The 72,089-nt window shown below is 32.6% G+C and overlaps 3 protein-coding genes and 1 pseudogene across 3 annotated transcripts; 2 read left to right on the plus strand and 2 right to left on the minus strand.

Moving 5' to 3' along the window:
* The first annotated feature begins 20,526 nt into the window (after positions 1 to 20,526).
* On the plus strand, positions 20,527 to 25,390 carry LOC134694473 (uncharacterized; annotated as a pseudogene).
* Positions 24,057 to 28,370, plus strand: LOC134695160 (uncharacterized). Its single transcript, XM_063556362.1, has 4 exons — positions 24,057 to 24,138; positions 25,970 to 26,162; positions 26,689 to 26,826; positions 27,370 to 28,370. Exons 2-4 carry the CDS (start codon positions 26,033 to 26,035, stop codon positions 27,927 to 27,929), a joined length of 828 nt encoding a protein of 275 aa, XP_063412432.1. The 5' UTR covers positions 24,057 to 24,138; positions 25,970 to 26,032; the 3' UTR covers positions 27,930 to 28,370.
* A 35,449-nt stretch (positions 28,371 to 63,819) lies between these two features.
* LOC134694474 (uncharacterized) lies at positions 63,820 to 66,180 on the minus strand. Its single transcript, XM_063555485.1, has one exon. The coding sequence runs from the start codon at positions 66,178 to 66,180 to the stop codon at positions 63,820 to 63,822; it is 2,361 nt and encodes a 786-aa protein (XP_063411555.1).
* Positions 66,181 to 66,306: 126 nt separating this feature from the next.
* LOC134694475 (uncharacterized) lies at positions 66,307 to 69,030 on the minus strand. The gene has a single exon (XM_063555486.1). The coding sequence runs from the start codon at positions 69,028 to 69,030 to the stop codon at positions 66,307 to 66,309; it is 2,724 nt and encodes a 907-aa protein (XP_063411556.1).
* Between the last annotated feature and the right edge of the window lie 3,059 nt (positions 69,031 to 72,089).

Below are 72,089 nucleotides of genomic sequence, written 5' to 3' on the forward strand. Positions count from 1 at the left end.
ATATGAACCTTCATAGTCTTATATAATAGGACTACGGGACATACATACATCAAAGGGAAATGGCGCGTAATACACACATGTCAGACACGTCCTCCTCGCTAGCCTACGGAACATACATACAACAAAGGATTAAAAGCGTGTAATACATGCATCTCAGACACGCCCTCCTCTCTGGACTACGAGAAATACATACAACAAAGAGGTTCGTCATACATGCATGCCAGAAACTACTTACCCAACCTACATCAAAGGGATAAGGTTTGATATACATGCATGCCAGGAACTACTTACCCTACTTACAGCAAAGGGTTATGACGCGTGAAACATGCATGCAAAGAACTACTTACCTTACTTACAACAACAAGTTATGGCACATAATACATGCATACCAAGAACTACTGACCCTACCTACAGCAAAGAGGTATGACGCGATATACATGCATGCCAGGAAATACTTACCATACTTATAGCAAAGGGTTATGGCGCGTAATTTATGCATGACAGGAACTACTTACCCTACCTACAACAAAGGGTTATGACGTGCGATACAGGCATGTACGACACTTCTTTTTATCTAGCCTACGGGACACACCTACAACAAAGGGTTATGGCGGCTGATACATACATGCCAGGAACTTCTTACCCTACTTACCTTACCTACAGCAAAGGGTTATGACGCGTAATGCATACATGCCATGCTATACTTACTCTACCTGCATCAAAGGTTTATGCCGCGTAATGCATGGATGTTAGTAACTACTTACTCTACCTACACTAAAGGGTAACGGCGCGTTAAACATGCATGCCAGGAACTATTTAAAGTACCTTCAGCAAAGGGTTATGCCGCCTACTACATGTATACCCGTAACAAACAAGAAACGAACCAGAATTTAACAATGGTAATTTTCCTGAATTGGTACAAGGTATTTTTAGAAAAATGGTGGTTTCAACTTGGTTTTGTGGCATGTTAAATCTCCCGCTTTAATGGCAATATTAATTATAACAATACAATGACATCATCACATTACAGGACTAAAATTCAAATAAATGGGAGAAAAAATTAGACAGAGAAACACACGAATAATAGCCAAAAGAAGGTATCAGTTTTAAGATTTAATACACCAGACGTACGTTTCGTCCACACAAGACTAACAAGTGAAGCTCAGATGAAAAAAGTGTAAAAGCCAAAACAAGTACCAAGCTTAAGAGCACTGAGGATCAAAAGTTCCAAAAAGTTGTGATCAATACGGGCAGGGTTATCCGCCTTGGAATAGAACATCCTTTATATTTAGAATAATTCATAATTTTGCAAAAAGTTAATTTCATAAAATGACTTTATCATAGATAAACATGATCAAACAGAAATGGTGACTAGCTACAGAATAAAAACGGCTACATTACAAGAATACACAGTCGTGTTAACCAAAGCCAATTCAACTCACAAATTGACGTCACATTTGAATTTTTAAAACGAGCTCCTCAAATTAAGACAGAATTTGGATGGAATTCAAGATAAAATTTGTATGACTTATATAACATTTATTAATAACAATTAAAATTACAATTATTATCCTAATTACTATTGAAGTGTGGTTGTAAAAAAAGGCAACAGTAGTATACCGCTGTTCAAAACTCATAAATCCATGGACAAAAAACAAAATCGGGGTAACAAACGAAAACCGAGGGAAACGCATTAAATATAAGAGGAGAACAACGACATAACACCGAAACGTAACACACACAGAAACGGACCAAGCATCAGACAAAACACCACGAGAATAACAAATATAACATGAAAACCAAATACATGAATTTGGGATAGACCAGTACCGTGCCACGTTTTATCTCAATATCTCAAAAATAAGAGAAAACACAAACGACTCAACGTTAAAATGCACCACACACATAAACGAACAATTATATAACAATGGCCATCTTCCTGACTAGGTACAGGACAATTTTAAAGGGGAATAAAAGTGGTGGGTTGAACCTGATTTTGTGGCATGTCAAACCTCGCACTTTAATGGCAAAGTTAAATATAACATTGAGATGACAACATAATATTACAGGACTACAATACAAATAAATAGGAGAACATATTATACAAAGAAAAACATGATTAATAGATAACAAAAAGCATCAGGTTTAAAACTCAATACGCCAAAAACGCGCCTTGTCCACACAAAAATCAACAGTGACGCCTAGATATAAAAGATCGAAAGTGAAAAAGTACAAAGTTGTACAGCACTGAAGATCAAAAGTTGAAAAGGTTTCGCCAAATACGGCATTGTTTTTATGCCCGGGATAAGAACATTCTTATTATATAGAACAATTCATGCTATTGCAAACAGTAAATTTTAACAAATGAATATGAAAGAGATAAACATAATGAAACTGAAGTATTAACTAATTACAGAAAACTGAACCCGAATACATAATGCTATTAAATTTTAACCCAGAAAAGACACACCGAATCAGTCCAGGCGTCGACGTAATGAAAAAAATGTGACGTCACATACGATGGCAAAACGGCACAAACGTTATGCCACATTTGAATTTATGAAATTTAGAAACAGCATGACTTCACATATGAAAAGCTATCAAAGTGAGATAGAAATGGGATTGATTTAAGATTATATTAGAACTAAATACTGATAATTCATTTAAACAAAATGTATATTGCAATACTTATTAATAGCAATTAACTGTCATATATATATGTCCAGTTTGTTATGAATCCAACTTCAAACGTAAATAATCGTTCAAAATTTAATATAATTAATAAAGGCGGTGATTATTTTTTTCTATCCGTAACACCTAAATATAATAAAAAGACGTCAACACATTTGACAAACTCCGATGAGAATTACAAATATAACATTAAACATGTAAACTAAATACATGAATTTGGGATAAACAAGTACAGAAACACGTCTTATAGTAATGCGAATTCACATTCAGCAAAACAGTCACAATCGGGAATAAGTCACGTTTGGTAATTAAAAGATAAGACGACATAATGACAAACCACAATCTACCATGTGGTAAAAATGTCCTTAGCTAGTATGGTTAAAGAGACATCATATGGATCCACCAATTCGTGATGGTGTCCATAAAATTTACGGAGTGTCAATTTTAATCTGTCCTCCTCATAACTTTGTTGGAGCAGTTTCTGCGTAAGGAGCACACTCCTGTATATGAATTCCGTATAATGTAAACAAGCACGTGAACAACGTATCAATTGTGATATGTAAACACCATACGAAGGGGCAGAGGGTATGTTACTGCTGAGAAATGGGAAATTGATAATTGGGAAGTTGAAATCGTCCCGTTTATCATAGATTTTCGTGTGGAGTCGTCCATCTACGTCAATATTGAGGAAAAGATCAAGGTATGAAGCAGTCCTTCTCGTATCAGTAGTATCCTTAATTTCAAGTTCACTGGGATAAATGAGATGTAAGTATTGGCTAAAGTATGGGTTGTTCAATGATAAAACATCATCAATATATCGGAAAGTAAAATTAAAGAATTTCGAGAGGTGCTTTTTCTTTTTGTCTTTTAGAAGGTTCTGAATAAATTCTGCTTCATACGAATACAAAAACAAATCAGCCAGCATGGGTGCACAATTAGAACCCATTGGAATACCGACTGTCTGTTGAAATATAAATCCTCCAAACTCAACAAATATATTGTCGATCAAAAAGTCCAGCATTTTAATAATATCATCTTCAGTATATTTCCTGGAAGATTCAGTGTGATTCTTCACAAAATATGAATTATTGTATCCCAAAACAAGAAATTTGTATCTACGATTCCCATTTTTATAGATTAATTAATACATTAATTAATTGTATTATTTAGCTATAAACCAAACTATATAGAATCAAACTATAAACCAAATATATCGCATAAATTTCGTTGATTCAAACTAAAATTTAATAACTAAACTGGATGCTTAATTATCTTTACCATCTTTACGAAGGAACAGAGTATACTACTGCTGAGAAATGGAATATTGGTAATTGGGAAGTTAAAATCGTCCCATTTATCATATATTTTCTGGCGAATTCGTCCATCCGTGTCAATATTGAGGTAAAGTTTATGGTAAGGAGCAAGACTTTTAGATTCATAAGTATCCTTATTTTCAAGCTCACTGATATATATATGAAATGCAAGTATTGGCTGGAATGTGTGTCGTTCAATTATATGACATCATTACTATATTGGAATGAAAAAATAAAGAATTTCGCAAGGTGCTTTTTGTGTTTGTATTTTAGAAGGTTTTGAATGCATTCTGCTTCATACGAGCACCAAAAACAAATCGGCTAGTAGAAGTACACAATTTGTACACATTGCTTTACCGACTGTCTGTTGAAATATGAATCATTCAAATCAACAAATATATGGTCGATCAAAAGTCCAGCATTCTCATAATATCATCATGATCATATATAGTATATTTTCTGGGAGATTCAGTGTGGTTCTTCACAAAATATGAATTTTTGTTACCCCAAACAATAAATTTGTGTCTACGAATCACATTTCTATAGAAAAAAATCTTTTTAATGACATGGTTAAATCGATCTTTCAACTGAGCATGGGGAAGAATAGTAAATAGAAAATGTAAATATATCAAAAATGTTGCTGCAAAATTGCAAAGATTGCGTATGTTGTGATCGACGATTGAGCAGTAAATTTTTCGATGTTTTGAGAATCCACATCTGGGTAACACCACTGGTAGAATATATATCACCACATAAGGTTTAAAGCCCTCTAAAATGATCGCTTTGGATTTTACTGAGACATCAATTTAATTCATTGTAAGCAATGACGATGTTAACATATTATTTTATTTCACCCCTGTCTTGATAAGCATGATAAGATAATAATATAAATAATGATAATAATAATAATGAGAACAAATGCGTTTAACTTGTTTGTATAGATTCCACAACTGCTACAAGTGTATTACGATATTTCCTAACTCGATACAGTCAAATTTTATTTTTAAGCACAACGGGAGGCTTGTTGATCTTTTTGAACAATTCAAATTTTACTGTTGAAAGTGGAGAAATAACGTTATACACGGGTTACAATTAAAAAAAATCACCAATCATTTCATTTGCCCTGAGCAGATTTTTTTCACATATTTGTCACACCGATCAGGGAATGTGAAAATAGCATAAAAATTAGAGAAAAAAAGATCATATTTCAAAATAGTGAATAAATTCTCACTGGTTAAATATGATCTATGACTGATTGAATAACAAATATTTTGAGTTTGTACACGTTTTGACTTGGATGGATAACTTATATCATATGCTCTTATTTCTATATATTGTTGCTTGAACACATTGTGACTTGGATGCAGAGTTGTCCTATATGCATTAATACCACATTTTTTTTTATATCTATAATGTGTTGATAACCAAGTATTTTGAGTTTGTACACATTTTCACTAGGATGGATGAGTATTTCATTGCTACTCATATCATATTCTTATTTCTTATTTCAGTGCATTGGTGTTAATACACATTATGACTTGAATTGAGAGTTTTCTCATTGGCACTAATATCAAATCTCTTTTTTTTTTTTTATCTTATTGCTACTCATTTCAAAACCGTATCATCTATTTCTATCTCTATGGCTTGGTGATAATACATATTATGATCTAAAGGGATAAATGTGGGATTGGCACATATACCACATCTTTTCATTTCTATTGCTGGTTATATAGCAAGTATTTTGAGTTTGTACACATTGATACTATAATGGATGATCATTTCTACTCATATCATATGTACCAAATACATGTAAAACAGACTTTACCTTTCCATCTTCTGTAAGAGTAAACTTTGTTCCCTGGTGTACACGTACTTTCGTTATTAAATTTAATAGGACGGTCGAAAAGTCTGCATACTGCATTCACCGAGTTATACTCAAAGCTTGAACATCCATCAGTTGTAGTGCAATGACTGGCACAATACATGGTATCTTTAGTATCATATATCTTTTTTAAATCCGTCCCCCAATCAAGAATATTACATTCTGAATTCTCGTGAACGACACTCCACCTATCAGAAAACCCAGTTGCAAAAATACCTGAAAAAAATGAAGAAAAAAAACAACATTTTTGTATTTCTTCGCTACTATATATCTATAACATGATGCATGTTATGAACAAAATAATATATATTATCGTTAATTAATTTATTATAACTTGAAATTGCAATGATATAAACTTGTCAGAATTACCTACTACAAGTGTGTAACAATATTTCTTCACTCGAGAAAATTTCAATATTCAAAGAACGAGGCTTGCCGATGTTTATAAATAGTGATAATTTAAATGCTGAGAGTGGGGGAATATCGTAACACACGAGTTATAGTAGTGGAATTCGCTTCATTAATGGTTGTTATCCGTCTTTTTCAAAACTTTTGCAAAAAGTTGTGTTCTGAACATCACTGTGACACATGACGTCATCGGGCATACTCGTTTTTTTCATGACGTCAACATAAATAAATGATAAGTTTTACATGTTTTAAGCAGTCATTGTTTACTAGTGAGGATTATTATTTTCTTACACCGATCTAGAAATATAAATAAAAACCACAATAATAAGTGAAAAATATGTCTTTATATAAGATCAACACCGAATTTTTTAAATAATAAAATAATATAAACGTCGTAAACGCCAAGATTTTGTCATGATGAAAGACAATGGAAATATACCAAAAGGAATTCGTACTAAACAGTCGAAAACGAACTAATAATATAGACTCAGTAAAACTACTTTGGAATGTAAGCTCCTTCTCATTTATAACTCATAACTGAGTGCGTGATAGAGCAGAATTTCTCCTCTAGAAAAACAGTGTTAACTGAGGCGAAGTCAAAGTTGACAGAGCTTGATCGAGAGGTTCAATCTGCTGTATCACCCTCTCAGCTCTGTTCTCACATTATAATTGTCTTTAACAGTTGAATTTTAAATGAAAAGTACTTAAACTGAATTCACACACATAACATCGACACTGTTATTCCAAAACAACAGATGCAAAGCAATATATTATACATTTTGATGGCAAAAACGTAGATCTAGGGTCGTGTCTTTATTTTATGGGGCTGAATTCATTTCATTGTTTTTGAGCTATCGATTTTAGATTTGTCTGCACGAGAGGGTGACATTTAAAAAATTATCCACCGTTAGACTATGGAATAGAGTCAAATACCTTGTATCATCCGATCAAAATGTTGACATATTGGCATGACTTATATATTTATGTTTTTCTCAAGAAATCAACATTATAAGAAAACAGTCGCATGGTTTTTATGGTATTACTTCTCCTCGCAAGTATATCATGTATATCTTCTCCTCACTAGTATATCATGTATATCTCCTCCTCGCTAGCATATCATGTATATCTTCTCCTCACTAGTATATCATGTATATATCCTCCTCGCTAGTATATCATGTATATCTCCTCCTCGCTAGTATATCACATATATTTTCTCCTCGTTAGTATATCATGTATATCTGCTCCCCCTAGTTTATAATGTATATCAACTCTTCGCTAATATATCATGTATATCTTCTCGCCAGTATATCATGTTTATCTCCTCCTCGCTAGTATATCATGTATATCTTCACCTAACTAGTATTTCATGTATATCACCTCCTCGCTTGTTTATCATGTATATCTCCTCCTCGCTAGTATATCATGTATATCTTCTCCTCGCTTTTATATCATGTATATCTTCTCCTCGCTAGTATATCATGTATATCTTCTCCTAGCTAGTATATCATGTATATCTTCTCGCTAGTATATCATGTTTATCTCCTCTTCGCTAGTATATCATGTATATCATCTCCTCGCTAGTATATCATGTATATCTTCTGTTCGCTAGTATATCATGTATATCTCCTCCTAGCTAGTATATCATGTATATCTTCTCCTTGGTAGTATATCATGTATATCTCTTCCTCGCTAGTATTTCATGTATATCTTCTCCTAGCTAGTATATCATGTATATCTTCTCCTCGCTAGTATATTATGCATATTTTCTCCTCGCTAGTATATCATGTATATCTTCTCCTAGCTAGTATATCATGTATAACTCCTCCTCGCTAGTTCACCATGTATAACTCCTCCTCACTAGTATATAATGTATATCTTCTCCTAGCTAGTATATCACATATATCTTCTCCTCGCTAGTATATCATGTATATCTGCTCCTCCCTAGTTTATTATGTATATAAACTCCTCGCTAGTATATCATGTTTATCTTCTTGCTAGTATATCATGTATATCTCATCCTCGCTAGTATATCATGTATATCTTCCCCTAACTAGTATTTCATGTATATCACCTCCTCGCTTGTATATCATGTATATCTCCTCCTCGCTAGTATATCATGTATATCTTCTCCTCGCTTGTATATCATGTATATCTTCTCCTCGCTAGTATATCATGTATATCTTCTCCTAGCTAGTATATCATGTATATCTTCTCCTCGCTAGTATATCATGTATATCTCCTCTTCGCTAGTATATCATGTATATCATCTCCTCGCTTGTATATCATGTATATCTTCTCCTAGCTAGTATATCATGTATATCTTCTCCTCGCTATTATATCATGTATATCTCCTCTTCGCTTGTATATCATGTATATCATCTCCTGGCTAGTATATCATGTATATCTTCTCCTAGCTAGTATATCATGTATATCTTCTCCTCGCTAGTATATCATGTATATCTCCTCTTCGCTAGTATATCATGTATATCATCTCCTCGCTTGTATATCATGTATATCTTCTCCTAGCTAGTATATCATGTATATCTTCTCCTCGCTATAATATCATGTATATCTCCTCTTCGCTTGTATATCATGTATATCATCTCCTGGCTAGTATATCATGTATATCTTCTCCTAGCTAGTATATCATGTATATCTTCTCCTCGCTAGTATATCATGTATATCTCCTCTTCGCTAGTATATCATGTATATCATCTCCTCGCTTGTATATCATGTATATCTTCTCCTAGCTAGTATATCATGTATATCTTCTCCTCGCTATTATATCATGTATATCTCCTCTTCGCTAGTATATCATGTATATCATCTCCTCGCTAGTATATCATGTAAATCTCCTCCTAGCTAGTATATCATGTATATCTTCTCCTTGGTAGTATATCATGTATATCTTCTCCTCGCTAGTATATCATGTATATCTCTTCCTCGCTAGTATTTCATGTTTATCTCCCTACGCTAGTTTATCATGTATATCTTCTCCTAGCTAGTATATCATGTATATCTTCTCTTTGCTAGTATATAATGTATATCTTCTCCTCAGTTGTATACAATATTTTTTGAAACTAATTCGTGTTTTTAGACAAAAGATAATTACCGCAATCGATACTAGGATTTTGTAAATTGTATTTGAAAATTGTTTAAGTTCCGATTTCATATATAAATCTTTCTATAATAGAATTTTGAGTCATCATAAATCTGTATCAAAATAAGAAAGCAGCTTCCGCGGAATATGATAACTCTCCCATATCATGCATATTTATTGCAAAAATTGTAAAGTAAATAGTATCTACTCATCTTATCCGAACAATGTGACAATTTTTCTGTAATACATTTGTTTCATATGCTGACTTCAAATAGTCCTATTATGCTTTTTAGATGCAAAAGAAAATCTAAAATCGTGATACATAATGAAACGAATTAAAAAAAATGATTTTAAGGGAAGTATAAAATCCGCTTTGAAAAGCATGTTTTACAATTGCTAGGCAAAATACATATTCAAAATGAAAACAATTCTGTCCATTTCCACATTTGGCATTGAACTTTTTAAAGTAATTAGAGCATAGAGATGAGCTTTAGAAAAAAAAGTTACTATTACCTGATAAAAAACTTCTTATACAGATTATCATTTTTTTTACGGTCTAAATGTTGTTTTTATATTCACAACCTATTTAAAACTAATAATACGTTAGTGACAAAATCTAAGACAAATATTTACCATTCAGACAAACCCTTTTGAATCTGTATATCACATATATACGCTGACCTTAAGAGAAATATTATGTCGTTGACTTACTGAAATATTTATATAAAACAAGTTGTGGCATGATTGTCAATTAGACAACTCTCCACAAGAGACAAAACGACACAGACATTAACAACTATGGGTCACAGTATGGCCCTCATCAATGAGCAAACCCTATACCGCATAGTCAGCTGTTAAAAGCCCCGAAATGACAATGTAAAGCAATTCAAATGAGAAAAATAACGGCCTTATTTTTGTTCAACATATAAACGAAAAACTATATGTAACACAGACACAAACGACAGTATTTAAATTACAGGCTCCTGTCTTATATTATTCCATCTGATAAGCTAAGCCTTTTTCAACTGATTTTTATAGTTCGTTCTTATGTTGTACTGTTAAAGCACTGCCCCAGGTTAGGGGAGGGTTGGAATCCCACTAACATGTTTAACCCCGCCATATTATTAATGTATGTGCCTGTCCCAATTCAGGAGCCTGTAATTCAGTGGTTGTCGTTTGTTTATGTGTTACAAATTTATTTTGCGTTCATTTTTTTTTAAATTTATATAAGGCCGTTAGTTTTCTCGTTTGAATTGTTTTACATTGTCAAATCGGGGCCTTTTATAGCTGACTATGCGGTATGGGTTTTGCTCATTGTTGAAGGCCGTACGGTGACCTATAGTTGTTAATGTCTGTGTCATATGGGTCTCTTGTGGACAGTTGTCTCATTGGCAATGATACCACATGTTCTTTTTTATACATACATACAGAACATGACGGGGTTAAACAGGTGAACGGGATCACAACCCTCCCTCTTACCTGCTGGGACAGTGGTGTAACAGTACAACATAAAAACGAATAATCTACATTGCCATTTATTCTAATTAAAAAGGAATGGAATTTCTAAACAATTCTTTACCATTTAAACAATTTATTGTTGATATATAAAAAGTAAAAAATATAAAGAGAAAAAAAGGCGAAAAAGAATAACAAAGAATACTAAAAACTTATTATTTGTTTACAATTACACCACGAAACATCAGCATATTTTTTTTAAATTTATTAACGATATATAACTTCTATCTTGTATTCGAATCATTATATTGACGCGAATACGGTTCAAATTCAATTAATCGAGTCTCTTTGTCATTTATGACTTGCACTAGTATTATCTTTTACCAAGAATCAATGTTTAGAAGGTGCAAATGAATATTTTTGAATGCATTTTTCCAGTTTGTATAATATGTCCTACTGTTACGTCGTTTTATTGCAATTTAATATCCGGGTGCTGAAGTTTCGACTTGATATCAATTAGAAAAATTATATGTCTATATATTGAATATATAAACGTCGTTAAAGGACATTCTAAAAAGTTAAACTACTATCTTTTCGTTCGACCTACGTACAGAAACAGTTTGAACAAACATGTACATGATGTATGCCTACGAATGTTATATCTTGGTAAAGATCATTTTGCCAATGGTATAGCGTTATGAATAAAAATAGTACAATTTGTGGTATTTCATTTCCACGTGGTCGAAATGTTATTAAGGAGGTATACAAAGTTAAAATAACCAAAAACTAAAACCAAAACAATCCTCCAAAGATTGTGATATTTTTGAATGTTATTCGTGGAACGAGATCATTACATCTATTTGTTTGAAAGACAAAATTTTAATAGAAAATAACTGGACAAAAAACGACTTTGGTCCCGATTACGTACCAAAAGTATCAGCTTTATTGTATATTGTTATAAAATATTGAAAACAACACGTTTAATAATTTTATGCGTCCGAAGCGCTTTTCTGGATTGACCTTCATCAGAAACGCTCAAAGCCAAACATTTGAAATCTGAAGATATATAAGTACCGAAAGCGTTGAAGAGCTATATGATAAAAAATACCTAAAATAAATAGCCAAATTCATCTAAATTTAAAAAAGAGGATGTGGTATGATTGCCTATGAGACAACTGTCCACAAGAGACCATTATGACACAAACATTAACAACTATAGGTCACCGTACGGGCTTCAACAATGACCAAAGCCCATACCGCATAGTCATCTAAAGTTAACTTTGCCAGAGGAAGTTGAAACTTTAGTTTCTTAATAATTTCAAAATTTATAATCGGACAATTACAGTTAAGTTTGTTTAAAAATAATGTATAAAAAAGGAAGTTGTTTGTGATTGAGAATGAGACAACCATCAACTGCCAGATGTAAAATTTAATCAGGAGGGAATGTTGTTAGATATTGTTATCTCATTCCTGTCTACGGTAAATAGTCCAAGATATCACACAAAGTAATTACAGACTGAAAACGGCTACATTAAGCTGTAACACACAATTGTCCGTTCACGCAATCACGTAACGTTGACATTTTTCATTAAAAATAATTAAGATATCGAAATGATCACGTAGTTTATTGTATAGTCAAATCCTCTTGGTACGTTTAATTTTTTGGCTTACGTTTGAATTTTTCTTTTAAATTTCCAAACCTGTTTAAAGCCAACAAGACAAAGAAAAACAAATGTAGATATTTGACACCAAAAGCCAGTGTAATTAAGTTTTACCTACTATCGTTGAACCTTCTGAGAAGATCTCTTCGGGGAACCTTTGTTGTTAGTTTGCTGTCGTCCTATTGATGACCATACATTGAATCTTTTATAAATTTAGTTTTGTTAGATACTGACAAATTTGTAGGCAATACTTTGACATCTGAAGGACGAAACTGTTTTGAAGATTATTTCAAAGGCAGCGACACAGCTTACATAAAGCGTTATATTATTGATAAAAATGACAAAAACAAACTTGAATAAAAAGTATAATAAAAGACCGTTGAAAGACATTTGTATAATAATAATCAACATACCAGCAACTACAACATTGTACTCCTGCAGACAAAATTACTTTCTGAACTATATTCATTGATATTTGTACTGATAAGTTGAATTCAAATCGTAGGCTTGATTATGTATATTTAGTTCCGTCCCTATCTATATATTGAATATCTGGCAGCAATACTTGTTAACTTGTCCTTTACAAAAGATATTTGTTTAATTACTTTTAACAATAATCTACTTTTATAAGATGATAACATTTTCAAGTCAATTTTTCAGAATATAATGTAAACTTTTTCTTTCATAAAATGAAATGAAGTTTATCAATAATCTACTTGTTATAAACCTCAGATGAAAATGAACATTTTAATTCATTTATTCTAAATATATTTCCTGTCGAGCTGTCATATCGTTACAGAAGTGGTGCATTAAAATTGTATATCCTGGTTGAAGGCTGGAGTCTTTAGTTAGCTTAAACAACATGCATGTAAACATATTGTATATATAATATAGATGCTTAGAAAAGACATTGACAGAAGATTCAATAGAACATTTCAAGGCTTGCGTGAAGAAAAATGTAAACAAAATCGTTTGCTTTTCATGTCAGTGTGTTTATTTGTTTAACATGGAGCGTATGTATAAAGTAAAATCACAAAAATACTGAACTCCGAGTAAAATTTAAAACGGAAAGTCTTTAATCAAATGGCAAAATCAATAAAAAATATAGCCAATATTATTGCGTAATAAACAATAAAATTTCGATTTTTCCATTTCTGTCTTCACGGGGTTGCAAATTAACTCATCATAGATACCAGGATTAAAATTTTGTATATACGCCAGACGCGCGTTTCGTTTACAAAAGACTCATCAGTGACGCCCGAATAAAAAAAAAGTTTAAAAAGCCAAATAAAGTACGAAATTGAAAAGCATTGAGGACCAAAAATTCCTAAAAGTTTTGCCAAATACATCTAAGGTAATCTATTCCTGAGGTAGATAAGCCTTATAATTTAAAAATTAAAAGTTTTGTTAACAGTTAGTTTATAGATATGAACATTTCAATGCGATATGATGACTCAAATCATCACAAAAGTGCTGACTACTTGGCTGGTGATGGTTAATGAACTCATTATTTTGAACGAGATAATTATTGTCAGATATTTTCCATTAATCGTAATAACTTCTTGTCTTTGAAAGACACAAAACTAAACTATGACTGAGGTTGCACTTACAGGATCAACACGATGGATGCCGCTTTTAATCGGTAATCAGTGTGTGTTTTGTTGACTATTGGTAGTATTTTTTTTATTATTTTTTTCTATTTTTGCCAGGGTGTAATATTTAAAAACTCCTTACACAGTTATCAGTATTCTAGGGACATTAACGTCCATTCAAACACGATTTTATTGATTGAGTTGTCAGCTAAAGGAAAAACGAATCCTGTTTTCTGAATCAAATGCATTCTCGCTTATATCTTTATAAGAGTTGACAAATCAGCTCTTTAACAAAAGGAAATCAAACACACGTTTGACATAATTAGATTCTGAAAGGATTAGTAATTTGCATATGTTAGGTTGGTTTAAGTTGGCCCGTTAAAACATTTCCTTTTAAACGAAGTATAACACAAAAATGGTGTGTTTGTCCTTAAAACTTTACAATATACATGTATCTTCATCGTTAGAAAGATCGTCATAGAGCTTTAATGTCACAACCAAGTTGCGTTATTTGATGCGCATGCACAGTAGGCTGCTTGGTCTTCAATATATTATTAGGATTATTCATTGATATATTAGTTTTGCCTTTTATATACATATTAAGTTGTTGATGTTCTGTTCTGTAACCTCTTTCTACATTTACAATTCTAAGCTTTTGGATTAAAACATGTTTCTATTCACACCTTCAAACTAATAAATGTTAAAAATGTCCATCTGATTCAAAATGACTTGAATATCATTCCTAATATTATTACATCTCTTAATGAATGGGACAATCACAAACATTCTTCAATTTTCTCCCTTGGTTTATACTATTACAGGACAATACTGCTGTTAGTAAATTGCTAGTACCCGAATGTATTATCAGCTCAGTGGTCAGTTATTCAGCACTTGACACTATAAATATTGCATGTTTGGCATATATTCTGACCTTTGACTTTTAATGCTTAGTTACTTAGCGTTTGATTTTGCCCTCCGAATGCTGTGAATCGAGCGCAAATGGTGAGGACTAGCAAGACAAAACATGACTCTATTTACTGAATAATAAACCATGTGTTATTTGCCTGATACATTTAGACAGAGTTTATTACAATGCTAGAATGATAAACTAATACAGTTAATAGCTCAAATGAAAAAAAAGATGAAAACCAAAAAAAGAAAAAAATAGAAAAATCCCGCGTTCTAAAAGCAAAACTGACCATAGAAAACTATTGATTATAAAAAAAAAACATATGATGACTTCTTGTTATTATTTTTATGACACCCATTTTGAAGATAAAATAATTTTGATATAATGCCTGTACATTGGGTTCAATATACAATAAATGTATGAGGAAAATCAACTGTATTACAACAAACACTGATCACAAATTATCAGTTAATATATTGTTGTTTTACTTTTATTATTTGTAAATGTACAAATAATTTTCTTTAATTTCTTTTCCACGTGGATTAAACGGTATTGTTGAATACTGAAAACCTCTTTTTCGTTAAAAATGTTGCGTTATTTTTTATTTGTTATATTTATTGACCAATTTATTATTTTGTATACTACATTTTGTTGCTCTTGTTGCACACAATGTGCCTGAGTGTATTAATAAACTTGTTAGAATAATCATTTACGTTAAAATCTAGATTGACTTCCCTCATATGAAAATATGGGAACCATAGATCAAATGTGTCTTAAAATAATTAACAAGGTTTTTTAAGACATGATGATAGAAGAACCCAATAAGAAAAGGAACAGTCATTTTAAAATAGAGAATACCATGGCAAAAAAAAGGAAAACATAGAAAATGTAAGTAAGGTATGCTGATAATAGTGTCATGTGCCGAAAAACTGACCACTGAAAAAAACTAAAACCTCCACCGAATATAACGAGTTAACCAGCAGCAGTACTGACACCGGAAATGGAAGAAGAAGATCAAAATAAAACACTTTTTAAAAGAGCATTCATAATGGGATCGGCACGCATTTTTTATCCGTTGTACATGTTTTAAGATGTGGAAAAATAAAATATGAAATAAGGGAACTACATGTACAGTAAGTATCATATTATTTCATCCTTTTTCACTAGTTTTTCTACTGGTTCTTGTACTCATGAACTATTTTTTTTTGTTTAACACACAAACAATCTTTATCTAAGAAATAAATGGCAAGAGGAAAAAAAACAACCAGTTTTCCTTTGACACAGGGAGTATAAAAGATGAACATACAACATTTTATAAATAGGCATTCCCAATCAGGTTGGCTCGCGGAAATTGTGTCGTTCTATCTTATCCTTGTACATGAACCGTTTGTCAATGTTAGATAAAAAAAAACACTATTTTTTCTATTGAATAAATGTAGAAAAAAATGTTCTTTTAACGAAATTTAAATCGAAAGTCTATGTTACTCACCTTGTAGTAATACAGCAGCGATAAGAACTGAAAATGTAACTACCATATCCATCCGCTTTGTCATAATAAAAATCTTAAACAATACTTGAATTCACTTCTTTATAACATCAAATGACTTGCTTTTATTCAACTATAAGCATCAATTAGAAATACGTTGAAAAAAATTCTATTTAAATAGTACGTGATTATAATTAGACTAAATCATGTGATATTGGATAAAAGTAAGGTAATGGCAAACAGAATTGTAAAATCTGTCATTCTATCGACATAATCAACCAATAATCATATCACGATGTATGATAATTCTTACATCAAATTGCATATTGAGTTTGTAGGTAAAGGTAGAATCTTTGGTTTGCTAGCCTGTTAGCTGAACTATTATTAGGTTAGGTATTTTACCCTCATTTCGGAGTAGTCACACCCTACAGATAGCTAGATTGGTTATCTATCCGACTAGTCTACTCTTAAATGAGGAAAGTTTACCGTACCTTTTAATGACTTCACGGTTCAGCTAGCAAGCAAACTAACCAAAAATATAACCTTTACTTATACACTCAATTAATTCTGCTGTAAATATGATTATATTGGAAAGTTGTATTGTAGGTTTGTGGCGTATGTGTGTATGTCTGTTTATTTTGTTAATTTCATTGTCAATCTAAATGAGTTTATGCGATTCTTATACACATTGGAGGTGTAGCTAGCTTTAAAACCAGCTGGTTAAATCGAACATTTTGTACATAAGGAAATGCCTCTACAAGTCAGACATATGCTAGCTGTTATCTGTTTGATCATGTTGATGTTTTTGAGTTATTGATGTCGCGATTTGATAAGTTACATTTCGTTTAAGATTGTCCTCGGAGTTAAGCATTTTTTTTATTAGACTATTTACACAACAGATTATTATCACACTAAAACATTATATACTCATGGATTTCTCGTCTATTTTATGTTGACTATAAGTATAAGACGATGTCATCAAAGTTGAAAGTTTTGCTATTTATAGAACCAAATTGAATCCATCATTTTGTTTGCAAAGTGCCGCCAGGAATATGACAGTTGTTGCTCTGATTGATATAGCATGGTAATTCAAACTTTAACTGTGTCAGCTTTTATCAATATACTTTCTATGTTTGAATTTAACTTGGAGTTTTCAATTTCTTGCTCACCTTTTTATACAAAACGTTGCTTCAGAAACTATATTATTTCTTCCTGATTTTAATGAATACTATACAAAATATACGTATGCTGTATCACGTGTACCCCTTAATTGTTGTGACATAATGAATTTATCAAAATATTTATCTGTTAAATTGTTTCAATATTAACTTGTTTCAGTGCTCATTTGTTACCACGTGATTTAATGCTATTACAAAAGGACCTATCACAGAAACAAACGGAAATTAGCTTTTAGTTTTAAGGGACCTAAATGGTGAATACTGGCTATTTGTTCGTTGCTTAACTCGATTCGCAAATGGTTGACGAAAGGCTAGAACGAGAACAACTTATTCTCAATCATGCAATTTGTAGGTCCTGTAATAAGGGTAGACCGGGACGAAGGAATGGGTATATGGACTGCCACTGGGAAATGTGGGTAAATAAAATATGGACAGAAAGTTAGCCTTAGTACGATATGCAACCTCAAAAAGTTGTTCTTCTTTTTAAAGTAGCACATCGACTTGCAATATCTTAAGACTAGGCATCATTCTTATTTTTCCGACCCGACGTGGCGAGAATTTTTACATCCTATTCCAACTACTTAACTCTTGGCTCGGTACTTATACATCCCGTGTTTGTGTTATTTTGTTACATATTTTTGTAAACTTGTCTTTTACTTTTGCTTATGTGGTTTGTCTATCATGTCTATATGTCATTGTTTTTCTATAATGACATATTTGTTTTTAAAGTGATTTCGATTATAACAGAATGGTGACTTGCGCCCCTATTTTTTTTATATTTTTATCTTTTCTATCTGTTTGCTTTGTTCAGACTTTGTTGTCAACAAATTGGAATTTTATGCAAATGTTATTGGTTGAGAAATTTAGCCAAATATAAAATTAGGTTTAATCTACCATTTTCTGAATAAGTATTTTTGACATTTTTCTTTTGACTAAAGACATACAATACTGGGAAAATTGATGTACATATAAGAAGCGCGAAAGATACCAGAGGGACAGTCAAACTCATAGATCGAAAATAAACTGGCTAAAAAAAACAGAAAAATAATAGTACACAAGACACAACATGAGCTGATGTAGAAAACAATATTCTAAATCTATTAATATTTATAAGTACACAACAGTCAATGTGGATCCTACATATTCTTTTTGCCCACTTTGGGAAATTGCATAACGGTTCGATGTTTTGTTTGATAAATTGGCATTTATTGTTTATGTGTAGCTTAAAATTTAAGTCACACTTTTTTATGAATCTGTGGTAAAATGTTTCAGCTGTACACTTATGTCAATTACGGAGAATGGTCCTTTTAAAATCCATAATGACTAGTATAATTGAAACACACCAGTCTTTTTAATTACATTACCATGAAATGCTTACCCTTCCGGAGCACCTGATTTCACTCCCTATTTTTAGTGGAGTTGGTGTTGTTTCTTCTTTATTATTTATAACTGTTGATGTAAATGTCCTTTGGTTTTTGTGAATCTTTTTTTACTCCTTGGTGTTGATTGTTATCGTCTATATTACCTGTTTTTCCAGTTTCCAAAAAAAAGAGGGGATCATTACAAAAAGTAGAAAACTGACAACGTCATGGCTGAAAGTAATTCTATATGACTATCGTTATGGTTGTTTAGCATTGGTTTTAGAATTAATCGACACAAATGTGTGTTGATCAGCAATATATGTTTAATGTTTTTCAGCTACTTACTTTAGCTGACCTTCAAATTGTTTTGACTAGGTATCAATATTGTAATATTGTATAATGTAACTCTACGGCTTTAACAGTGTGCAAAGCGCATTCTTCATAGTCAGCTATAAAAAGCCAATAATAGGTTTTTATAGTTTTATATTTTAGAAGTTTGTTACTGTGACAGTCGTCTTTGATTTTCAACTTGAAGTTGATTGTTAAGCTCAAGTCATGAAAATGCAAGAAATAAAAGGAATGTGCAAAAATGTCATATACACGAATAGTATTAATTATAGATTAAACGTATTAAAACGTGAAACCTACTCATGGACTAATTGATACCATCTCTAGTTTATGGTGGAATCCTGTCACGTGTTGTGAATAATGAGATTGGAAATTCATCTGGTATCTTTCGTATTTCTTTAACTTACAGAAGTACAGTTCATCTCATTTACTTCAAGATATATACAAACAAAAATACCATGTAATCAAAACTTGTGAACACTCAATAGTGTTATGAAAACTTCACTGCTCTAAGGGGAACAATCCACAATCTTTTGTGAAAACTTTCCCTCAAATCAAACGGCAGATATTTTACATTACTTGTGTTAATTTGTGCTTGTAATGAGATTAATCCTTCTTATACTAACTACGACGACTCTGTTATTCGCAGGATAGTCTTATGGACTAGAACGATTTGTAAACATGTATATAAATATTCGCAAGTTTCGTAAGTTGCTACATCAAATAATTAAAAAAAATGAGCCCCTAAGTTGCAACTGAGTATGAGTAATTGTATACACTAGTATTAATTGCTTACTTATGTTAAGGTATCCGACCACAATAACAATTTCCGGAAAATTTTCCGGAGTTTACCGAGGTCTCAATTTTGTCAACACCTCGGTATTTTACGCCTAGGAAGTGAAAGTATAACTATTATTTTTAAAAAGTAAAAACACAAAAATACTGAACTCCGAGGAAAATTCAAAAAGGAAAATCAAATATCAAAAGGCAAAATCAAAAGTCCAAACACATCAAACGATTCCTAAAATGTCAGAAAGGCTTACTTTAAGTATATTTTCATAAATAATAAAGTAAACGCTCATTCTTTGTAAAACAATCTCTACATTGCGTCAATCGGAAACAGAAGTTAAGGTAAACAAATATGGCTGACTCGATCGGCTGCCGAGACATACGGGGTCGTTTTAGCAAACAAAATAAGCAGATTGAGGTCTCTCCGTCTCTTCGCTTTGTGGAAAACATTGAGATAGATCATAATTATGAGTGTGGAAACCATGTGTGTGATTTGGGTGCTACTGGCTGTGAAATGTGTTGTCCCGGCATAGGCAAATTGGTAGGAAGTAGGAAAATAAATACATCGCGCACTTGGTCCTCTGGGAGAAGATTGGTGGAATGGGCAGTCCTTTTAGACAATTTGAAGTTCTGCAAACAGTGCAACATGGGTCCACTTCTTCTGACCGATGACTTTGTGAAAGGGAAATGAAGCGTGGTTTGTCTGGGTATCTGTATGTTCAATGCAGCTCATGCATGGAGTTGAACTGAGTGTCTTATGGCTCACAACATAGAGACCCCAGTAAACCAATTGCCAAGGGGATGCCAAGCGTCAGTGTCAACACCAAACTTGAAGCAGGTAATTTGCATTTACAAATATAAATATTTTAAAACTATGAACATAATGAACATTGAACGACATATACATTATATGTACATGTACAACTCTATAAATGATATATCAACATGCCTGCACTGATATGAAAAGCTAGATTATTTTTAATCCAGGTCAGTTCAATTTTGTTATAATTAAGAAACAAACATCAAATCATTGAAGTCAAGTTTATTTAAGGACCTGTAGTCTGGTGTCTCAGTCTAATAATTTAAAATTTACTTTAAAGTGTAAAAATATTGTAATTATCTCTCACTGCACTCAATGTAGGGGTGTTGGGCTCATGCATCAACCACCAACCAATCAACCAATTCATTGAAGTTGAAGCAAAAAACTTAAGTAAAATCAAACATTTTACAAAATATAACAAAGAAGATGTGGTATGATTGCCAATGAGACAACTATCCACAAAAACAAAACAACAAACTAAACAACAAAAGACCAAAATGACACAAACATTAACAACTATAGGTCACTGTACGGCCTTCAACAATGAGCAATGCCCATACCGCATAGTTAGCTGTAAAAGGCCCCGATAAGACAATGTAAAACAATTCAAACGAGTAAACTAACGGCCTTATTTTAGTAAAAAAAAATGAACGAAAAACAAATATGTAACACATAAACAAACGACAACCACTGAATTACAGGCTCCAAGTTCAGTGCGACAGTGGAACTATTAGGAAGAAAATATAGCATGCTTTAAGACAGTTGAGGTATTCACGGCTACTCTCCAACATGTCAAACAGTTGGCATGGTTTGATGAACTAACATGGCTGTCATACTTGTCACCTGGACATGGACACTGCCATGAGTCATGACATTAATTAATTGATACATGTACTTTGTTAATACATGTATATATGCATTTAAAAAAATCATCAGTATTTGTATAAAAGTCAAATGCACATGTACATGTAGGATACAAAGAAACATAAATAAAGAGTGGAAAAACTAACGACTGTACAATGTACATGTATCTATTGTTTCTGTTTAATTTTTATGAATGTAAAAAAAGGGTTGATATTCTATATTTATTTCCCCTTTCAATCTGATATCAATACTTTTAATATTATTTTTTAATTATTAATGTTAACAATATTAATTAAATACATCACTCCATACTCAATACAAAGATTTAATACATTCTTAACTCTTTTAGCCATGATAGATTCTTTAGGAGGTCCACAGAGGGTGAACAATGTTCTCACTACACTCAACTTGCCATCCATTTCCCACAAAAACCTGAAAGTCATGGAGAGAAGAGCAGGAGACATGATTGAAGACTTTGCCAACATGAGTATGGAAAGAAGAGGGCGAGAAGCTTTTGCAGCTGAAATGAGGTTTGGATTTATAAATACATAAAAATTATTCAGTTAATATTAAGGTTGGGTTGTGATTCTTAATTTGCAGGCTATTAATAGCTACAAAATGTATGGTACATGTACAGGTAGTTGAAATAATGTATTTCTATAAAGAATTTCAAAATTTTTTTTTATTTGAGAACATTTTTCACTTCATTGTATTTGGTAAGATATTTTGTATTATATACATGTGTACATACATGTACATTGTACAGATAAACATGTGCTTTCAAAATGAAAAAGTACATTTTTGTAACAGAAATTTATATTTAATTTTTCAGAGATTCCAACCTTGTAGAAGATGTAACATTGGTCCCTCCAAATGTACAAAACACACAATTGATTAGGTAAGTTGCAATGAATGATACTTTTTTTTTTAAATCATTCCCAAATGCCAAATTTCTTTTTTAAATTCTGTATTATTGATCATTATTCATTACCAATCCAAACTTTGTTCAGTGAGAGGCATTACTTGAAACTTCCAGTATATATTAAACCAAGGGTACTGCTATGGAAAATGATGTATTGATGAACCTGATTTTCTCATTCTTAAAAAAAATATTTTTAAACTAGATGTACACCACTGGTGCAGGAAATGAATAAAACATGATGTAAAGTATTTTGTGCATGTTGCACACAGGCGTTGTTTTTGGTTCAGATTGATAGCAAGTTTGTTGTATTGTATTTGATAAGGGACGACATCAAAAGTTCAATGAAGGATAAAAAACTTAATTCACATAGTTTTTTCACTGATCCCCCAACCCCCCTCTTAACTTAATTTGGGAAAAATTGATTGTCCAATATGGATATATGTGAAAATCAATGTAGGATAACGAAAATTTGCAGCAGTTCAACCCCCCTCCCCCCAACCCCCACCCCCAAACTATTTGATTTAAGTTTTTTATCCTACATCGATCTTTTTATGTTGTCCTTTAACATGCTTAAAATGAATGAAATAAAATAATTTTGGAAACATGCACATATTATATAATATTTTTTTCTGAAAAAGATAGATTTTAAGCATTAACACACATATATATATACAATGTATTTACAAGTATTAGAGAGTTATCTACCCTTTTTAAAAGCTTACAACCAGATCTTCAGTTTATTTGTTACCCTTTTTGTCCATAATTTATTAAGTACAGGATAGGGTTTGAAATTTTAATCTATAAAGTTGGATAAAATGATTTAATGCTTCCAGTGGTACAGAGCCAATTTGAAAATAAGGAGATGTGGTATTATTGCCAATGAGACAATTCTACACAAGACACCAAATAAGGTAGAAATGAATCACTATAATAATCACTATAAGTCACCACATGTCCTTCAAAAATGAAAAAAAAACAATACCGCATACTTGGCTACAAAAGGTCTTGATATGACTTATATTAAACAATTTAAAGGAGAAAACTAACTGTCTTATAAATGTACAAAATAAATACTGAAAATCAAGCATGATATATGTATAGCAACAAATTTAAACTACTGAATTACTGGTTCCTGACTTTGAACTGGCACATGTATACAGAATGTGGCAGTGATAAACTAGTTTGAATGCTTAGTGCTATAGTTATCTTCTCTTTTAAGTCTTTTGTTTCAATGCAGAACCAAAGAGATCAAAATATTTGTTCTATTTACAGTGTTGAAATACTTAACAGAAATCCATTTGGAATGACAGTGTGTGCAGATCCTGGGTGGCAGAAAAGAGGATTTGATAGTTTAACAGGTAACTACTTAAACCTCTGTTCATCCCCAAATGATTGGTATGGAAATTAATCTTGATGGGTTATATATCTAGTTTAAATTTTGTTAGGTTAATTTATTTTTGACAAAATAATGGGCGTGGACTAAGTAAAATTCATTAAAGTAAGTTCAACTTCATCTATATTATTTAGTATATAAGACTACATCCTACTGTCAATGGTAAGTTGCAAATAAAGCAAAATATTTTTGGGTTTGAGGCTTGCGAGGGGAGATAACCCAATTAAGGGTAATTTTATTATTCAAGATATACAAGGCAATTTAGCAGGCTTAGATTGTGCAGGATTTTTAACTCTTCATCATCTAAAACATTTTGTATTTAGTCAATAAAGACTTACATTTGTTTCCGTACAAGTATATAACATTTCCTTGTTCCTTGAATATGCAGGTCATACTTTTTTTATGACTAAACGTAAGTATGGAAATAAAGTTTTTAAGACAGTTGTTAAACACAGAACCTGTGCAACTTGCAAATGGTAGAGGAGTAACAAGCCAGGCAGGAAACCTAAACCTCATAGATGTGTCTGGAACCATAGAGGATCAGCAAGGTTGATGGAGAGCCAAGTAGGCCTTGAGGCAGTCAGAGAGATGACGGAATTAGGAACTCCAATCAAGACTATTGAGGGTGACGGGAACAGCACTTTGATGGCAAGAATAAGATCAGAGCTTGGTGTGAATATAAAGAAGAAACTTGACAAGAACCATTCAGTCAAAAATATTGTAAAAAAACTGTATGACCTCCAAAAAACCAGAAAAATCTGAAACTGACCACCCATGTTGTTAAACATTTATCTAAAACAATTAAGTATATATTTGCTAAAAACCAAAGCCAACCAGAAGCTCTTCAAAGGAACTTAGCTGCATTTATCCCACACCAGTTTGGAGACCACAGTAAGTGTGAGGCTAGGTTTTGTGGATACAAACGGAAGCCAGGAGTGAAGTATCTTCACAGAAGTTTGCCTTATAAAGCTCCCTTGAAAAACCCTGCCCTATGTGACAAGTTAATTAGTTTGTTTGAGCCAATAGCTGGAAATGCCACTGTTTATTCAGATCTTGGATCAAGCCAAGCTTGTGAAGCCGCCTTTAGAGCAGCATCACTTCGGGCTCCAAAGCACTTACATTATGGTGAAAGTGAGAGTCTAGATTGCAGATTAAAAGCCACAGCTGCTTGCATAAATGAAGGACGAAGCTACTTATCTGAGGTTAATGATTCGTGACAAAAAAGTTTTATCCAGTTTTGTTTAGTTACTTAATGTGCATGATTATTCATTTATGCTCATATAGGGCTTTGACACAGACAAAGAAGTTTTCGAACTGGAGTATTTTTGTTATTTTAAGACTGAGGCAACAAAGTCCTATGTATACATTATTTCTATTTTGTGTGTTTGTTCTAATGCATGAATTGTTTAAAATGTTTTTTCAATTTTTGAACATTTGATTCATATATAAAAGAAAGACAATTGAAAAATGGAATATATTATTATAAAGTGAACTATTTACTTATTGAAAAATGCACCAAGTTGTAATAATTAATTGTACCTGGGAGTTTAGGATTACAATTGGAAAAAAAACTATAAATTTTTAACTTTTGTTGAACATAATAATATGTTAACTGGACTGTTTGAAAAAAATCTTTAACACAACAGCCCTTAATATCAGGATTAAAATAGATGTATCTCTTTAAAATTGCTTGCTGGCTTGGTTTTTTACAATTACATATATTATATACATACTGATAATGCATATACATGTTATAACACATTTTTATGTCATTTTTTACCTGGTTAATTTTTCAGACTTTTAAAGAACATGGCCTGTCTCCAGGCAGTTACACTGTACCATACAACTTAAAGAAAGATATGGAAAGAGAATGTTGTCAACAGAAAGCAACACAACTAGATAAAAAGTTAAGACGCCTTCAGCTCAAGGAAGAAAGAATGACATCTAAAGGAGCATGTGAAGCATCTGAAGGAGCAACCTATGACTCAGGTTTGTTTTACTATAAAAAGGAAGTTGTGGTATGATTTCTAATGCAACAACTCTCCACAAGAGACCAAATGACACAGAAATAAATAATTCTAGGTCACCCTATGGCCTTCAACAATGACCAAAGCCTTAATTCAAAGTCAGCTATAAAAGACAAAGAAACAAGAAATGTAGAACAGTTCAAATGAGATAACTAGAGACCTAATTTATGACCAATATAATGACTGTTCATTTGCTCATGAACTGTTCAAGCTTATCAAATTTGATTGAAAGGTGTGAATCGGTCTACCATAATTAATTATAAAAAGAAGCATTCAGTTCTGAAATAAGTATGAAATCTATTTCTGTACACTTCATCTCATACAAAAAGTGTACATTGATATAGATAAGTTGAAACCATGCACCATTTTTCACATTCCAGATGAAAATAACCAATTAAAATTTTGAATTTTATTAGAAAATGACCCATTATCAAACTTTTGATACTAATTACATGTAAATGTTTGTTTATATAATTTGCTTGTTGTAGACATTAGCCTTGGAGATCAAGATGCAGATATCCACCAGATACCAAATGCCACACCAAAGCCAACATTTTTAAAAGTTGAGGGACTTATAAACACTACAACAGCCTTCATTATAATGGACTTAGAAACAACTGATTTGAGTATGTTAGCTGACATAAATAAATTATGTTTGAACATATATTTGAAAATCGATTACTTCTATAGATCTAGAGCTTTTAAATATCATTTTTAAAATCCCTGATATAAAAAAGAAATTGTTATTTGTATGGAGAGTTGTCTCATTGGCACTCACACCACATCTTCCTATATCTAGGAATGCCAATGAGACAACTTCTCACAAGAGGCCAAATTGCACTGAAATTAACAACTATAGGTCACTGTATGTCCTTCAACAATTAGCAAAGCCCATACCACATAGTTAGCTATTAAAGAACATCTGTTTAAGTGTTGTAACACATAAACACATTGTGAACTTATAAAATACAGAATATTGGAAAAACACACACAAGATAACAGAATCAAATTATATAGTTTACCTAGATCAATGACATATATATCAAATCACAATTACTTTCTTAATGCATGACAGTCTCAAAATTCTGCTTCAATATACTACAATGATTTTTCTTCTTGATCATGCTAAATTTCGAAGTTAAATGAATTTTTCTTTTTTTTTCTTACAGTTAGGCAAAATGTTATTCCTCATATAACTCAGATAGCCGCCGTAGAACATGAAACTGGCAGCCACTTTTCCTGTTATGTGGTACCAAAAGCTCCAATGTCATCAGGAGCTGAAGAAATAACAGGAATTGTGTGGAATGGGACGAACCTGAGACTAAATGGCAGAGTTGTTGCTGCATTACGGATATTTGAAGCGCTCAGTAATTTTTTCTTATGGCTGCAGAAATTCAATAATGCTGTTCTTATTGCCCATAATGGAAAAAAGTTTGACTTTCGTATTTTGTCAAATGCAGCTGACAAATGTAAATTATTCAATCTGTACTTGGAAAGCTGTGTTGGCTGTATTGACAGTATTGCTGTTATGAAATCCAAGATTCCAAAACTTCCAAAATATTCTCAACCTTACTTGGCAGAACATGTTTGCAATAAACATTATAATGCACATAATGCACTGGATGATGTGTCAATGTTGAATGAAATATTAAAAGCAGCACAAGTTTCTTCAGTTGACCTCTTAAAGCATACATACCCACCTGGTGATCATTTGCTCATCAAACTTTAATATGAATAAGCTTAAGAATTTACCCAGCCTGCATTTTTTAATTGGTCAGGGTGTGGTGAAAATGACCACTGCAGAAAATATTTCAGGATCTGGTTTAAATTTTGACCACTTGAAACTTATCTGGAAACGTGAAGGCGAGGATGGACTTTCAAATGTTTTATCTGCCAAAAACAGTATTGGTAAAAAACTTGTATGCTCGTTTGTTCAGAAGCTGTCTCAGCTTTTTGCAGACACATCTTGTGACTAAATACTTTTAAACACAAAATTGATGTTATACATGTAGTTCAATTTTTTCAAGTGACATATCTTTATAGATAAAGTGAAGTCAAAATAATGTTATGCCTTTTGGGAATAATGTGACAATCAAGACAAAATATAAATTATTTTTGCAAAAAAGATTGTAAATGCTGTATTTTACGAAAGTTTCAACTCATTTTTCTGGAATAGTGACAATTTGAAAAAAAATTGTGTAATGTTAATTCTCTCTTATATTTTAATGAAAAATAGGATATCTTTTGATAGGATTTGGTATGAGCATCCATTGCAAGTTCCTCATGTCTAAAAAATAGTTGTTACTTGACATTGACCAAATTTCATGGATGAGTTAACTTATTTAATTATTAATGATCAAGTCCATATATCAGATACAACATGCAATATTTGGTGTTTTACAGGATTGATCCGGATCTCATTTTCATGGTTTATTGATCAATGTTAATTTTTTCATGTTTTTGTTTCAATAACTAGTTTGTAATAGCTAATTAGGTAAACTATATTTAATTTGTTTACATATCGTTTGTAAGGTGTATATATCTGTCTGGCAGATGTCATCTGACCTTGACTTTATTTTCATGGTTCATTGTTCAATGTGAACCATATTTGTTGTATTTAATAAGTGTAGTAAAGTGTGTATGTTCATTTGGCAAGTGTATTCTTATCTTGACCAGATTTTCACAAATAAGTTATCCGTGTTAATCTTTTGTATTTAGTAAATGTATGTATTTACCTCTTGTTTCACATGTCAATGTGACAGAGTGTTTCGGAAAATAAAGCATATTGTATTGTATTGTATTTAAAGTTTGGCTAATTTCTAAGATAATATTAGTAATAGTGACATATTGGTCTGTCTTGATCTCATTGTGTGGTTCATTAGTAAAAGATCAGTTTTCGTGATGTGTTTTATTTTCTAAACCAAATTTCTTGTTTGAAATGATTGTCCAGCCTACATGTATCTATCTCACCTTGATCTCAAATTATACATTGATCCTTGGAATACTTATTTAAGGTTTTGCTTTTACTGTATTAATATTATTCTTTTTTTAACTTCAACATAAGGTATGACATTTCAGTGTGTCCTCTCTTGTAAGCTTTCTTTCTTTATTTTTCTAAACTGAAGATTTATCTGTATTCAATTAGAACTTCCTTTACTGACATATTTTATGATAAAAGTCTTATGATCTTATCTTCTGATGCTGTTTATGTGATGTCTGGTGTTACACATTTGACAAAATCAGAAATATGTAGCAAAACCATAAATATTGTCTATGATTACATTCTTCAAAAACCATAAACAAATGACTTTACCACTACTAAACACAATATTAATTTTTCGCATACATATACAAACATGAAATATATCCATGCATGTATTTCTACCATGTTGCTAAAATAAATGTTTTACCAATAGGTTCTATTCGACGATATTCATTCAATAGATGGACAGGCTTCAACCCTTAGGTCAAAGGGTCAAGTTTCAAGGGCATAAACAAATGTAATAAAATAAATATGTATACTAAGTACTATACTTTTAAATCGTCCTTCTTTTGACATGTTTCAATTACCTACTCTGGAGAGAATTGTCTAATGTATAGTCCTAAAATTACCTTGACCTTTGACCTTTTGACCTCAAGACTGAAGGTAATCCTTTATCTGCTGCATATCATAAAATTATCATAATTAACAATTGTAATACAAGGTTATAGTACTTGAAGGTAAGTTTACTTTTTTGAAAATTTAACAAAAAAAGGAGGTCACTGTCGGAAACGGAGAGAATTGTCTAATTTATAGTCAAAAAAATTACTTGACCTTAGGCCTGTTGACCCCTAAAGGTTGAAATTAATCCTTAATGTTTAGAATATCATCAAATGGTCATTATTAACAAAGATAATAAAGATTATGACACCAATAGGTTGATATATTTTTTAAAATTTAGCAAAAAAGGAGATTGTTGACTTATTTTTCCCCAAAAAAATGACCTTGACCTTTGACCCTTTGAACTTTACATACCATAAACATCAGAATTTATTCTAATTTTAAGTTAATGTGAAGTATGGTGACTTTTGATAAAGATTTACATGAATAATACTTAAAAACAGCAGAACTCTTAAATCCAGTCTCCATTTGGAAACTATGACCTTGACACTATAAATCAAAATTTCTCTAAATCGGTACAGTAAAAGTTTCTAAATTTTACCATAAACATCAGAATTTATTCTAATTTTAAGTTAATGTGAAGTATGGTGACTTTTGATAAAGATTTACATGAATAATACTTAAAAACAGCAGAACTCTTAAATCCAGTCTCCATTTGGAAACTATGACCTTGACACTATAAATCAAAATTTCTCTAAATCGGTACAGTAAAAGTTTCTAAATTTTTTTTTTAGGCTGGAACAATATCTAAAGTTAATTTTAGTGTCAATTTTGAATGCTCAGCTAATATATTTATTTTTGAACTGGCAAAGATATAAGATTGACAAATTTTAGACTTTTCTCCTTTTTCTATTATTAGTAACAATAACATAATTCTAAAAATAGAATAGCAAAAATACAAATTATTTTTTGTGTTTTATTTGAAAAGCTTTAATGTAAGGTTCCTTTTGAAAGACAGATTATTAAATTATACTACATAGTTTTATTTTAAAAATACATACTTTTTAAACCCCTAATTTGGCATTTGAGGACAAAATAGGGGGGGGGGCACTGTAAACCAGATCTGTTGTTAACCAAAAATATTTTGCGGATTTTTTTTTTATAGTAAGAACTCTTAGACCCCCCTCCTTACATTCCTTGATAAAAATGTAAAATATTTTGCATGTTGTTTATTTGCTATTTATGGGTCGGATACCTTAAGGCAAGAATAATGCAAATACCAAGCATAAAGGCAAATTCAAAAGTGGAAGTAAACAAAAATATCAAGAAATTAAATGCTATCAATCATTGCAACAAGTGAAAGATACTTGCCATATTTCTGATTAGTGACAAGCCAACGGACGACTTATTACAACTTTTAATGTGTATGGTCCATTCTAACGTGACAGACGGTTTGACAATATATAAGGGAATTGGTATTCAGATAAATCAAATGCAATGTACAATAACTGTTAAACGAACAGGATGTCTCTTACTTGATATTTATTTTCATATATCTTAACTAGGAGTATATCGCAAGAGTCCGTAAATAACCCGTTATTATCAGTGAAAAAAAACTGGCTATAATACACAAAAATTTGCAAACATTCTGAGGGATTCGGTAAAGGAGAGGTAAATATTTTCTGATGAATGCTTGTGGATTAATTTGTCTGTTAGAAAAGCTCGTTACAATTTGTAAGTATCGTAAACCGCTCGAATCAACATGGGACTATTTGTAAACACTGATCACAAGAATCCACAAATGAGTCGATCTATCTTTGGTTTGATACATTTTGATTATAACGAGTGCTTAAGTGATGATTTTTATCTCAGTAGTGCCGTGTTACGATGGCTTTACGATTTGTTTCGACTCTACGTAAATTGGTGAGTACTCAAACTATTTGTACTTGTATTTTAAGAATATATATGCATACTTAACGAATTGTTATATAATGTGTTTCATGTGGAGGAAAGGTTTTTAAAGCAAGAAAATCAAACATTTTCAATTGTTTTTAAGTATTATCAGTCCCATTTTAACATTTCATCTCAACTATAAATAAAGGCAAGGGTCCGAAAAAGAAACCAATCAAAAATATTCTTTGTAGATCAGAACATACTTTCCCTTTACCACCAAGTCAAATTTTGCCTGATTTATACAAAACTTTTTAAAAATTGTAAATACTTGTTAATGACTTCTAGCTACTTATAACAACACTGTAACAGGTCGTGCCACTTTAGTTTTTGTCCTCAGTGAACATGCCCAACCTATTTTAGTATTTACTGTTAAATATCTTGAAGACATGTCATATCCTATCCAAAACAGGAACATATTTAATCAGTGTGTTCCTGAATGATTTGCTGGCTTTGCGTAGCCAAACATATTATATTTCCTTATTTCTGTCGATTTGAAAAGTAGAGGACCATATAATAAATGTGGACTATACAGATTTTGAATGAGTTCTAAACATTTTATTTTCAAAGAACTTAGTGTTATGTAAAAGGAGGGATTTGTTTATCACTATGAGCCGTTTCACGACAGTATTGTATTTACTAAATCATTAAAATAGGTCGAAAATGTTATAAACAGGGTAATACCATACTTTGTTTATCAATATTACTAAAACTTTTGTTCAACTTCGTACAAGGTGATATATTATCAAAAGGTTATGTTTATATATGTTTTTCTGTACAATTGCCTCCCCTCCTCATTTTGTTATGTTATGTTTGTAAATGTGTCGAACTGATTTGAAATTCTAAATTATCCAAACGACTCTTTAAGCTGCAAGACGTGACGTTGAATAAAACACATCAAACAAACACGAACAGTTTTATGACGAAGTTGCTGCATGAAACGTTCTTGTTTGTATTTTTCAGTTTAAATTTTATTTGCATGGTCTGAATTAGTTGGTTAAAATATCAGCATCGTTAACGTCTGGAGCTGTTGTATGAGTATAGAGCTTTAAGATTAGTTTTAAGCCTCCTCGACATGCTTTTCGAAATTTTGGAAGTTTGATTTTTTGCCCTCACGCATTAAACATATATGACTTGTAACACGCAAGTTTTAAAACATGCATGACACATACGTTCGTAGCAACCATCCGTATTACATTGTTTATACGATTCGAAAACATATTTTGTAAAAATAAGGAATATTTGATTTTACATAAATCAAGGTTATTACAAATAAAACAAAGTTTAAAAAAATCTTTTTATTTTATAAAAAAAAAAAGTTAGGAATATGACAGTTGTGTTCCATTCATGTCATGTGTTTGAGCTTTTTATCACGACATTTAATAAATGACTATTCTTTTTGTTTTGAATTTTATGTTTGAATTAATTCTGACGAACCTGATTCGTAAAGCCTGGCCTATATAATTTAATGTGAAGTGCATGAACTCTATGAATAATCTTGAAAATTTAATTATACGCTAGTACTGTCCTAAACCTAATTCACAGATTCTGAAAATCTCTTTTTCACCCGAAGTGATAAAAGGTTTGCTTTTTTTTTATTTGTAATATTTATTGAGCAATTTATTATTTTGTATACTACATAATGCTGCTCTTGTTGCACACAATATGTTCATGAGTGTATTAATAAATTGTCTTGTCTTGTTGGTTTGTTTTGTTTTGTTTATAAACAAGGCTAACCTAAGGTTCTCACTAACATATTTTTTTAGAACATGTATTTACCATGTTTACCGTTGATAACAACATTGATAAAGTCAATATTGTAACACAGTGTGATCTTGCCTTTAATTATACCAGCAGGTTATCTGTGTAAATGATTCCAGAACAAATACACTTTCTAAAATTAAGAACTTTACTGGCGACTTGCAGCCAATTCAAACACTCACACTGTATGTTATAAATATGAACATGTATGTACAATTTAGAATAAAAATTGGGAATGTGTCAAAGAGACAACAACCCGACTATAGAACAGTAAACAGCAAAAGGTCACCAACAGGTCTTCAATGCAGGGAGAAATTCCCGCACCCATGGACGTCCTTCAACTGGCCCCTAAACCAATATATATACTAGTTCAGTGATAATGAACGCCATACTAAACTCCAAATTATACACAATAAACTAAAATTAAAAATAAAATAAGACTAACAAAGGCTAGAGGCCCCTGACTTGGGACAAGCGCAAAAATTCGGCGGGGTTAAACATATTTATGATATCTCAACCCTCCCCCTATACCTCTAGCCAATATACAAAAGTAAACGCATAACAATACGCACATTAAAATTCAGTTCAAGAGGAGTCTGAGTCTGATGACAGAAGATGTAACCAAAGAAAATAGACAAAATGAGAATTATACATAAATAACAACAGACTACTTGCAGGTAACTGACATGTCAGCTACAGACTTAAATTAAACTGATTAAAAGATTATGTCTTCATCATATGAGTGTCAGGCACTATCCGTCCTGTTCGGGGTTTAGTATTATACCATCATGAAATATATGAGAATGACATAACCCGTGTCATGGCAACCACTGGTTTTTAAATCAAGTTCCGATGCAAAGACCTTATAATCAATATTAACGTCAAAATATGAAATTTTTGATAACATGACAACAGTATCTTAACTATATTCCTTATTAATAAGTCTATTTAAAGGTTTTGTTAGTTTTTGAGGTGAATGCTGACATTTGTTGTGCTTTACAAAGAATATTTCAATGAAATATCGGATGTGAAATACCTGAACGTATAAGCTATATTTTCGAATGATGTCCTTATATGGATGATACAATTTAGTAAATGTTTTGACTAGTTTGTGATATCGAACACTTGGTGTAATAATTTTTCAGTAATACATCAATTTATCTCGTTAAAATCTAAAACATTGTTACATATACGAGCGAATCGTACAAGTTGAAATATATAAACACCGTAAGATGGTGACAAGAAAACATCACCATCTTAAAATAGGATAACATTCTTTAGTATACGTATTGAAGTCGTTATTATTGAGAGCGAACATATCCTCCAAATATCTAAATGTATTATTAAATTTGTGTATGAGATGTTGTTTCGATGGGTCTTTGCTGATTTATGCCTTAAATTGTAACTCATAGCAATACGAAAATGGTCCGCAATAAGTGGTGCATTGTTAGTCCCCATTGGAATTCCGATAACCTGACGATATACGGAATCTCCAAAGGGAACAGAAATCGTATCTAGTGAACATTCAAGGGCAGATATAGTATCAAGGCATGTCCAATTGACATAGTTTTGTTTTGTTTATTGCTACTAAAAAATGACATCAAAGAGTTTGAACATATATAATCACATCTGAATTTTTCAATGCCCGTTTCATTAGGTGTGTAAGTTTTGTCTTAATGAGAATGTGTGTATCACATGAGACAGTAACAAGAATGGGGTGGTTTCAACGATGAACGGAAGCAAGTTATATTTATCAGTATTTGTAACACAATCTGACGTGGGCTGGCATAATGTCAGCAAGTGATATGTGTACATGATGTCAGAACAAATACATTGCTATGGTGACTGGCATCGAGAGCATTATATGATATTACAGCAAATTCAAACTTTAACAATGGAGAAATCGAGAAAGAGGTGATATCAATGGTAAATAAAAGCCATATGTCACTGCCAGAGCTGTATGAGGGTAATTGCGTTGTTCGTCTTATTATGACTTGACACCAATGGTTTCTGTTGTTTGTTCAAACTGATTACATTTCCGAATTTTTAGAGAATACTCAAAATATTTGACTTTAACTATGTCTAATAAATTGTGTTTAATAAAGTATATTTTACTAAATTTAACTTGTTACATACCTTTTTTACTAAAAGTTCTGTTTTTGAGTATGTGTTCAAAACGAGATCAGTGATACTATATGTAATAATGTGTAATTAATTATTGTAAGAGAATACCAAAATTTCGAAATTCAAGGAAAAGACTCACACAAGAAAGAATAAGCTCTAGGTTTATTTATTCAAGCTAAATTTGGAATAATCATGTTTACATCACCTTAAAGTTTGATCAATACATTAATAAGTCGTCTCTAGTCTTTTTATCAGTAATCAATCTGATCTACCGCGACACATTAGGCACTATTTAACTAAAACTAGCTTGGTGTGAAGTTTTTAAACAACAACATTAACAAGTGAACAGTCTGAAGAAATAATGAACAGACCACTGCAATAGTGGTCTTCGGTGATTGTGTCATTGCTGAAGGAGCGGATAAAGATGCCAAAAAGCCATTGAGACATTTAAACCTATCCTTGTAATTAGAAGGGACGAACAAGCAAAATCCTCAACCGTATAATTCATGAGTATGACAAGGCTTTTCAAAAGTGAAGACTGAATTAAGTTGAAAGTTAATTTCATTTTATTTATAGATTAAAGTCATGCTAATTTATGATTAAAGCTTTATAACATGAAATCAGACAAACAACACCCATTATATATAAATATTATTTTGAGTAGTTTTATGGTTTTTGTCTTCTCTGAACTACAATACATGATATAAATTAAACAATAACAACTTAACAGGAATGCATTAACATATACAATATATTTACACTGTCTGAAAATATGAAATGTATTGGAATAAGCGTTATGAACAGACGAAAAGCGATAATCACATGTAAAAATCGTATTTGACCATGTATTTTTATTGTTTTATTCTGAAATATACCACAAACATTTTAATGTTAAGTTTTTATTCCAAATCGAATCGATAAATGTGAGTTTTACAAACATCGACAAAGCTATACGCTGTACAGTGTAAAGGAATTCAAAACTAATGTCTACATTAAAAATGTCTTCTTGTTTTGAAAATATGTTAGATATTCGGGGTCCTCTGGTTTTATCCATGTAGTGTCATAAAAATGTGATAATGTAGCCCTAAATTCTTTTCATAATTTTAGTTTATATAGTTTTAGAAGCCATATTTAAAAATCCTTGGTAATTCTTCTTAGATTTTGAAAGGGAAATAAGCGTTAGATGCAATATAAATAGCAAGACAAATCTAGAAAGAGCCATTTCTCGCCATGTTTTCAAAGGCTTATATCTGAAAATCAAACACACAGACACATCGATTGTTTTCTTCTTTTAAAGTTAAGATATTTATAAACTTTAAATCTTTAACAGTGTTTTAAAAAGTTCGGAATCTTAAAACAGAGTAGCATATATCCTTATAGTAAGTTATAATATTTCGCTTCAGACATGATAGAAGCAAAATTATTTATACAAGTCAAAATTACACAAAAACTGTACCTTTAGTTTTGCTAAATGTTTGGTGATTGCAGGGTGTAAGTTATTCTCATTTCGTTTTGTAATTGTGCGATTGCATTAATGTGTTATGTTTGTAAAACATCAATTTTGACCGATTAATAATGTAATGAACACCTCGAGGGGTACCTCTTTAAAAAAACAGGTGAAGGTTTCAATCATATACTTCTAGAAGAAAAATCAAGCTGTCAAATTATAGCGTAAATTGTTGATTATTTATTCCTATTTATCAATTGTTTGATTTAAATGTAATGATTTTATTTAAGATTTCCAAAGGTCTAAGCGAACATTGTGTAGCTGATTGAAAAGATTACTTTTACACATAACAGTAACCGAATATAGATACATACATGAGCTATGAAATCATAATAATTTATCCAAAATAGATGTACGCATCAATCATTATAAATTCAATTAAATGAAGTATCCAAAAAAATAATTGAGGTTTGTGTCTCTGCATTGAATGTGTCTATAGATCACAAAAAGTAAAGAGTGAACGAAATGTCGAGATGCATTGAACTCTTTGCATTAAATGAAAAGGACATTTTCAAACATAATGACTACTGAGGGAAAATACATTAGATTATCGTCTATAGATTAAAAAAAATATAATGTTTTAATTAATGTACATCTTCAAATCGTAAAGCATACACACATACATGAATGTGTTGACATTCATTCGATTAATTTGATCACATCTATTTAAAAAAAATAACACAAAATTATGAAATGTGTGTGCTTAAAGTCATAAGAAACCTCACATTAAAAAAAAAATATGCATATGTTTTTTATCACTAAATGGATAGTTTTTATTATACAACTTATGTACATATACTTTTTTCTGAGGAAAATTCTTTAATTTGTCCACATTTAGAAGAAGTTTACTCATTTTTAATTGCTTGCTTCCAGGAAGCAATTCGCCGACATATTTTCCGTATGCATAGTGACCCGAGCGTAACTCTTCTCGTAAAAATCCGGTGACCACAATACGCATGGATCTGTCATTGAAAATAAACAAATATCTGATTATACATGTTAAACACGTGCTCATGGCCATGTTTTTTTTGTGATTTGTTTACTATAAGGTGACAATCGGTAAAACCCGGCTTCAAAACACGGCATTTAATGAGCAGCCATATTTGTTAGATCATAACAAACAGAGAGAAAAAAAAAATTGCCGATTGTATGATATATTTGCGAAAATAATGATAACATCGTGCACAGAGGACTAAGTTTAGGATGTATACATGCATTGGTTCACGAATTGGACAAACATTATTTTTCACCACTCACTCGTTTGATATGACTTTAAAGTAAAAAAAACATGTAAGAAAGAAACTTATAAATGATTCGGTAAAATTACACGATATTAATCATGTTATGATATTTGTATATAAGGTAACTTGCAACTATGTTCATATTGTTTTGGGCAAATATTTCTTCAACTGTAAAGTTCTTATTTTAATCTCTCAAATTAAATATGTTTGATCTCCAAATAGTTCAATATCAATTATTATGTAAAAAACAAAGCGATACAACGATGGAAAAATAAAATGAGTCACAACAAATCAAGTAACGCATTGTCCACAATTTTAACATTTTTGCCTATGTAACAATATGACTGAGCAATGGTCCTCACGGTTGGTTTTAGACTGTGCATCCGACAAAGCTTGTTACTCCATTCTTCTAAATACCGGTATCCTTATTCATTAGTACCAAATCCCGTTAATTTTGCTTGTGGCTTATCCGCTTCCAGGTATGGAAATCCATGCCGAGTTCGATCAGAATTGGAGAGATTTGTTTCCAACTAATGGAACTAATCTGTCAATGTGTTTATCGGTAGATACTTCATCCCACTTCTCCGGCTCCCTGTCTGTAATGTACAATTAATGGAACCAATCTGTCAATGTGTTCCTCTGCAGGTACTCCACTCATTTATATGGCTCCCTCTCTTTAATGTACAAGAATTAACAACTACTGGATAAGTCATGATTTAAGACTTTAATTCCCATTGAAGATATATTCTTGCACATTGGAAAAATCAATGTTTGTTTTAAACGTATTCAGACTGGAAATATTGTAATCATTTTTGCACTTCTTGTACATCTATATTACATGATATATATTCAATCATGTATTTCTTTTAGAAATAAACATTTGACAAACTCTTCTTTTTATGTTCTCATTTCCTTGCCATGACTTCGTCGGTGTCTCTTTGAATAGTGTTGTGAATGTCCTTTTTGTGTATACCATTTGTTTTTGACACATATTTCGATGGTATATTTTAAAAATTTAATATATGTTTATCTCAACACCACCAATGACGAATTTTTTAACGTATCATTGAACTAATATAAGTTTGCAGAAATCATTAGAAGAATTGGAATATTTATCATAAGCAGTTTTGTTGAATTTTAACGGCATGGTGCGTTACGCAATATTTTCAAATTAAAAACAGGGAAAAGATGTATAGGGGAACTTAACTATGAAATGTAATTCAGACGGACAAACTCACTTTTAATAACATTTAAAACTAGTAAACTGGAGTAGGCATATAAGATTTTTTTTTTAGATTATCAGAAATCTTTTTGACAGACAATAGCAGCTGTTACGCATTATATTTCATGCAACAGGCATGACAGGCACAGCCTATAAAAGCTCTCTTCATATCACATGTACAAGGTATAATTCAATTACAACAACTGTATTTAAAATAATGCAATATAGTGGAACATGCATGCTACATGTGAGCACACACGAGCAAATGTATGTAAACAGTGTTACTTACTAATGCAAAGTTTATTTAAATATAAATGCAATTAATCATTAGTTATTTAAAGTACCTTGACCCATGCAAATATCCTTTATAAGTCATTAGAAATATATTTATGGCTTGAAAATGACACTAAGCTTGCTTAGTGGAATAAATGAATTAATGTAAGAGTGTAGAAAAAAAATATAAAAAAAACCTACATGAAACAAAATTAAGTAAGTTTCAAACAAAACGAGTGTCACTGATATATTTCTGAGCAGATTTAAAAATAGTAATACTCATATCATATGAAAATAATCTGTTTCCAAAAACATGAAAAAGTAGTAATTCAATATTTACATTGTATGTCAACATTATCGACAATGGAGTAAATGGAATCAAGAAGGATTTGTCTAACATTATTATACTTTGGGCAAATACAAAAGAAATGTTGGTTATCCTCAACAGAATGGTTACAGTTTGTGCAAAACGTGTTCTCTGATAAGAACTGATTAAACAAATGAGATTTAAGTGTTGACAATGACTTATATTAAGTTTCCTTATCCCATAGTTGAAAGATTTAAATATATCATTAGTCCTATAAAACATATCCGTTCCACGTCTAAATATGCCCAAATTTGGTATGTTTTGTAAACTCAAGGGAAGACTATTCCAAAGTCCTATAGTGGAAGGAATTTACTATTAAGATATGAGCTAGATTGAGCAAGAGGCGGGTGAACATTGTTATTTTCACTCCTCCAAGCGTAAGGGGGTTGTCTGGGAAAATATGGCTGGACTAACTCAAATAAGTATGCAGGTGTCATCCAATAGTTTGTAGAATTGGAGGAACTACGTCGTTATCCTGTAATAATTTTAGCAGCTTCTATGTGAATATTTTCAAGAAGCTCAGACTCATGCTGGGTGCAATTGCCCCAAATAATATCCCCATATTCTAATGTAGGTCTAATAAAAGCATAATAAATACGTATGAGTGAACTCCTATCTAATAAGTGTTTAACTTGACGAAGCACAGAAAGACGAGAGCATGTTTTTTTATGAATAATATCAATATGCGTGTACCATGAAGCTGACGACTGGAATGTTATCCCAAGATGACAGTGAATATTTATTTTCTCAACCTCTTCGTGTTACACAATTGTGTTTCATATCATTAGTTATCAAGGAGTATTAATTAGGAAACTTATTAAAAAGGAATTAAACAATTCAATGGCAATCATGTACGCTTTGGACATTTAATAACGATCTGTTCAAATATTATAGACATATACCATGTATACCCTGCAGCCAATAAATGACCATGTCTACTGTGAAATAACATGTATCCTTCAGGGGTTAATTGCATAGTTTGACAATTAACCACAGACTAGTATTATCTGATCCCCAGACTATTAAGTAACCGGTCATCAGCTATGGGCCGTTGTTAATGGACTACTGGACTATATAAGATCCAGGTTTGGACTTGAAGGAGGACAGCTTGGTACAAGAGATTGGTACCGGAGATTCCACAAAGGTCTCCCCCTCGTGGGAAGGCTGGAACTCATGCGCTTAATATCCGAACGTATTCCATAAGGACTGAAGTTATACCACTATACGATCACGTGCCCGTGTGAGATATTGAACATTCGAACAATTCAACTTTAAAGACAGTTTGTGAACATTCGAACATTTGAACTTTATAATCTTTCTTGACATTGTAAATACCTAATAGAATTATTTAATCTACTGACTATGTTACATTCGCCATTTATCCAAAAAAAAAAACACGTGGATGCTCCCTTTACCTTTTAGTAAATATAAACGTTTAGTATTCTTAGAATTAAATTGAACAGCCCATGATTTTGCCTAATTTGAGATAATATCCAATCACCAGTCAAAGAAGCAGCCGCTACAGCCTGATCATCATTCACTATGACACATCTCATGTTTTGCCTTTCTAACTAAACTGATAATTTCATTACGAATTTTCTAAATTATTTCCAGTGATCTGGATTATTTGAAGTTTTTGCTTTGTGGTGAATTCTATTACGATGTCTTATCTTGTTTCTTATCATGTTGTTCATAAATGGGTTATCATTTGGTCTAACTGTAATAGTTATGGTAGGTATATATCTATTGACAGTACTTTCGAATGTTTTGACAAAGTTCATATAAACATCATTTATATTATTTGAATTAAAAACAACATCATCCCAGTCAGTATCATTCAACTGGTTTGTAAGACCTTCATAATCTGCACGCTTAAAATCTCGAATTTGTCTTTTAAACGAGTGTTGTTTAAAAGTTTTAAATGACATTTCGACTGAAACAGGAGAATGAGAACTGTATATTGATGTAAGTACAGTTACTGATTTAATTAAGTTTTTGCGATTAGTTTAACCGGTTAAGTAACTTTTTAAAAGAGTTACTTGAGTTCGACATCATATCACAATTGAAATTACCACAAAGGAAAATTGGCAAATTACAATCAAGTGCTTTATCTACTAACTCACTAAATAAGTCCATATATTAGAATTTGAGTTTGGAGGACGGTATAAAACACCAACTAAAATTTGTTCATTACTATAATTCCTCACTTCAACCCAAAGTAATTCAAAATTGCTTACAGATATGTCATTCCGTGTAATAAAATGTCAGCTATATTTTTTATATAAATGGTCACACCTTCACCATGTCTATTTCTATCTAACCAAATAGGTTTATGGAACCCATTAAATCTAATTGGCCATCAGTAATTGACTTGGGAAGATGAGATTCTGATATACAAATAATGTCATACTCATGTTCATTGTTAATGAGATCCAACTTAGGAAGTAAACTGTACTATTGAAAAAAATTAGCAAGATCTGTGTTCATCAATTATCTGTGTTTTTGAATTACAAAAATGGCAGTAATTACAATGTGAAATGTAGAAAACAAAACAAAACAAAATAAATGAGCAAAAGTAAGATAACACTTGTCCTGAATTTCAGACAAAAATTGAATTAAGCGCAGTAAAATTGACTAGACTAATCTATAGAATATGCTACGCATTATGTGTCGTTAATTTCAAAAAACAAACCAGATATGAAGAACTGGCAAAATGAGCGACGATCATATTTGAGGATTTATATACTCGTTTTACCTGTGTGTATGTAAAACGGACAGTCGAAATTCTGTTTTTTAATGTGTTTTATGTTTTTCCGTCGTGTATATGCATGTAATATTTCCCACTGAACTACACCAACAACTGATCAACCATGTAAGAATCCCAATCAAATAAACCAATAAATAACTTTATATCCGAAAATGACACGAGTTCCCCAAATGATAATCTCTGTATCTAATTATAGTTCAATAGTCGAAGTGAAATCATGTGCAATTTCATGTATTAAATGTTGTATCCAACTGTGAAGCTGGTTTCAATGTCACTTTAACCATAAGTCTCATGTTATGCTGTTTGCTATATACGTGTAATAGCACAATATGATTTGTGAGGATTTTGACACTGCAGACTCTGTAATAATCATTTTATCCCCATTATCAACCAATCAGTTAGTATGAGAATTTGCAGGAAATCAAACTGTGAAATTTTGTGTGTCGATATGCTCATTAGCTTCACTGTTTTAAACTTTGACATCTGATAAAAATCTGAGGTCAAATGTGTTAAAGGTTACTGTTTGGTGATATTATCTTAGTATAGTGTCAGTATACTGTAGATTCAATAGTAACTTTATCATGGAACCATTGCTACTAAACGAAAAGGTTTTAATGTAAAATATATTTATTATGAAATTTACCCAAGATAAAATGAAAACGTATTTCATGTACTAAACATATAAAACATATCAAATGGATTGGCCTTAGGAAATCACTCAACTATCTGACGAATAATTTTTGCTCCAGGACTTTGTCAGGAAGCGATTCTTTCGTGGAAAGAAGACCAGCTGATAAGCCACTACGCTCAACTTGAACAACACAACTGACAAAAGAATGATAAAGCGAAGCTTCATCTGACGGCCCATGCGTGGCAGTGGACCCCCCCCCCCCCCCCCCGTGACGGTGTTCTACAATGTTTAAGGTGTTGAGTTGAGGTTGGAGATGTTAATTGAAAAATGCTTGGAAAATGAATGAAAAACATGAATGATAAGTGAAATATTTGAAAAAGGTGCCAAGAAACTCTGACGAAGTAATGATTAGAAATTAGATGAGTCTGAGTGACCCCCAAGTATTTGGGAATCCCCCGGGACCACCTTCAAATAGTCAACGAATAACACAATAATAAGCTAAATATAAGAAACAAAATATACATATTAAGCAAGCATGCAGTTCTACTGTCAATAAAATCGAAGTTGACTATACTATAATCAATGATTGAAAGATTAAGCAAGCTGCTGTTGTGCATGCTTTATAGAGATTGGTTGAGTTCGAATATAACGCACATAGCAATCTGAAGACCAACGACCTAACGTTTTAATCATGTGATCTTCTATTTTTGCTTGACCAGCTGCGGTGCCAGCACCTATTCGAAATGAATGATCTGAAAAGTTTTTAGGAATATAACCGCATAACTCTAGAACATATCTGATTTTTGTTTTTAAGAAATCTCTTTCCATAGCTAAATTGCCAATTGATACAAAAAGAGGGTCAGTGTTTTGATAAGACGATAAAAACTTTTCCTGATCTCTAAATATCTTTTCAAAACACGATAAGGACAAATATAACTATTAATGTTGTGTAACTGAATATCTATAACCTTACGGAATGAATCAGTTTTGGACTGTTTCAAGTGCAGGTTAGCAATATTGTATGTGAATGAAATGTCTGATATACATAAATTAATTGCAGGTTCAAAATGTTCGGATTTGAAAACAGTTATTTCTCCGCATCGGAGGAAGCCAAAGAAAGAAATCACGCTACATGTACATGATGTAGCTGTTTCAATCATGAAGTCAATAAATTAAAAAAAAAAATCCCTTTCGTAATCTCTTTATAATTTGCTCAAGAATATCAAAAGTGATTGGTAGCCTTATTCTTTTATTTTGATTTTGAGATCGTTTAACAGAATTTAAGATCAATGTAAGCCTTGGCAATGGTTTGCCGTTATATAGTTCTAATGGATAACTACTATATTTCTTTAAATAATCGTATCTGATTCCACATAGATAAAGTTTAATGGTAGAATAATGAAGTTTCAAAACTGTTTGACAATGAGCAACAAAATATATGAGGATTTCTTCCGAAACTGGGGCCAAGTTATTTGTAAATGTCACATTATTTAACAGTAAATATCTCTTGAAATGCATGAAACCAATATCATACGCATCCTTAGTCCTTTTGGATATCGATGTTGTCCATAGTTGTTCGACAGTTTGTTTTAACACCATATTACATCTGATATTTTTGGACACGGTTCCGGAAAAGTGTCTGGATCTAGTGCCAGGGTTCTGAAACGTTGTATCTGAAATCGAGATAAGGCATCACTAATATCGTTTTGTACACCTGGCACGTGTTTTGAAATAAAAAAAGAAATTGTTTGTACATGCCATCACGTTAGTTTTCTCATTAACTTCATAATATAGAAACATTTTGATCGGCCTTTTCTTATAATCTCAACTGTAGACATATTATCAGACCAAAATAACACTGTTTTTGTTTTCCATGAGGCGCCCCAAAATACAGCTGCTACAACGATAGGGTACAATTTGAAAAAATTCCATTGAATGTTTACTGTTTGTGATGTTTTTAATTTCGGTCGGCCATGAAGAATAAAACCACTTTCCACCAAAATATCCACCAAAACCTATAGTTGACGATGCATCTGTGTATAATTCCATACCGTAATTAGATCTAAATGTAGAATTATAAAACATATTAATTCCATTCCAATTCTGAAGGAATCGTAACCAAAATTCGAGATCTATCCGACATTCTTTATTTAAACGCACAAAATGATGTCATTCTTTCGCTTTGGTTGATAAATTGATTAGATAAGACACAAAAGACCTGCCCGGTAAGATAACTCTAGAGGCAAAATTTAAATGACCTAGGAGCTGAAGAACTTCTCTCTTAGAACAAGAGGATTTGACACTTACGCTTGAAATAAACTCACAAATTCGATCAACCTTCTCCTGCGGTAGACGGGCTTCCATTTTTTCTGAATCGAGAATGATGCCTAAATATTCAAGACAAGTTACAAGGCCAACAGTTTTATGCATGGCTATTGAATTACTTAATCGTTTAAAAATCAGCATCATTAATGCCATTGATCGCTCGCCCTCAGCGTGTGGTGGATCTATAGTTAAGAAATCATCTAACAGATGTAAAATGTTATTGACCTTGTAGTTGTTTGTAGCAATGTAACATATTGCTTGTGATAAAGTATCGAATATGAGGGGACTATATCGGCAGCCGAAAGTTAATCGCACATAGAAATAATATTTATCCTCCCATTTAATGTAAAACAAAGGCCATTGTGAAGGTAATATAGAACAATTTTTGAATGCATTGGAAATATCGTATTTACATAACCAGGAATGTCTTCCGTATTTGAGGATTATATCTATAGCGTTGTCGATCTTGACGTACGACATAGAGCAGGTGTCTTTGTCAATTAATTCATTGATGCTAAAATGAATATCACTTTGATGGGGCGCCGATAAGTCCAATATAAGTCGTTTTTTCTTGGCATATTTTTCTTCCGCAACTCCCAACGGACCGACACGGTAACTTGAATATGGGAGTGTATCAAAAGGTCCGGACATAAAATCATTTTCACACTCCTTCCTTAACAACTCATTTACTACGTTCGGTTGCGATCGTGCAGAAAAATTATTACGACACTCAAGGGTTGGTAAACTAGTTACAGACACTTTGGTGTCAAAACCATATTTTAAACCATTGCATAAATAATAAACAAAAGATTTGTCACCGTGATTTCTAAGTTCGTTTTGTAATACTTCTACATTAATCGGAGTAGTAGCCTATAAGGCCACACCAAATTAATTAATAGTTCTTTGAGATTTTACCCAAAAAAAATGGGGCGAGCGAGCGAAATTTAAATTTATATTTTTAAATTCTTCGCCTCAAATTTTGAAGAAATATGGAGCGAGCGATATTTTTTTTCTCTCAATTTTTATATCTTTTACCTAAAAGAAGCAACTGAATTTTCAACTCACTTAATTGAAAGGGGATATAATTTGATATAATTAAATTATCTCCCTTTTTATATGTATTTCAACTTTCTGCATTCTTTTTCATTTTGTTTTGTTGTTTGTATAATTACACTGCACAAATATACACTTTTGAACATATTTTTTTATGCATGAACTTAATATGGCTATCTGCTTTTAATATGCACTGCTTTCATCTGTAGTATATGCACCTTCCTGTCCTTAGACACCCTCTGTAGTATGCTAGCTAGCTTCTTGTAACATAACTGCATGGTGTGTGTTTTGTGTTTATGCATATGGATCACTAACCAGTCAATCCAAGCACAGTGGAAACTGGGGGTTCTAGCTACATAGTGCTACTTTACAATTAAATATCAGAAAATAAATTACACCAAAACATATGATACCAACATGGAAATACCTACATAACCTACATTTATAAGCCTATGTTATAACTAAGATTTCAACCAGATGCATCATGGAGTCTATAATCCTTAAATAGAAATGCATTTTTTTTCATTTACTAAACATCCTGTGTTAAACAAGTTAACTTTCAATTTCACCCATCTTTAAAAATGGTATAAAATATCAAATTTTATCATTTTGTCAGTACCTTGTATTATTATAAAAAGGTACATATAAAAATGGAACAATATGGGGTATTTTAAAGTTTGAGAACTGCACAACATCCACCAGGAAAAATAACAAATGCAGAGGTCTCCACAAGGCCGTCAACAACTGTTTTGGTGTCTATCTTTTCATATCAAAAGAAATGTATCAATGAAATATTAGTAGGGGTATTTACAGGGCCAACAAAAGGCTTTATTTCTACTCCATGTACAACAATTGTTATTTTTGTCTGAATGTTTCACCACAGAAACAATCAGCACGTTTTCCATCTTTGCAACTTTTTTGATCAGAATCAAAAATATGCTTGACAAATGACAAACACTGCATATTTTCAAACGCATAATTGATAAAGATTTTTTTTTTTAATACCGGAATCGAGTTCGTCGAAAATGCGGATTTATTTTCGACGTGCGGGAATTTTATTTTTATTTTAATTTTTTGGTTTTGGCAGGTGAGGTGCGGTAAAATTTATTTTTATTTTTTTATTTCAATTTCGGCAATTTAGATGCGGGTTTTCCAAAGAACTACTAATTAATTTGGTGTGGCCTAAGGGGAAGTTAATATTTGACAGTCATTTCTCGGAACCGAAGCTTGGCTTTGGTGCAGGAGTACTTGTCTTAGCAGCTGTGTTTTTAAAAGAGTAATTCTTTCTATTTTTCTTGCTATCGTTATGCGTAGATTGACGAGGACAGGTGGTTACGCTATGATCATAGTTACGACAATTGGAGCACATATGTAAGAAAAGGCATTGACCGTCTTTATTACAGTCAGACAAGCTATTGAAATTATGGCAAATTTCTTTCCCGTTGTGACAAAAACGCTTCCTACCACGAATATCAGAACTTCCGCTATTTTTCGTTAGATGTGGCGTAGATACGCTTTTTTTCTGATAGTTGCAAAGGACAGAACTTCGTGTCATGGTCAACCATGTGACAAAGCTTGCAAATATTTATTTCCACGCCCGCACCTATCAAGATCATCAGGTCGCGATCCCTTTTGCTCCAATCGACTTTACTTTTTTTTTCTTGAAGAAGGGTCGAGGCTTTGGCCGAAAACAACTTATGATAGTCGTAAAACTTATTAACATAAAAGTTGCTGATTTCTATGATATCCTCTTCATAAGCGTCTAATTCAAATCTCCTACCTGGAAAAGCAGAAGGCATTACACGCTTGAATTTACCGAAAGCTTTTATGAATTCCTGAATTGTTAGCTGTCGATTTAAGCGTGGGTCTGGTTTATTCCCCACGTTAATTTCCATACCGTCTGCCAAAATGGTATGTGACTGGGGACTCTCGAAACTAGGAATAAGGTGAGAAGCTAAGTTAATGTCCTTACCCTGTATTATTTGTTTCTGTAATCCTGTAGAAACTATGTCTACATTAGGAAAATCATCCGAACGAACTCCTGTTCTATATAATCCATTATGTAACGCATCCGGTGTGTTTTGTAACGGCGGTGTCATATTTCTGGAATTGTACCATTGATGGAGATTATATGGTTTGCTACCATACAGCTTCTCTGTCATCAGGGTATCGACGGATTTCTGAAGGCCGTTCATACATTGTGACATTGTGAAAAACCTTCTGTTGGACTTAAAATGCTTTCGATGGTTTCTACGGCGCGATCATCACGTTTGTTTACAATGTTCTCTGTATACAGAGATGTTACAACGTTTAGAGTTAAATTCGGAGGCACTTTCAAACCAATTTTTGACAGTTCGTCCACCATTTCGGATTTGGTTTTCTCTGAATAAGTGTTTGTACCATTGATTTCCGTATTATACGGTTGAAAACAGGATTTCCGTTTCATCGGATTCCGTTTTTTAGTTAGAGGCATAACTTATATTACAGTTTTGAGAATAAGTTTTAAAAGCTGTTGCCATAAGGAGCAATTACTAAGACTGTGATTCAACTTGTTTTTCACGTGACACATGTATTGTAAAACTGCAAGCACGCAACTTTATCTTACCTATATTTATTATGACCTCTTAACCGATATTTAATGTCGAGTAACGGGTTATGCAGAAACGGGTTAAGAAAAGTCATCGGCACCAATAAAAAGCTGGTAATACACAACTCGTCTATAAACCATGATTATACAATTCTATAATCTACCACAAACGAACAAAGGAAGGAAACAGGTGAGAAATTAAAGACTATCAACAGTCTACAAAACACGTCATTGAAAATATCAGATTAAAAACAGAAAGTGTAATTTTTGATTTTATAAAAATGGATAATTACCACGTGAATCACTGTTCACATTTACTCGGAAGAAATTGTTCCGAGTATTCTTTATTTTGATTGGTTAATTGGTTACCTGGATACAGGACGCTCTTCTATAATTCGTTGTTTCGGGATTCGCTGTACATTTGAAATGTTTCGTTGAAATTATTTACATGAGCAACATTAACCAGGAAATTCGGGCAGTTTTACCCAGGCGTGTGAAGAAGAGTTTTGATTACAGAGTTTTCGATCAACTTGGGATGCAGTCCGAGGCAGTTACAATGTACCACAGAATCAGAGGTTGGTGACGAGCTTGTGCACGGTGCGGCTGGTGGATCTGACAGTATGTCAAAGGTGGATTATGAAGACCTGAAAGAACGTCTTTCTATTTATATGGGTTCGGAGGAGTCGGACACCGATGAGGAAACTAAAGACTTGGTCAGGAAACTCAAGGAAGTTAAACAGAAGGAGAAAGCAATGAAGAACAAGAAGAAAAAGGTGGAATTACGACAGGAAATAGATAAGAGAATGAAGGAAGTGGAGGAGTTGGAGGAGTTGGAGGAGCTCGAGTTAAAAGGGGCCTCTAAGCCGATGAAGCAGAAATCTGGAACAGTCCAAGAAGATCAAAGGTAAAAGCAAAGAAACAGATAAAGAGAAAGAGAAAGGTAAAGAAACAGGTAAAGGTAAAGATAAAGATAAAGATAAAGGCAAAGGGGCAGTTAAAGATAGCAAAGGTGACGAACTTTCTAGTTTAAGTATTAAACATTTGAGAAAAGATGCAAAGACTAAGAAAATTGTAGAGAAACATATGAAGCAAATGCTAGCCACAGATTCTAACTCAGAGTCTGATTCTTCTTTAAGTATTAGTTTAAGTTCTGATAGTAGTATGAGAAGTACGGGAAATGAGTCAGAGCCAAATTTTGTATCTAGTTCGGACTCTGATAGTCAAACTACACATAAAAAGAAAAATAAGCATAAGAAAAAGAAGGTCAGATCTGGTATTAATGATAGACCTCATGATAAGGTTAAAATTAAGATGAACTGGCCGCAATCTGAGCTCAAATATGAGTTTACAAATATAAAGGCAAGTTTAGACAGCTAACCATGAGTCAGTTTTGTGCTGGTGAATTAGAAATTATAAGGCATTGCAAAATTGGTAAAAAATAAAGAGAGGGTAGATTATCTTTATTGAACAAAATTTGTTATTATGCTAGTGAATTTGAATGGTCTGTGCTGTTAAATTTTTATGCAGCATGGGTAAAATTAATTGAAAAAGGTGAGAATGTCTGGTCTGATGATACTTCTTTGTTGGAGGTTAGAATGTTAATAGGAAAGAAAGTGTTGAATAAAACTGCTAGTAAATATTCAGATAAATATTCTGAAAAGAATTTTGATAAAAAAAAATTGGTATTGTCCTATGTATCAGAGAAATAAATGTAATATTTCGAAGGATGGTCATAATTTGGATATTGCAGGCAAAAGTAGATTTGTACAACATGTTTGTGCCACATGTTTACGGGAGGATAAGGCTAAAATGAAACATCCAGAGAGTTCATCAGTTTGTCCTCATATGTCGTGACTAGAATTAGAAAAAGCTGTTAATAGCATTAGGAATTTTAATTCAAAAGTGATAGATACTTTTATCCTGAATGGTTACTTGTAGATTCAAATAAGGATAAAATGCTGATTGATGAAGGGGAAATCTCTAGGTCAATGGAGGTTTTTAAAAGTGATACTTGTACAGTTATTAGTGACAATTATAGAATTTCAAGTAAAAGGGCAGTAAATAAATCTTTACCAGTTCAATCATCTTTGAATTTAAACATTGATGAATTTTGTCATAAACACAAAAAAGTGTTTAATTTGTGATTTGAATGTTAATTCGTTAGATTTACAGTATTTTGTGGATATTCAGAGAGAAATTAAATTATCAGGTTTACCGAATTATCTAGGTTGTAGAATACCAGTTTTTTCAAAGTTAAAAATAGAATTTTTTAGATCTATGTTAGTTGACTATAATGATCACATTTTGTGTGACTTATTAGAATTTGGTTTTCCCATTGGTTATACAGCAGGTGATATAGTAGATATCAAAAAGCCTCGTAATCATAGCGGTGCTAGAGATTTTCCACATTTGATTTTGAAGTATTTGAAAAAGGAGTTAGAATATAAAGCTGTTATTGAGCCTTTAAAAGTGAACCCTTTTATATATTCTTCGTTAGTGTTATCTCCTTTAAATTCAGTTCCAAAGAGTACACCAGGTGAAAGAAGGGTAATACTAGATTTAAGTTTTCCTTCTGAAAATTGCATTAATGCAGGTATTAATAAAGATATTTATTTGGGTGAATCAGTTAATTTGACTTATCCATCTGTAGATGATTTTGTTAATCTTATTAAGTTAAAAGGCAGAAATTGTGGTATTTTTAAGAGGGACATGAAACGGGCTTATCGCCAAATTCCAATTGATCCTGGAGGTATCAATTTTGTAGGATTTCATTGGAAAAATCACATTTTTGTAGACCGAGTTTTAAGTATGGGACTTAGGTCATCAGCTCATATTTGTCAGAGAGTGACTTCATCGGTAGTTTACATGATGAAGCAGTCTGGACATTTATTATTAAACTATTTAGATGATTTTGCTGGAGCTGAAAAATCAGAAAAAGCAAATGTTGTATTTGATTTATTAAGTAGACTTTAAGACAGTTGTGGTCTTGAAGAATCAGTGGAGAAGGCTAGCTCTCCAAGTACAGTTATGACATTTTTAGAAGTAAAGTTTGACACTTCGAAACTTACAATTTTAGTAACAACTGAGAGAGTGGAAGAGATTTTATTGTTGGTAAAGACTTGGTTAAATTTACTGGTTGCTACAGTTAGACAGTTACAGTCATTGTTAGGTAAATTACATTTTGTATCGAACTGTGTAAGACCAGGAAGGCTATTTGTATCTAGATTGCTTACTTAGCTTCGTAGTTTTCCCGATGACAAATGTCACCATATTATTCCTTTGTATTTTAGGAAATATTTATTATGGTGGTATCATTTTTTAAAGTCTTACAATGGTATTTCTATGATGGCTTTAGAGGATTGGTCTCAGCCAGTTGAAATATTGGAGACAGATGCTACTTTGAGTGGATGTGGAGGTTGGGTTTTTGAAAAAAGAGAGTTTTTTCATGTTGAATTTCCTTCCTTTTTAATGGATTTGAATTTGTATATAAATCAATTTGAATTGGTTGCTTTGATGATTAGTGTTAAAGTATGGAGTGTACATTTTGTAAATAGAAAGATTTTAGTGAGATGTGATAATCAATCTACTGTGATGGTTTTGAATTCTGGTTGTACTAGAGATGCTTATACAGATGGGTGCGGTCCTAACCTTGACAAAAGTTAAATCATTTTTTTGTACAAGTCAACTGGAGGCATCAAAACTACTGAAATTTTGTTACGTATCAGTATTTTAAGTAAAAAGAGGACATGCTGGCACCCTTAATTAAGGCGAACAAAAATTTGTTGTTATTATATTGCAATATTGCTGTCCATTGTCATGATTGTATTATACATTGAATCCTGACATTAAAAATAAGGCTGATTTACTATGCTGGTATATAGATTTACAATTTAAAGTTCACATATGGTCAGTTTTGGTAATGTGGTCAAATAATTTTGTTGTACAAGTCAGCTGGAGGTATCAAAACTACTGAAATTTTGTTACGTATCAATATTTTGAATAAAATGAGGACATGCTGGTATCCTAAATTTATGCGAACCAAAATGTTTTGTTATTGTATTGCAATTTTGCTGTCCATTGTCATGATTGTATTATACATTGAATCCTGCATTAAAAAAAATTGGCTGATTTACTATGCAGGTATATAGATTTACAAATTAAAGTGCACATATGGTCAGTTTTGGTGGATGCTGTCAAACAATTTTGTTGTACAGGTCAGCTGGAGGTATCAAAACTACTGAAATTTTGTTACGTATCAATATTTTGAATAAAATGAGGACATGCTGGTATCCTAAATGTATGCGAACAAAAATTTGTTGTTATTATATTGCAATATTGCTGTCCATTGTCATGATTGTATTATACATTGAATCCTGACATAAAAAATATGGCTGATTTACTCTGCGGGTATATAGATTTACAAATTAAAGTGCATATATGGTCAGTTTTGGTGGACGCGGTCAAATAATTCTGTTGTACAAGTCAACTGGAGGCATCAAAACTACTGAAATTTTGTTACATATCAGTATTTTAAGTAAAAAGAGGACATGCTGGCACCCTTAATTTAGGCGAACAAAAATTTGTTGTTATTATATTGCAATATTGCTGTCCATTGTCATGATTGTTTTATACATTGAATCCTGACATTAAAAATAAGGCTGATTTACTATGCTGGTATATAGATTTACAATTTAAAGTTCACATATGGTCAGTTTTGGTAATGTGGTCAAATAATTACTTTTGGAGTGTCAAGAACTCGTTGGAAGTACTTGATAAATTGCATGCTTATATTGGTGATTTTGAATCTGTTCAAAGTTTTGATTTTTCTACCCTGTATACCACATTGCCTCACATTCTCATTAAGAAAAAATTCACACACCTAATTAAATGGGCATTCAAAAAATCAGAATGTGAATATATATGTTCAAACTCTTTTAGGTCATTTTTTAGTAGCAATAAACAAAAAAACTATGTTAATTGGACATGCTTTGATACTATATATGCCCTTGAATTTTTACTAGATAACATTTTTGTTCGCTTTGGGGATTCCGTATATCGTCAGATTATCGGAATTCCAATGGGGACTAACTGTGCACCACTTATTGCGGACCTCTTTTTGTATTGTTACGAGTTACAATTTATGACAAAAATAAGCAAAGACCCATCAAAACAACATCTGATAAACAAATTTAATAATACTTTTAGATATTTGGATGATATTTTGGCTCTCAATAATGACGACTTCAGTATGTATATTAATGAAATTTATCCTGGTGAACTCACTTTAAATAAAGCTAATACTAACAATGACCACTGCCCTTTCCTCGATCTTGATATCTATATCACTAACGGAAAGCTGAATACTAAAATTTATGATAAAAGGGATGATTTTTCATTTCCTATCGTTAATTATCCGTTTTTAGATGGTGACGTTCCCTTGTCACCATCTTACGGTGTTTATATATCTCAACTTGTACGATTCGCTCGTGTATGTAACAATGTTTTAGATTTTAACGAGAGAAATTTATGTATTACTGAAAAATTATTACACCAGGGTTTTCGATATCACAAACTAGTCAAAACATTTACTAAATTTTATCATCGGTATAAAGACATCATTCGTAAATATAGCTCAACATGCAGACTTTTTATACGTTCAGGTATTTCACATTCAATTTTTTATGGAAATATTCTTTATAAAGCACAAAGGTGTCAGTATTCACCTCATAAACTTACAAAACCTTTGAATAGACTTATTAAGAAGGGATATAATTACGATACTGTTGTCAAGTCATTAAAGATTGCATATTTTGGCGTTAATATTGAGTCACTGATAAGGTCTTTGCGTCGGAACTAAACACATTTATTCTAAAAACAGTTGTTGGCATGACACGGGTTATGTTCTTCTCATATATGTTATGATGGTATGATACTAAACCCCTTACGGGAAGGATTGTGCCTGATGTTCATATGATGAAATCATAATCTTTCAGTCAGTTTAATTGAAGTCTGGAGCTGGCATGTCAGTTAACTGCTAGTAGTCTGTTGTTATTTATGTATTATTGTCATTTTGTTTATTTTCTTTGGTTACATCTTCTGACATCAGACTCGGACTTCTCTTGAACTGAATTTTAATGTGCGTATTGTTATGCTTTTACTTTTCTACACTGGTTAGAGGTATAGGGGGAGGGTTGAGATCTCACAAACATGTTTAACCCCGCCGCATTTTTGCGCCTGTCCCAAGTCAGGAGCCTCTGGCCTTTGTTAGTCTTGTATTATTTAAATTTTAGTTTCTTGTGTACAATTTGGAAATTAGTATGGCGTTCATTATCACTGAACTAGTATATATTTGTTTAGGGGCCAGCTGAAGGACGCCTCCGGGTGCGGGAATTTCTCGCTACATTGAAGACCTGTTGGTGACCTTCTGCTGTTGTGTTTTTTTATTTTGGTCGGGTTGTTGTCTCTTTGACACATTCCCCATTTCCATTCTCAATTTTATTGTTGTACAAGTCAGCTGGAGGTATCAAAACTACTGAAATTTTGTTACGTATCAATATTTTGAATAAAATGAGGACATGCTGGTATCCTAAATTTATGCGAACCAAAATTTTTTGTTATTGTATTGCAATTTTGCTGTCCATTGTCATGATTGTATTATACATTGAATCCTGCATTAAAAAAAATTGGCTGATTTACTATGCAGGTATATAGATTTACAAATTAAAGTGCACATATGGTCAGTTTTGGTGGATGCGGTCAAACAATTTTGTTGTACAGGTCAGCTGGAGGTATCAAAACTGTCCATTGTCATGATTGTATTATACATTGAATCCTGACATAAAAAATATGGCTGATTTACTATGCAGGTATATAGATTTACAAATTAAAGTGCATATATGGTCAGTTTTGGTGGACACGGTCAAATAATTCTGTTGTACAAGTCAACTGGAGGCATCAAAACTACTGAAATTTTGTTACGTATCAGTATTTTCAGTAAAAAGAGGACATGCTGGCACCCTTACATGTAATTTAGACGAACAAAAATTTGTAGTCATTATTTAAATGAATTAAACCATTGCTGAATGTGGATGCATAGTTAAAGGATGTATAACTAACAAGGACGTATACACCTAACATCAAATATACTTCTTTTCAAAAATATACATAATATGATTGAATTTGATCTCGGAATATATATATATATTCAGTGCCTGTTATCATTGTTACCGAGATCGTTTATATAATAGATAAATTGTCAGATCACAGATAAATTTGTGTTACGTTCTGTGCGTACTTATTTTCAAATATTTGTATTTAATCCTGTTCATGAAACGGAAGTATTAATTTTCAAATTACTTTATTTTCGATGTTTATACTACGAAACAAAGATATTATTTTTTTTTTAAATCAACGAAGAGCGGTCCTGGTTACAAGTTAACTTAGTGTTGAGCAGACCAGTCAAAAGTTAACTTGGGAACAGGTCTGGTTTTGATCGGAATTGTCCAAGCAGAAGTTAACTTTGTGGCAGGACCGGTTTCCAAGTTAACTTATGTTAACTTTATGACAGTACCGGTTCCGAAGTTAACTTATGTTAACTTATGACAGGACTGGTTCGAAGTTAACTTATATCAATAGCGGACCTGTTTCCAAGTTAACTTTTTGGCAGACATAAAATCAGTCCTAGGACCAAGTCCGCTTTTCAAGTTAACTAGATTTTGGTCCTAGGACTGGTCAGAGCAGTCCTATATTCGGTCACAGGTTAACTTTGACCAGTCCAAATGACTGGTTATCAAGTTAACTTGCTGTACAGGTTAGGAGTGCACCCATCTGTATGCAATGTTGTTTAAGAGAAAAAAAAATTATGCTGCCAAATATAATTTTGAAATTAAGGCTGTTCATTTTCCTGGAGTTGAAAACAGAACGGCAGATATTTTGTCAAGATGGGATTCTGATTCAAGATTTGAAGACTTATTTTATGAATTGCCTGTTGTAAGAATAGGTAAATGTTTTGAGAAATTTGTCTATTCAGGTCTTTTTCAGTTTACGCATGATTGGTAATTTATTGCAGATTTACAGCTGAATTTGTTGAAAGTGGATCAACAGAAATCGTACAAGTCAGCCTTTGCTCGTGGCACTTTTGAAAACATTAATGTTCAGTGGAGGACTTTTTAACATTTTGTATTTATTTCGGTTTTAAATTTTTACCAGCATCTTTGAATACTGTGCGTTTGTATGCTCAATTTTTAGGCAGGTCTTTTAAATCAGTGCATTCTATTAAAAATTATATTAATGGAGTTAGATTATTGCATTTATACAATGATTTGGAGTTTTCTTATCTACAAAGTTTTTAATTAAAATTTACTTTGAAAGGTTTACAGAGATTAAATCCTCATTTACCAAGGAAAGCGCTTCCTATAACTCCTTTGATTTTAAAACAGATTTATGAGTTTATGGATTTGAATGACCCCAAAGATAAGACTTTCTGGAGTTTGTTTTTGTTAGCCTTTTTTATGATGAGTAGAAAATCTAATATTGTTCCTAATTCAGAAAAGGAATTTGATGAAAATAAGCAATTATGTAGAGGGGACATTATTATTGAAAATGATGTTTTAATTATTATTTTGAAATGGTCTAAAACAATTCAGTTTGGACAAAGAAAGTTGATAACTCCAATTTCTAGTATTCATGGGAGTATTTTATGTCCGGTTAATGCATACAAGAATATGATCGAAGCTATTCCTGCTGTTAAAAAGGATCCAGCTTTTTGTAAAGGGACGCATCCTACCCATTATTTATAAAGAGTATCAAAATAAGCTTAGATTTTTAATACAAAAAAAACAGGTCGTAACTCTTTATTTTACTCTACTCATAGTTTTAGAAGAGGGGGTGCATCTTTAGCTTTTGATGCTGATGTTTCTACTGAACCAATTCAACTTCACGGAGATTGGCATAGTGATGCTTATAAAAATTATTTAGAATTTGCTTTGGAACAAAAACTACAAGTTTCGCAAATGATGTCGAAGAGTGTTTTCTTGTTAGGTTACTATATTAAATTGTTTCTTTGCAGAACCAGGAACTTTTCTGATAGTGTCAGACTCAATTGCAAAATATGTGAAGCTTGAGAATGCTGATGTGTTTGCGTTTCGGGGGGCTTCCATAGGAGAAATAACTTATCAGCTTAACAAGAACAAGGGGAGTATTTATGAAGGTTATAAATGTTTAATAATTCATTGTAGTACCAATGATGTTCATATTTTATCTATTGATCAGTTTTAGTCTGCTTATTGTAATTTGATTTCAACTGCTAAGTTGTTGTTTCCTTCTATGGTTATTGCTTTGTCTGGTATTCTTCCTCGTCCTGTAGATTTTGAGGAAACGGGTCAAAAAATTAAGGCAGTTAATATGGCTTTGTTAAATTTATGTTTGAGTTATATTGTAGAGTTCGTTCATTCGTATAGATATTTTTTGAAATGTGGAAAGCCAAAGGTGAAGTTATTTGCCCATGAAGATGGTGGTTTACATCTGAATTGTGAAGGTACAAGGCAGTTAGGGTTATATTTTAAAAGCCGGGTTGCTCATTTGATTTAGATATGTTAACTTGTCATTTGAGATGATTTTCTCAGATGGAGTCAAAGGATAAGTAATGGTTGAATTTTTATATTTCTGCCATACCTCCTTTAGTTTCTTTTAGTTAATGGTTGATATTATTTCTTCCATACCAGTGTATATAAAGTGCGAATCCAGCTAGTTCATTTTTACTGTTATATGCGGGTATGTCTATTGTAGAATAAAGGATCATGGGAAAACTGTATTTGTTTACGTTTTGAAAATATCAAGTTAAGTGATGTGAAGGAAAGTTTTAACATATTTTCATTGTGATATGTTTTTATAATATACAAACATAGCATTAAAGTTCAAATAAGTGTTATAAAAGCATCATAATATAGCATATCGATTATTGAAAGCGATCCATTTTAACTATAGAAGCGATGAATTATCACTGTTAGTGCAGTCATTATTAATGTAGAATTTTCAAAGATGCGAGGAATTTTTATTGTAGAATTATGTGACAAATGCACTTGCAACAAATGAAAAAAACTTAGTTGATGACTTTAGGATTTATGATACATGTATTTTCAAATTGAAATACAAACTCCTCATTCATTATTTATCAAATATATAGCTTTTCAAACTTGTAACAAAAGCGATTCTCAAAATGAAAAATTCTAGATCCGCGAATGGATACTACCGCAGAGGTAAAACCATACATATTTGGGTTATTGTGCACGAAATGCATGCTACAATTCATTTTTGTTGATAATAGACCCTTTGGAACTCTATGTGGGCTAGTTCAGAAAATAGGCAAAAAATCCCCAAACTAGATACACGGTTAGATTCAGCATGTCAACGAATCCCAAATATCTATATTAAAAGGACTTTTGTCTATAAATTTGGACCCCACAAAATTGAAAAGGGACCAAAAATAAAAAAAAATGCATGCATCGGATACATTTGTTATTGAAGGCATGACTGTAACAATAGGATGAATATACAAAAATATCTTATTCTCGGGTCTCTTTGGGGGGTTATGATCCCGGATCCCGCTTTCTGTTTTGTCAGATTCCCGTATTCCGCTTATTGTTTTTTTGTCAGATTCCCGTATCCCGCTTATACTGTGCAGTTCTCATTTTTTTGTAATTATCCGTGTCCCGCTAGACTTCATTTCTCGTTTTTCACGACACAATCATTTGACTTTCACCTGTCACGCTTGCAAAAAATCGGCAATCCGGCGTCACGCTTATACCCAAATGAGACCCACTATTTTACTCTATTCTGACTCATATTAAGCCCATTATAAATATATTAAAAAAGTAGCGTGGATTTTTTTTATCCCTTTTTATCCCGTCTCGTTTAGTTTTTGAGCCATATATAGATGTCGTATGTGACAATGAGACAACTCTCCATCCCAGTCACAATTTATAAAAGTAGACCATTATACGTCAAAATTCGGTCTTCAACATGGAGTCTTGGCTCACACCGAACAGCAAGTTATAAAGGGCTCCAGTGTAAAACCTTTTAAACGGGAAAACAAAGGTTCAATCTATATCAAGATGTACGTAATTAGTGGTGAAGTGTCATGGAAATGGATAAAAAAAAAATAAGGATAAAGATCCCTATACGCTTTATAAGAAACTAAATGGAATACATTTGAAATAAATGTTATTTCTATTGAATTTATTAGAGTGTTTTAAAACCAAACTTTCCTCCGTAAGTCAAATTTTATCGAATCTTTTGCTCTTACTTTATCTATTGTTTGAGCAAGTCGGCTAAATTAAGGCTTTACAGCTAATTTCCTAATGCATGTAAAGCAAAACTTTGGTTGGCTTGCTTGCTTTGTTTGTTTGTTTATTTGTTTATACAAACTTTGTAAATAAGATTGACATTTTTAAACAATATGAATAGGCAATGTTTAACCTGTTTTTTTAATATATGAATTAAATTGGGTGTTATCATAATGATTATCCAATAAAAGAAAAGCAAGTAAGTGAACTAAAGTCTTGCTCTACATGCTTAAAGAAATGAGCTGTAATAGATAAAAAGAAAATTAAAAAATTATACAGTGAAAATGCACCGCATATACAATACTAATGATTCGCTCCACAGTGAAAATGAAAGAATAGTATCATTATTCGACAGTAAACATGACTAGCATTACGAAATCATCCATAGAGGAATTTAGTTAAATATGAAGAAACTGAATGACAAAACATATTCTACGTTATACAACTTTATTAATTGTATTAAAATGAATATTTTTTACTGCAACAACATCTTACCTGTTAGTTATAAAGCACCTGCACGATCTGTTCGTGAAATGTCCTAAATATTCACCTATTTTTGGTATATATTTCACAGCTGGATGGCTTTAGGCGGGATAAAAGCCCGCTCGCATCTCTTACTTGGTTTTATTAGTATTATGTATTTCTGAACATATACATTTTAACTCATTTTCTTCATTTTCTTCAAAAATAAAAAAAAGTTCGTCTGTTTATTTATCATTCTACATTAGACATTTATTGCATATACAGTAAAAATGATATTTTAGGATCCGCACTTTACATACACTGCATACTAACATTTGAATATTTTGTATTTTATTTTCCTTCATATGTAGGGGTTTTATTTGTTTTGTTGGGTTATCATGTAGTAATGTTTATTTATATATTATGTACTAATAACTTTTATTTTATATTGCAGGTAAGGGACTCTTTTCAGTGAGTATTGTTCACACTGTTGGGTGATGTTTCTTTTCATATGATATATGGTTTCTTGTATCGAGAAAAGTTTATGTTCAGGGTTGATATTGTTTCTTCCTTGCTTGCTATAATAATTTAGTTTTTGCTTGATATTATTTCTCGCATGCTAGATTAACAAGCTTAAATTGTGTAATGTTTATTTCTTAGTTTAAATTAATTTGCTTAATTTTTTGTGCAACACAGTTGTTTGTTTATTTTTTGGCGGCCGTTGGCTTGGCGGCTAGCTCATGTGTTTATGCGACTGTTTGGACTAATATATTGAACATTTCTAATGGCTAGACGCTATATTTGCTCTTTAACATTAACTTTACATGTTATATGTGACTGTCAGTGGTATAGTCGAGTGTTTGTCCTGTGCTGTGAAATATATTTATTTGTCTTGTGTATATATTGTGCCGTAATAAAATTGAGTAACTTTGAGTTCTTTTGTGAGAAGACTGGTTATTCCATTTCAGAAACCAAGTGTGAGCTCAGGTAATACAGTCAACTACATATTAATACTGTTCCACTTGTGGCATCGGTCGTGTTATGTTTGATGCAAGGAGCAAACAGCTAATGAGTCGCATTCGAGAATGTGCCAATCGAAAAACCCTTGACGGGATTGTCTCAAGTATACTCATGTTTTCAATCATGCTAATTAGTAAAAAAAATATACCCACTTAACCAGATTATACATATATTGCGATACAAAGAACGTACCATAGCCAGTATAAGCACCTTTCACAAGCTGCAAAAGATATTAATACAAGTATGTAAAACAAGAGACACTACAATGTATTTGTGATGCATAAACAAATCAACAGTTCTCATATATGCAACGAGTTTATATGAAGAAAAACAAGCATTTGCATTTCAACTTGATTGTATGATTTTTGAATAATACATTCATATAACTATTTCGTCATTGGGTAAGCAATGCAATAAATAGGTTGTTTTAACATGTTGTGAGCGCCGTAACCTTCTCTGTCGCAGTTTAGTAATTATGCAACGTTAGGACAAATGCATATAACATATTTAAAAAGTTAGAGTTTAAATGTAAAAGTTCTAGCAGTTATACGATCAACAGCTAATATAAAATACAATTATTTCAACACTAACATGGCAATGGGTACACGTTCGAGTGAAAGATTCAACAGAGGTCTAAAAAGGCATTCAATGGTACATTGTCATAAAAGTATGAAGGATCATACGAGCTTATACCTTGACAACTATACTAGTTTTTTTATGTATAAACTGATGACATACACCAGATTTATAATCTGTGGCTAAACAGCTGTATCTACTAGTTTGTTTGATAAAATCAGAAACAATGTAACTCCGACTTTCACGATTTGGTCATTTTTGAATGAGTTTTGAATGAGTTTGAACGGAGTAAAGCTAGTTTAACATATGTCAATTCATAATTCACTACCTTTTCAAGCAGAATCACAGTAAAAATATAATGTGGTATCTCATCTAATTTTAAATTTCTATAAGATCTCTGTTCTAAACATTTGTAGCTATGATATTAACGTATGTTAACTAAATCCCTTTGTTGGGTTATGAGCTAACAATAAATAACAAGCGTGTGGTTCAACATTCATTCAAAAGCATAGAATCATAAGATACAATATACATAGTAACGCGACGTCACATCGTCAGTGGCGACGGCACACATACGAACGCATAACGTTCCCGCAATCCTCGACATCCTGGGGGCCACCGAAATGAGATTACTAAAGAAAATGATAAAATTTACAATCACAAAAGAATACAAAAAGAATTTACGTTTACTGTCTCTGTAATTAACTATACTTAAATTACTCCTGAAATTTACTTTAACTAATTCACAATTGTCTTTCATTTTGCCCCTCCGTCATTGAATGTAATTGATATGTAAAAGTCCTTTTTGGTTTACTTTTGGCGGGAACGAAGTAAATAGTGCGTTTTACAATTTTCACTAGTTGGTCCTTGTAATTCCAACGGATATAATTTAACAATTGGTCGGTTTGTAATACCAGTATCTGTTTTGATGATAGCAGTGCGGATAAATCCATCTTTTCCACGAATCAACTCCTTCACGACGGCTAACCTCCACATAAGTCTATTTGAATCGTTGTGAACTTGAACGATGTCTCCTACTTCAATAGTTTGAACGTTATTACCAGTTGCACGGTGGAATTCTCTTAAAGATGTTAAATATTCATTCCTCCAACGTGTACGAAAATGTTCAATCAGTTGATGTTGTCTCTGAAGTTTTTTGTTACAAGACGAATGGTTAGAATTGTGAAAGTTTTCAATATCATCCATTTGATGTGGTAGCGAATCCAATCTCCTTCCGTTTAGTAAGTGTGATGGCGTAAGTGGTTGTGGGTCGGTTATGTCTGTTGATATATACGTAATCGGACGATTATTCAGCATGCTTTCAATTTCAGTCACTATGGTTCGAAGCATGTCAATAGTAACAAATGATCGACCTAATACTTTTTTAATAGCATTTTTGGTTAATCCTATAAATCTTTCCCACCATCCACCAAACCATGGGGCTCTGTTTGGGATAAATTTCCATTCGGTTCCACGCTCCACCACTTTCTGTTGAATTGATTGGGCTGCAGCTTTAAATGTATTAGCGTTATCTGACATCATTATTCTTGGAAGTGAACGAGGTGCCACAAATCTCCTAAAAGCTAACATGAATGACTCTTCTTTCATATCCGGTACAATTTCTAGATGTACTGCTCGTGTTGCTGCACATGTAAACAGGCAAATATAAGTTTTGCAGTCAATGTTATTTTGTCCTTTTGTACCCAAAGCGCCTGTAAAGTTAACACCTGTAACAAAAAAAGGGTATTCATCGTTAAGTCTATCTTTCGGAAGCGGCGGTGGCTCAGGTGCGCGGTAAGGTTTTCCTGTTACTTTATTGCACTGTGAGCATTTTCTAAGATGGTATTTCACACATTGACGAATTCTCGGAATCCAAAACTTCTGCTGAATATGCGCAATTGTGCTGTTTAGTCCAGAGTGTAGATTTTTGTGATGCATGTCTCTAATTATCAATGACGTAAAATGGTGTTTCGTTGGTAACAAAATTGGATACTTCGTATTATAATCTAATGGTGCGTTGTTTAGTCTTCCTCCGCAGCGTAATAATCCGTTGTCGTCCAAATAAAGTCTAAGTTGTCTAACTATAGCAACTTTATGTTTCGATGATGGGTTCAAACTATCAATCTCGAGTTCAAATGTCGTCCGCTGAACATTACGAATAAGTGTAATTTCGGCTTCTCCGATTTCTTGAATGCTGAGTATTCCAATCGTTCGCTCCCTTTTACGGGTCTTCAGATTACGAATAAATCTTAACACATATGCTGTTATTCTAATCAATTTACTTAACGAGCTATATTTTTTAATTTGAATACAACTTGTCTTTGTTACATGTATCTCAGCGTCCATATATTCCTCTGTAATTGTTGAAAATGTGTTACAGTTTTCCACATTTCTTGTCCAGCTTGGCCATTCTGTCTTGTTGGCGATCCATTTTGGTCCCTTTATCCGAAGTGCACTATTCATGAGCTGTTTTGCCGTAATTCCGCGGGTAAGATAATCTGCTGGGTTTTGGTCTGTTGGGCAATATCTCCAATCACTGTTTGCGGCCAATTTTCGAATTTCTTTGACACGATTAGACACAAATGTAGGTAACGTTTTTGTTGACGATATCCAACTCAACACTATTTGACTGTCACTCCAAAAATATTTCTTGTTTATGTCAATAAATCCTACTAAATAGTTTGCTAATCTGGCGCCAATCAGCGCACCCATTAATTCCAAACGTGGCAAAGTTATAGTTTTTACCGGAGCGACTCTGTTTTTTGTAATGATTAGACTAGATGTGTTCCCTTTAACTAAATAGGCACACGCGCCATATGCTTGTTGACTTGCGTCTGTAAATATATGAAGTTCAGTCTCCTCTTGCGCATCAGATTCAGGTGTTATTTGGCGGGAAATTTCTGTTTTTGTTGCCTCTTCTATTTCCATAGCGATAAATTTCCATTCTTCTTTTAAAGTACTCGGTAATAGTTCGTCCCAATCTAACTTCTCTTTCCATAATCTTTGCATAAAGAGTTTTGATGTCACAGTAACTGGTGATATTAATCCAAGCGGATCAAATATTCTTGACGACTGGCGCAACACTTCTCGTTTTGTTAATGGTATATCATCATTTTCTGTCAAAGTACGTTGATTATACAAAATATTATCAGATTTTGTGTTCCAGCGCATCCCAAGTATCTTAACTGTCTGGTCCTCGTCTCCTGCCTTTTCCTGTATTGCTCTATTTCGTAAGTTTTCATTGTTAGAATTCCATGATCTCAAGTTAAAACCGGCATCGTGTAATAATGTGCGAGATTATGTATAAAACTTGAGTAGAGATGGCTCGTCTGGAAAGCTCGTTAGAATGTTATCTACATATATGTTCTTTAGAAGTTCTGAGGATGTGTTAGATGGGTTTTCCTTAAAGTGTTTCATCAATGTAGCACTCAAAATGAAGGGTGAACAGGTTGCACCAAACAATACTACTTTGAACCTGTAAGTTATTAATGGACTGTTCGGATTGTTGGGGTTCTGTAACCAAAAGAATCTCGTAACATCTCTGTCATTTTCGTCTAATTCTATGTGTAGAAATGCTTTCTCTATATCAGCTGTCACTGCATATTTCTCCATTCTAAAGCGTGTCCAAATTGTAGTAAGGTCGTTCATCATAGGCGGATATTCTGCTAAACAATCATTGAGACTAGCGCTGTAAGAATTTGCTTTACAGCTACAGTTATAAACTATTCGTATAGGCGTGGTTGTGGAATACTTCTTGACAGCGTGATGTGGTATATAATGAATACGATTTTCAGTAAGAGTCTCATCGCTTACCTCTTCTATGAAACCTCTCCGTTCTTGGTCAGATATAATATCTCCATACATTCGGAACATTTCTTTGTCTTTTGAAATACGACGTATTAGATTTTCTGTTCTTCTTTTGACGATCTCTTTGTTTGTTGGTAATTCCGGGCAGTTTTCTTTCCATGGTAGTTTGGACACATATTTCCCATTTTGTTTTGTAATGGACGATTCGGCAAAGGTTTCCATGACATCTATCAATTGCGTATCAACTTCCTTTTCGTCAATTCCTAAAGACTCCAGTTTCCAAAATTTCTCTAAATCGCAAGTTTCCTGTTTATGAGATATCAAAACATTCATCATTGAAGTTGACTGGTTATTGTTTTTGACTGGAATTGGGCCTGATAACAAATATCCGAGTTTAGAGCTTACAGCAGTCGGACCATTTCCACGTATTACTTTATCTTGCACTATATTCCAATAAAAGTCTGCTCCAATTAGAAGAGTAAGCTCAAAAGACTCTGCGTCTGTAACGGGGTGGGCTAGAGATAAGCCATGTAGATAGTGAAGTCCCTGCGTAATTTTTCTACTCTGGCTCTGAAGCGGTGATGCTATGCTGGGTACTATTAGTACTTTTAAAGGTATAATCTCTCCATTATTGGCTTTCAACTGTACCGTGGTTTTGTCTAAATTTCTAATACCGCTAGTTTTATTCCCGAAAGAAACAATATTCAGATTTTCGGATCCCTCTTTTTGTACATTTAATTTAGTAGCTATGTCTGCAGTAATAAAAGACCGTTGTGCACCCTCGTCGAAAAGTATGTTTGCCTCTGCTGTATTATTCACCGACATTACCTGAGCTACTGCTGTTTTCAGCAAAACGGTTGAAGTTTCTTGACTGGCTGATGTGTACAGCATTGAAGTTTCTGTGGTGTCCTTATCTTCTGATTGTTGTGTTGTATTTTTCTTGCAAATTGATGTATGATGCTTACGGTGGCAAATTCTACAGTCGTATTTAGAGCGACAATCTGATACTTTATGAGTACCAAAACAATTAAAACACAATTTTTTTTCTTTAATAATGACTATTCTTCTTTCATGTTCGGCGACATCCGTGTAGTCATTGGAAAAGTGGTCCCCCTCACAGAATGTGCATGCTCGTTTTCTTTGTGCGGAATTAATTGTTTTTTTCATACCTTGAGACTTCGATGTTTTTCCTTGTTTGCTAAAATCCTTCTTAACGCTTGCTACAAAATTTGCGGTGTGATTAGCTGTCGGCGGTTGATACATGTACTCATTATGTCCTGATTCTTGAATTGAAAGTTCTCTGCAAATAGCGTCTCGTAGTTTCTGTATATTCCAATCATCACTTCCGTTTTCCCGTGTAATATTTTTCCTGAAATCTGGCGGCAATTTCCCTAGAATAACTGGAATCAGTAATGAACCAAACATTTCTTGGCATTGGCCTAATGACTCTAGACCTCTGATATATGCCTCGGACTTATCGTAAAATGCTCTTAAACTCTCTAAACGCTCATCAGGCACCGGCATATCCAAAAGTGATCTCATGTATGCATTGATTATCTTGTGGGTTTGACCATAACGATTTGTTAAAAGTTCTATAGCCTTGTAATAATTTGGGTTGGTCATGGTGAGGCCTGAAACTACGTTTGCGGCATCTGATTGCAATAAGGACTTCAAATATGAAAATTTCTGAATGTCGGATAGTGTACTGTTATGATGAATTGTCGATTCAAATGAATCCCAGAAAAATTGCCATTCTAATATATCTCCGCTAAAATTTGGTAGCGTTAACTTGGGTAAGCGATGGTTTTGGCTTGAGGTTGAACTTGTCTGTGACAGCTCCCGACTGGAATGCGTAAATGGGTTTGAATGTGAATTTGGTATAAACTCTTGGGCATTGCTATCTAGAATTGAAGAAGTGGCGGTGGCGACGGGTTTCAAGAACTTTTTGTATTTTCTAATTTTACTTTCTAACTCTAAATAGTACTCATCTGTTTCTATAATTTCATCAGTAATTCCCTCCGAGTCCACTGTATTTAAAATCTGTTCGTCGATATTGGCTAAAGTTTTCTTTTTCTTTTCAATTGCTTCCAATAATGTACATATTTCCTCCGGGTCTAAAGGCGTATCAACGATGGCGTCCTCCAGCTTGTTAAAAACTTTCGTCACCGCTGCTTTGTTCCCCGCTCTCAACGATTTTAATCTGCTTATGTCCATTCTCTCTCTCCGTTAGTCACGGCACCAATGTTGGGTTATGAGTGTGTTACTTCGAGTTGTGTTCGTTTATGATTTGACTAACAATAAATAACAAGCGTGTGGTTCAACATTCATTCAAAAGCATAGAATCATAAGATACAATATACATAGTAACGCGACGTCACATCGTCAGTGGCGACGGCACACATACGAACGCATAACGTTCCCGCAATCCTCGACACCCTTATCTTATATGAGTTCCACTCTTTTTTTGTTTTCTCCGTTGTGCAACTTTTTGAGTTCTATCCAAACATTTTGATTATTGAAACCAATCCTGTAAATTCATTAGTTTAAAATCCTGGTATTACATAGTGAATTATTATTTCATTTTGCATCACCCAACACATGAATATTCAAACATCCTGCTTTATCCGACACATTTGAATGATCCCAACATATGCCTTTTCTATATAGCTAGCAGAAAAAAACCACAGGCACTTGTCTCAGAAATTTTGTTTTACCTCTATACCTTAATATAACACAAGGTACTTAACTATTTTTTTTGAAAAATGACACCAAGTCCCGAATTCATGTTATTGTTTTTATTTCTGGGTTGTCAAACCTACTTAAACTTAATATGCCGTCAATCTAAATTGATGTATCTACACAATGGTGTATGACACGGCTATCATTGTTGTCGGGATCATTAGTAGCAGGCCTCACAAGTCGGTCAACGGGATGTTTCTTTGCATTTGTCTCAATTTTTGGCAACACCAAGTCCACATGTAATTTTTTACTGGTTTCTCGTTGGTCAATCGTCTGGCTAAAAATAAATGTGGGAAATTTTGGTCAATTTATAACTCTACATTAGTGTCGTTGTGTACAGAGTCGTGTACACGCGTGTTTCATAACAAAATGAATGTTAAACAGCTTATAGCATTAAATGAGGTAAAAATTGGTCATAACCTTTTGGTTTTGGCGCAAAGAGGAACGGGGAAGAGCCATTTGGTCTGTACTATAGAACAAGAACTAAAAAAAAGGGGAAAACGGTCGCAGTCACAGGAACAACAGGAGTGGCTTCCTTGAATATAGGTGGGATAACTGTCCATTCCTGGTCCGGTATAGCAGATGGTCATTATTCTAACGACAAACTATTACAAAAGTTGACTATTGATGAATATTTTCAAAAATACAAATTGAACATCAAGCAAACAGATGTTTTGATTCTAGATGAAATATCAATGCTTTCTGCAAAAATGTTTATTCAGATTGAATTTATATGTAGAAATATCAGAGATAGTGATCTTTATTTTTGAGGTATACAAATAATTGGGTCCGGAGATTTTTTTCAGCTCCCCCCAGTTCCAGATTTACTTAACAGAGACCCTGGAGAATTCTGTTTTAAGTCTGATGTTTTAAAAAATGTATTTAGACATAAAGTAGTGCTCGATAAAGTAATGCGTCAAGATGAACCTGATTTTGTGAAGGCCATACATGATATTTCAAGAAGAGAGCTACCAACTGATACACATTATTTGTTAAAACGTCTCCAAAGGCCACTTTCTCCTGGCAATGACCCAATCAGACTCTTTGCAAGAAATTTTGACAGAGAAGTGTATAATGCGTCGCGCCTTCTTGATCTAGAAGGAGATTTAAAATCATTTCATTCCCTTGATGAAGGAGACCCAACTTAATTAAGGAAAATGTCTGTTGGTCAATCTTTACAAACCTGTATTAGTCTGGCGTATAAAATTATAATCCTGGTACTTTTGATAACTATTTACATATTAAAATAAACAGTCCAGTAATGTTGGTGAAAAAATTAAGTAAAAATCTTGTCAATGGGTTACAAGGAACTGTGCAGGAAATAAATACTGACAATAACACTGTCACTGTAAACTTTAATGGTTTGATAACCGACATAAAAAGAGAAATGTTCACAGTTTATAGTTCAATTGATAACAAAGTTGTAGCTAGTAGACTACAAATACCATTAGTCTTGTCATATGGTGCGTCTATTCATAAGGCACAAGGGCTTACTTTGGATAGAGTTGAGGTGGATTCTTCAAACATTTTTAAAGCAGGACAACTGGGTGTGGCAGTTGGTAGGGTAAGAAAAACGAAAGGACTGAGATTGATTGATTTTCATAATAAAAATTTAATAAAACCTGAGAATTCCCTATTTGAATTTTTTGAAATAAATTCTGTTCCATTTCTGAGTGATTTGGAATGCTGCAATATTTCACATTCCATAGCAACAGAATTTAATTTAAAGTTTGAAGAAAATGTTTTATATGAATCAGAATTATCAGAATTCCCCTTTGAAGAAATTGATGAAATTGAGAAAATGGTAAATGTTAATGAAAATATGGGTGATCCAATAGATAGTGTTGCATCTGAAGATGAGATAAACAATGTACAAGTGAATTTAAATGACTGTCCAATAAGTTTAGATGACATACGGTCATGTTTACCTGATATGCTGATGAACAGGTTTTTATAAATGAGCGATTGAATTTACTGCTAGGAAAGCATAAATTACAACTAAATTTATATCGGACGACAATTTTTCAAAATATTTCAGATTATATGAACAGGTTTTTGGAAGTGAATCTACTGAAAAAAAGACAGATTCAAAATCATGGACAAACTATTTCAGCAAACTCTATAAGTTTTCACATTCTAATGAATATATATTTCTATCATTGAAAATCGTTGCAATAGGAAGGCAGAATCTGATGACTTCACAGTTTTTAGTAGAATTTTTGACTTTGTTTCACATTTTATTATAGAAAATAAAACTAGTAACGTTAAGGATTCAACTGAATTCTCACATCAACAAAGTGCATTCTCAAATGATGATGCAGGCTTGGGCAAACTTAGGTATATTGCTGGAAGATGTATTGCAAAATCCAAGTATCATTACATGACAAAAGGAAAAAATAACATGTATAAGAAAAACAAACAGTCCTGTGTAACTGATTGCTTCCTTTAAGTAAACATATTGGATTATATGACAACAACATATGCTGATTTATTGGAGAGTAGTTCATACAAAGAAAGCCTTGAAGAAACCAAAA

Source organism: Mytilus trossulus, chromosome 13, assembly GCF_036588685.1.
Source record: "Mytilus trossulus isolate FHL-02 chromosome 13, PNRI_Mtr1.1.1.hap1, whole genome shotgun sequence".
In the NCBI taxonomy this organism is placed as follows: domain Eukaryota; kingdom Metazoa; phylum Mollusca; class Bivalvia; order Mytilida; family Mytilidae; genus Mytilus; species Mytilus trossulus.

Excerpts from the sequence above, each read along its gene's own strand:
- LOC134695160 (XM_063556362.1), top strand. The coding sequence starts at position 26,033 with ATGGAAAGAGAATGTTGTCAACAGAAAGCAACACAACTAGATAAAAAG. Across the intron at positions 26,163-26,688 it reads AGGAGCAACCTATGACTCAG|ACATTAGCCTTGGAGATCAA; the intron begins GTTTGTTTTACT and ends TGCTTGTTGTAG. Across the intron at positions 26,827-27,369 it reads CTTAGAAACAACTGATTTGA|TTAGGCAAAATGTTATTCCT; the intron begins GTATGTTAGCTG and ends TTTTTCTTACAG.
- LOC134694474 (XM_063555485.1), bottom strand. The coding sequence starts at position 66,180 with ATGCGCTGGAACACAAAATCTGATAATATTTTGTATAATCAACGTACT.
- LOC134694475 (XM_063555486.1), bottom strand. The coding sequence starts at position 69,030 with ATGGACATAAGCAGATTAAAATCGTTGAGAGCGGGGAACAAAGCAGCG.